This window comes from Protopterus annectens, chromosome 3.part0, assembly GCF_019279795.1.
Source record: "Protopterus annectens isolate FY-2018-M chromosome 3.part0, PAN1.0, whole genome shotgun sequence".
NCBI classification, from domain to species: domain Eukaryota; kingdom Metazoa; phylum Chordata; order Ceratodontiformes; family Protopteridae; genus Protopterus; species Protopterus annectens.
The window spans coordinates 658,635,695-658,707,783 of record NC_056731.1 but is presented as its reverse complement, the minus strand read 5'-3'; positions in this window follow the sequence as shown (position 1 = coordinate 658,707,783).

Here is a 72,089-nt window from a genome sequence, read left to right as displayed (position 1 = left end):
TATTGTAAATGAGGTACTGACACCACTGTACAATGATATAACAAAATCCGCAGTGGTTCATGCTTATGATAAATGTGACTCTGACATGAGTGCATTATGACGTAACAATGCCTATGTGTTTCATGCTGATGCTATCTGTGGCTCTGATACTATTGTATTATGAGGTACCAAAGCCTGTAGTGTTCCATGCTGATGGTAACTGTCACCCTGACACTACTGTATTTTGATGTAACAAAGCAGTTGTATTCCATGCTGAGGTTAAATGAGGCTTTGACATTGCTGGTTCATGATATAACAATGCCTGCATGTTCCATGCTGATGATAACTTTATTTATTTATTTTAGTTTATTTACTGGGTAATACACTGATCACTATAGACCATTTGGAGGCACAGCCCAGGTGAGGAGATTCACAAAAAAAGAAATCAGCAAATTCACAAAGAGTAATCACAGAATGTAGGTAATCCCATAGACAATTGATACAATTTGTAAATAATATTAGCAGAGTGGAAAATAAGTGAATTAATTTTAGTAGTAAATATGAGAGGGAAGCAGCAGCAGAGAATAGAGGGTCAAAGCAGAAGTGATGCAGGTGCGGAGGGAGTTAGATTATGTGTTCAATGGAAAAACACCAGATTTTTGATGAAAGTGTCTTTTGAGTTCAGCTCTGAAGGTGGGGAAGAGGACATATCTTTAATGTGAAGGGGAAGGGAATGCCAGAGTTTGGGTACAAGAATGGAGAAGGAATGGTTGGTACAATGCAGTTTAGTTTGGGGTGTATAGAGTATGGAAGTTAATTGAGAGAGGTTGCGGAGGTTATTTGGGAAAAGACCTGGTTGAAGTAGTTTGAAAACAAGCAACCCCAGGAGTAGCTTGGACTGGTAGCTATTTGGCCATGGATAGGGAGCTGCAGTGATGTTACAGAGGGGAAGAACTGGAAATGAATTGTTTTCAATGGACTCTACAGTGGATGAATGTTTTTTAGAGGCAATGGTTATGATGGGCAGCCCATATTCAAGTTGAGCAAGGAGGACTCCTTTCCCTATTGCAGCTCTAGTTGGTCTGGAGAGAAAGGGATATATTTTCCAGGACCAGAATAAGAGAGAAATTATCTTTTTCCTAGTGTTTTCAATGTGTCTTTGGCAGTTAAGTGACTGGTCTAGCCATAAACCTAAGTATTTAAGGGATGTAGCTGTTTCTATTGGGTAACCTTTGCGATCTGCGATGTTGAAATTTTTAGGAGTCTTTTTCAGCTTTTGTGAGGTTCCAAATACTTTTTGTTTTAGAGGGGTTTAGGAGTAGCTTACGTTTTTTTAGCCAATAATTAATGGAGTGGAGGTCAGACTGAAGCTGAGTTAGTTGAGTGTGAGGGATTGGATTGAAAAATAACAATGTCATCTGCATAAGAGTAATAGAAAGTTTAGGGAGATCAGAGGGCAGCTTGTTAACAAAGATTATTTATTTATTTTGCATTTCTTTAATGGGAAAGTCCGACTGGGCATGGATCCCATTTTTAGCAGAGGCTCGGGGAGAAAAGCTCCACAAAGGTTACTATAGCAAATACAGTAAATATAATACACATGTTAATAAAGTACAGTACAGAGTCAAAGGATAATAAAGTACAGTTTCAAGGCCAAGAAAGGAGCTAAAAGTAAATATACTATAAGGAGCACAGTGTGTTACAATAAACAATACAGTTGAAAGGACATTTTCTTCAGTCATTTGGTTACATTCATCAGTGGCTAGTGCAGTAAACACACATTGATTAAGAGTATAGAAAGCAGTTGTTGCAAGCTTTCATAGAAGGTTAAGGTATGATATGATCTAATTAAATGAGGCTATCCAGGGTCAGAACAATTAAATAACCAAGAGCTATGTAAATGGGACCGAAGGAGTTTTTTGAAATTATTTTTGTTTTCAGTGGACCTAATGACTACGGGGATGGTATTCCATGCTTTTACAACAGAAATGGAAAACAAAGAGTCCCCAGAGCTATTGTTGCTTTTCCTATGTCAGCCAGTGCTTTATTGGTGGATTTTAATAGGCATTTGTTAGAGTAGATATTAAGTAGACCTTGAAGAAAAGGAGCTCTATCGGGATAATGTAGAATTTGGTGGGCTGTTGTAAGCTGGTTATATGTGAGCAGGTTGGGTAATTCTAGCCAGGATAGTTGCTTGATTGCTATGCAGTGATGTGTCCTAAAGGGTGAGTCAGTAGCAAACCTAGCTGTTTTATTGTAGCAGGTGTTTAGTTTATTAAAGTCTGCTTTGTTTAGGTTGATGAGTATGGGGGAGTCATAGAGGAGTGTGAGATAATAGGTGGGTTCTTGCAATGGTGACTTTTCTGTCATTTGTGAGGTACGTTTTGCATCTATATAGGGTTCCGAGTTCCTTATGGACTTTTTTTATTGTGTGTGCAAATGTGCATATCGCATTTCATGTTGTGATTTATGATAACCCCTAGAAGTTTGGTGTGTTGGACAGGTGTGATAGGGGTATTATTGGCTGAAAATATTGTGAATGGTGGTATGGGGTCTAAGGCTCTAGTCGGATAGAATATTATTATCTTTGTTTTATTGGGGTTAAGTATTAGCTGAGAGTGTTAGCTAACTAGGTTTAAACAGCGGTAAAGACTCTTGTGTAAATTCCTGGAATTGAGGGAGTGATGAGGCAAAGCAGATTAAAGGGGAGTCATCAGCATACTGGACTAGAGTGGCATGCTGGGTAGCTTTGTGGAGTTGGCTGGTGAATATGTTGAAAAGAAGAGGTCTAAGAATGGATCCTTGGGGGACCTCTAGGGTAACATGTAGGTGGAGAGATAAGGAGTTTTGCCATTTTACTGCTTGTTGGCGGTTGGTTAGATAGTCTTGAAACCATGCTAGTGTGGAGTGGCTGAGATTATCATTGGACAGAGCAGAAAGGAGTTTGGGATGGGAGACAGTATCAAAGGCCTTGGAGAGATCTAGGAATTGAAAAAATTTCGGCTGTGAGAAATGCCAAGGTGCACTCCCAATAAGCAGACTACAGACCCAATAGTAGTTCCTAATCACTCCGTATACTTTAATGAAAGATAAAAAACAGTTTTCAAAAGTTGTTTTTAGTGCTTTCGTTTATCACAGTAATAAACTTCATCAGACATTAGTCATTAATTATTTACAGCTTTAAATACCAGCAGCCTACTCCTGATTGGCTAACCCTACCAAACTTTTCCTTACATCATCTTAAATACAAATATATTCTTAAAACACTTAATATTATTCACATTAAAACATAACGATGTAATTCAGCCCATCTTATTGTCACATAAGTGAAATTATTTTAAAAACACATATAAATAAGAACATGACCATGTGATAATGTATGTAATTTTTTTTTTAATACTTTTCACAACTTCTTTGTTTCTAAAGCCTTTAACTTTAGTATGGGTGCTATAGAGCTACATTCATTTATTCCTAGCCAACTATCCACCTGTAACTGTACCTGCCATAATAACTCCTTCTCTTAATATAACATCCATGCTGTTTTTTCATTCATCTTCACATTATCAATAGCCATGTATTTAAATCGATGAGTGGGGTTATCTTACACGTTTCACCAAGGCGTTACTCAAGCTAGATTTTTTAATAGCATATTCATGTTCATAAATCCTCTGAGTAAACCGGCTTTCTGTTTTGCCAATGTAGAAACTTGGGCAAAATTCACATGTTGCAAGATAACCTACTGCTTTTGTGTTACAATTGTATTTCCCCATTAAATTATATGATATATTCCTTACTGTGAATCTGTTGCCAATATTTACTTTTTGACACCATTTGCATGCTCCACATTGAGTCATGCCTTTATTTCCATAAAAACTATGTCTTCCAACAGATTAAAGTAAAATCTTAAAATTCAATCCTCTGCGATATATTATACATGGCTTTTCCCCCACTTGTTTCCTTATATCTAAATCATCGGCTAAAATAGGCCAATTATTATTCAAAATCCAATTCATTTTCCTATGATCTTCAGTGTACGTAGTAACAAAAGCTTAATAAAATCTATGTTATTATGCCTTTCATTAACTTGATGTGTGTGCATTATATTGCCATATCTATTTATTTCAATCCTTCCTAACTTTATACTCTCATTATTAATTGCTCTGTTAGAAAGGTCACTATCCACAGCTTTACATGCCAAAATAGGTAGAAAATGACTACTTTTTCTTTTCCTTCTAACCTCCTCTATTAGCTCTTCCACTATTACATCGGGATATGCCCTTTTCTGAAACATAATTCGTAAGTTCTCACACTCTTCCAAAAACTTTTCTGTGTCATGATCATCCGGGCTGCCCTTACACTTACTTACTTGACCACCGATCACTTTTGATGTTCTGGGTGGGAGCTAGTATAGTGGAGGAAGCTGCTGCAATATGTATCCTTCCTATGAATGCATGAAATATATTGCCCCTTTTCTCTATCCTTTAATAAATGGACATCTAAATAAATCATGTACTCAGTGATATAGTTAGATGTAAAATGTAAAAAGGTAGTGGTGTCATTGATGTAACCAACAAATTCATCCAAAGAACTTTGGGATCCTTTCCATATGATACTGACATCATCCTGGAATTGTAATATAACCAACAGATTCATCCAGAGAACTTTGGGATCCTTTCCATATGATACTGACGTCATCCTGGAATCATAATGTAACCAACAAATTCATCCAAAGAACTTTGGGATCCTTTCTGTATGATACTGACATCATCCTGGAATCATAATGCAACCAACAGATTCATCCAAAGAACTTTGGGATCCTTTCCGTATGATACTGACATCATCATCCTGGAATCATAATGTAACCAACAGATTCATCCAAAGAACTTTGGGATCTTTTCCATATGATACTGACATCATCCTGGAATCGTAATGTAACCAACAGATTCATCCAAAGAACTTTGGGATCCTTTCCATATGATACTGATATCATCCTGGAATTGTAATGTAACCAACAGATTCATCCAAAGAACTTTGGGATCCTTTCTGTATGATACTGACATCATCCTGGAATCATAATGTAACCAACAAATTCATCCAAAGAACTTTGGGATCCTTTCCATATGATACTAACATCACCATGGAATCGAAAATATGATCTTATCTTATTATAATAATCAGTGTCAAAAACATATTTTCTCTCCCAGTGTGCCATGACCATGTTGGCATACACCCCCCCTCCACATGGGAATACAGTGGATACTAGGTTGCCATTCTTTCAATGTTGGTTTACTGAGTTGGTAAAGCTAATAAGGGCTGTGGTAGTACTGTGATTGGGACGGAATCCATGCTGGGTGTTGGTTAGCAGTTTATTAGTGAGGAGATATTGCATTATTTGGGAATGTATACATTTTTTGAGGAATTTAGACAAAAGGGATAGAATGGCATGTGGATGGTAATTAGATAGCTCCACAGAGTTACTTCCTTTGTGGAGTGGTATTATATGTGAAATTTCCCACAGAGAAGGAACATATTGTTCTGATAAAGAGTGGTTAATGAACATGGAGACTGGGCAAGAGATGGCTTTGGTTGTGATCTTTAGATGTTCTGCAGGTAATTTGTCAGCAGCCGGGGTTATGGGTTTAAGCCTATTTAGGTATTTATATATTATACTAGTTGGGACAGGCTGTAAGGAGAAGAGGTTTTGGTCTGCTGGTATGGAAGATAGGTTTGGATATGAAATGGGAGAACTACTATTGGTGAGGGCTAGGATGGATTTGGTGAAGTGTTCATTGAACTGGGTGGCAATATTATTGGTAGTGGTGTTAATGTTTGGGGGTGGAGTACTGGTCTTTCCTGGTTGTAGGATTTTATTAATAGCAGTCCAGAATTTTTGTGGGCTATTTTTGTGTTTGCTTTGAATGCCTGTATAGTGGTTCCTTTTGTCTGTCCTAATTTGTTTTTTGGTTTGTTCCTTAGCTCCTGGTATGCCTGTTAGTTTGAGTTTTATTTTCATGCCATGAGTCCCATGCTTTATCTCTTTGCTTTAGTAGTAGATGGGTATCTCTGGTCAGCCAGGGGGCATAGCTGGATCTAGTTCTTATAGTTCTGATAGGGGCAAGATGATTTAGAATGTTTAGAAAAGTGTTATTGAAGTAGTCTATGTCACTTTCGGGGGGGGGGACAAGAGTGGTTTCAAGTTGCATTGATTAAGTTCAAATATGAAGTCATGGGTTTTGAAATTCTTTGTATACCAGATTTGTTGGAGGGTGGAGAATTTTAATGGATTCACTTTGTGTCTAATTATAAATGTGGGAAGGTGGCCATTGATGGTGTCTTGGAAGGAGACTGAGAGGTAGAATTGAGATGGTCTATTAGTAAGGATCCAGTCCATGATGGACTCCTTTTTTGATGCTTTATCTACCTATGTTGTGGTTTTGATTAGTTGAGTGATACCATGTAGGTTAATGTGGTTAGTGGGGTGGAGCCTAGTATGATTGTTTCTTGGGGAAATTTTTGGGATGTCTAGAATGGATTCTACTGTGTTGTTATTGCTGGGAGGTCATATATGTACCAATTATATGTAAGTGTATTTTAGTTGATTTTCAGCTTAGTGAACATAGTTTCTACATTGTTAAACTTGGGTTGTTCGGTGGCTAACAATTCAATGGTGAGGTTGATTTTGAAGAGGAGAGCAATACCTCCGCCTCTTTTGGATATTCTGTCTTGTCTAAGAGCATTGTAACCAGGTGGAACAAAGTCATTATTATTATTTAGTGGTTTCAGCCACGTCTCTATGAGAACTATGTTGGGGGAGCAGACGGCCAGGGTAGATTGTAGCTCTAAGATTTTGTTCAATATACTCCTTATGTTTATGTTCAGTGTAAGGAGATTTGTTGATTTGCTGGGTGAGGTTAGAATGTTATTTGTCTAGTAACGGGTTGTTATTGTTTGTAGGGCCAGGGTTTGGGTGCACATTTACACTAAGTATGATTCAGGATGCTATTTGGATTATAGTTTTTAGGCATTTGATTATAGATGTGTTATATTTTGAGGAAATGTGGTTGTTTATCTGGTGTGGGGTTACTTTGAATGTGGCAACGTCAAGATTTGAGATGTTGTAGATAGAAGGAGATATTACTGAGAAGGCTGGCTTATCTTGTGAATGGGTAGGGCAGGTAGGGTATTTAGTCTGAAATTTTGACTTGCTAGTGCAGTGGTAGGATGTTAAGTGTCAGGCAGTGGCAAGGCTTATTCTTAATGTAAAGGTTAGGGGCCACATTTTGCTCAGACAAAGTGTTGCTGTATTGTTGTGAAGTTTTAGTAGGTATCTTTACAGGAGTGAGTAGGGATTTAGGTGTGTCTATACTTTAGTTTGTGGTTAGAGTGGGGGGATAAGGCAGAGGTATTAGCCTGACAAGATAGTACAATTTGTGTATTGTGTGAGTGAGGTGATGTGGAGTGAAGACAGTGAGAAGAGCAGTGGCTATATAGAAATGAGGTTGGTGTGAGAGAGAGGCTTAGGGGAGTAGCTAGTTATGCATAAAGGTCAGGAGCCTGGGGTGGATGGGAATGGGGGTAAGGTAGGGGAGCAGAGTGAGACCAAGCATAGCAAAGGGCGAATGGAGCAGGAAAAGCCAAATTCCAGGTATGTGCAAGTAAAAACAATCAGTTGCTCTGAACTGTTGGCTTCTTAATAGTAAATTCATCTGTCCATTAAGCTATAACACTTGTTATTTTAGATATTAGTGAGACTGCCTTGGTGTGTGCAGCTATGGTGAAATAGAATGATGGAAAAAGTGAAACAAAAATGTATTTAAGTTGGGAAGGGAGTCTATAGGGAAGATATAAAATTCAAAAGATGTTTGGTGACCAAATTATTATAGGGACTAGAGGAAAAACTATAATCCAGTACCATATGCAAGCTGCTGTAATAATATTGAAGGAGGAAGACATATAGTAAAACAAATCCCTGGTGCTGACTCAGGTATTTGTATTTAGCAAGTTAAAGATTATCATAAAATGCAGCTTTCAAAATAACCTTTATGTGGTGAAACATACATATAATAGTGTTTGGTTCTTCAGGGCAGTATAAACTCCCAGTATCTTTTAGGCTTCACAGAGTTGGATCTTTGTGCAGTAAAAGGAGCTGTAGCAGTGTTGCAAAAACTGGGAATGCACAGCAATTTAGAGATATAATAGTGTTTGGTTCTGCAGGACAACATAAACTCCCAGTATCTTTTAGGTTTCATAGAGCTGGATTTTTGTGCAGTAAAAGGGGTTGTAACAGTGTCACAAACACTGGGAATGCACAGATCTAGAAGGGAGTGGTTGTTGGTTTGGAGATTTGGATGACTAGCATGATTGACTGTATAACGTTGATATTGGTTAGGAATTCAGCAATGACATTAGGGTCTGGGCTCTGACACTACTGTATTATGATGTAACAAGGCCTGTAATATTACATTGTGATTGTAACTGGGGTTCAGACACTACTGTATTATGATGTAGTGAAGCCTTTAATGTTTCATGCTGATGCCTGTTTGTTTTTTTTTTCCTGATGGTAGCTGAGGCTCTGAAAGTACTGCATTATGATGTAACAAATCTGTAGTGTACCATGCTGATGGTAACAGTGTTGCTGACGCTACTGTTCATGATGTCACAAAGCCAGTGGGATTTATGTTGATGGTAACTGAGGGTCTGACACTAATGTATTATGATGTAACAACCTCTATAATGTTTTGTGCTGACAGTAACTGAGTTTCCAACACAAATGCACTGCATTATGGTGTGACAAAACCTTTATGTTCCATACTCATTGTAACTGAGGCTTTGACACTACTGTATTCTGATGTAATGAATCCTGTAATGTTCCATGCTGATGGTTATTGAGGTTTTGAAACTTATGCATTATGGTGAAACTGAGCCTGTATTGCTCAAGGCTGATTGTAACTGAGCTTTCACACTACTGTACTGAGATGTGACTTAGCCTGTAGTGTTCCATGGTGATGGTAACTGGATTCAGACACTACTATAATATGATGTAATGAAGCCTTTGGTTTTCCATGCTGATTATAACTGTGCCATTGACACTACTGTATTTTGATGTGGTGATACCTGAGATCTCTATAATGATGGTAACTGAGGCTCTGACACTACAGTATTATGATATAACAAAGTCTGTGTGCTTCATACTGATAGTAACTGAGGTTCTGGCACTACTGTATCACAATGTAACAATGCCTCTGCAGTTCATGCCTATGGATAGTGAGCTTGAAAAGTACTGGCCCATTGAATGCTTTCTTGAATGACATCAGGACGTCAGGATACAGGATTTGTAACTTAGCACCATTTCTTCAGTTCTTTCTTGACATAGAAACCCAATAAAGCCTTTGTGTAGTCCGTATGTAACAAAGGCTGTTGTGTTTCATGCTAATGGCAACTTATGCTCTGACCCTACTCTAATATGATGCAGCAAAGCCTCTAGTGTTACATGTTTATGGTAACTGATGTCATGATGTTTCAAAGCCTGTATGTCCAATGCTGATGGTATTTGAGGCTCAGACAGTAATGTATTATGTTGTTGCCAAAACGTGTGTATCTCATGCTGGTGGTAAGTAAAGCATTGACACTACTGTGATATGTTTTTAACAAAGTGCCTGTGTGTCCCATGTTGATGGCAACTGAAACTCTGACACTACTATATTGTGATGTAATAAAGCTTGTGTGCTGCATTATGATGTTAACTGAAACTCTGACACTACTGAGTTATGACACAAAAAATACTGTAGGTTCTATACTGCTGCTAAGTGAGGATACTCATCATGCTTTCACTGTTGCAGTAATAATATTTTGGGATTTCCTACTTTTGAAACCCTCAAATGGCCAGAATGCCAGAGATTTTCTCAATTTCTCTGGCCCAGTGGATGCCTTCTCGAATGATATCAGGATGTTTAGATATAGGATTCATCAGCTAGCAACATTTCTTCAGTTCTTTCTTGAAGATGGAGTAAGATACCACCATAATTTGGTTCGTCTGTTGGTCTGAAGCCAGTGATAGAGCTGCTAAAGCTAAGTATCCCATTAGGGAAGTCATTTTGCTGTTCAGTCTGTGGTATTTCTTGTTAGATATCCATTGCTAAGACTAACATTTGCTTTGAGTGCGAGAAACAGATCCCTCATTGTGACTTACACTCTCTCTTTTTATTTTGTCTTGTTCCAGAGCACAATGTGCCCAAATGCTTTTTTTAATTTCATGGACCATTGGATGTAGGCCTTTGTCACTATAGAAAGGAAAGACAGCATCTGTGTCCTTCATGCGCCATGATTTTTGCAAGTGTTGTTTAATTGGAATGTCCTTGAAAAAAGAAGAAGCATTTAAAGGCAGTCAAGGTGGTGGATGGGATCATATCAGTGCCAGATAGTCCTCCCATGCATTTGAAGTCCCCTCTGATGACTGGGGGTGTGTCCAAGGCCTCTGCAGAGACCATTACAGTGTGAACCATGCTGCCAGTCCACTTGATGTACACACAAGCTGAAGTACATAGGGCATCAGATGAGTCCAGAGTCACTGTGTATATTCTGGTTTTCAGTATCAATACCAGACGTACCATTGGAAAGCATGGTTTTACCTCTGTCTCAAGAGAGGAGTCTTCAGCAGACTGAGTACAGGCTGGGGATGCCCACCTGCAGCCTGTACCAAGAACAATCAATGCCATACCTACGATCAAACCCAATGCCAAGCACAAAAAGGCAGATGGTAGCTTGCCACAGCCTAGGCATTTTGGCTCTCATTCACTTCAGACGTTCCCTGTAAGACCTGCTCAGGTTAGTTGAGGATCTTATGGATTTTATGAGACCAGATAGCTAGGTCCTGGCAGTACCTCTGCTACAGTAACTCCTTCTGTGACATCTGGCTATATCCCACCAGACTGCCACCAATTAATGTGGCATCCCTCATTATCTTGGGTCAGTAACTTAGGAGCTTCAATCCTCACTACTGACTCCAGTGTGAGACTGTCACTTAAACAGGAGTAATATTTCACAATTTTCCCCAAAGAGCACAACAGGAACAAGCTCCTGGGACTGGAATATATACCTCTGTCCACCCCCAATGTATTTTATTATTATACACTTCAGAGCAATGTGTCCCAGTTTAAGACCTCTGATACACTCACATTCAAAGTAAACTTAAATCCCACACATCCAAACACTTCTGGGAAAGTCTGACACAGATTTTTAGCTGTGTCCCTTCCCCAAAATAATATGGTAATGCTGTCACCAATCAGGGTGTCTTCATGCCCTTCTAAAGAGGCATCCGATGATGAAAATTAAATATCAAAATAAATTATAGCTATGACCATAAGCAACCAGGCCTTCGAGGTGACCTGAGGAGTATCAAACAGGTATAAGCATTCTCTAATCTCTAATAAAATGCACTGATTTCCAGCCATAATGTAAAGTAATGAAAAACATTTAATCATAAGTAAAATGATTACAAGATTGTAAACCAATAACTTTGAATAAACATCAGATTTCTATCACCAGAAATGTAAAATTAAACTGTAGTATAGGAGTCCTTTATTCTAGAAAAACTCTATCTTAATAACTAAGCTTTCCTAATCTAACTAAAGAATACTGTCCCTGATCTATTCTAACACATAACAGCAAGGCAAAAGGCAGGCTTACAGTTTTTGGTGAGTTCTGTTTCATTGGTGTCCACTGACTGCACAGCACTGCAACTGATTGTACTTCACAAAATTGCTCAGCACTTGACAAACTGAAGTCTCAACTGTCTTATTTTAAAAATAATAGCTGTTTGAAAAAGTTATTTTTCTGTCAATCAGCTATTTAAATAATCACTTAGCAACCAGGAACAATCTAATGACATCACTCACTGTTCAGCTGATTCTCCACAGTACTTTAAAATTTCCCTCTCAAATATGCACAATTAGAAATGCATCAAAACACTCACAGATTCTCTAAACATTCTGTATAATCAGGGAAATACTCAAAATTAAAAAAAAAAAGATTTACATTTTTACAATTAGACATGCTGGCTACAATACAAAATAATCCGAGAATATGCACAAATCTCCTGCCAGACATGCTAACACAGATCACAGTGTTTTCATTTTCTTCACATTTCTCCCCACTTATGACTCAAGCATGATTTTCAAGTGACCCTTGAAAACTGATGCTTGAGAAAAATAGGTCTGTCTGGGATTATCAAGCCACTCCTCTCCTGGGCAATCCATTTGCATTGCCATTATTAACCCAACTGCAGCATTTTTCTCCTTCTGAGGAAACTTGGCTGAACACAGCCCCCACCCCATAATTTGAAGCATCTACCTGTGCAATAAATTATTTATTCTTATCTAGGCTGGCTAACCAGGGAGTCCTCCCAAAATCTCTTTAAGTTTCTGAAATGCCTGTTCATAATCTGTGGGCCTCACCACCATGACTGGTTTACTCTTCCTAGTTAGATTCATAAGGGGTGGAGCTATGGTACTGTAATTGGGCACAGATTTCCTATAGTACCCCACTGTCCCTAGAAATGCTCTCACTTGTTTCTTAGTAACAGGAACTGGCCATGATTGGACAGCTTCCACCTTGACAGGTTCTGGCCTAGTTTTACCACTTCCCACTCTGTGTCTTAAGTAAGTGACCTCTGTCATACCCACTTGACACTTACTGGGTTTAATGGTTAATCCTGCCCTACTTAATCTATCCAAGACCTCCCTCACATGTTGGTCTGCAAACGCTTGTAGCATAGTCTTCAATGTAAGGTTTAACCTTTCCACAAGACCATTAGTCTGGGGATAGTAGAGAGTATTCTTTAAATGTTTCACCCCACAATACTTCCACAGACAAGTCAGCAGGCCTGACATGAAGTTGGCACCTTGGTCAATCAGTATTTCCTATGGAAAACCTACTCTGCTGAAAATTTCTAGCAAAGCACTTGCCATATTTTCTACATCAATATCACCGCAAAAGGAATATTAGGGACTTTAGGTAAAAGTGGAAGATAGTAGACTCTAGGGTCCACCAACTGCCATACTATTTTGCCTTCCAGCTCTCCTTTAGGAGTCTACTCTCTACACAACAAACCTTCCTTCTCTGTCTCAATATCAACTCCCCAAGGAATATCAAGGACTATAGCTGGAAGTGGCAGACGGTAGGCACTAGACTCTACCAACTGCCGTACTACCTCACCTTCCAGCCCTCCCTTAGGAGTCTACTCTTTATACAACAAACCCTTGTTCCCAAATACAGACTGCCCTCTTCCTTGTGCCTCAGGTGCTTCCTTAGCCATCTCCCTTAAGCTTTGTACTGGAGGGTCCATAAGTTGAGCCTATCTCAACTCTACATCTGCAACCCTCCCAAACTCCCCTTCAGCAGGAAGCCTAGTACCTTCTGATAGCTGTACCTCACTGTCAATCTGGGTATCATCGCTCCCCTCTGTCCTTGCAGTTACTGTGTCCAAGGGAACATCAGTACATCCCATCAGCTGTGGCTCACTTTCAGACTTACTGCTACACAGTGAGTTTTCTTTCACGGGTGCCCACTGACTGCACAGCACTGTAACTGACTGTACTTCATAATACTGGCTCAGCACTTGGAAAAAACGCAGTCTCTACTGTCCTATTTTAAAATTAACAGTCAGCTGTTTGAAAAAATTATTTTTCTGTCAGTCAGCTATTTAAATAATCACTTAGCAACCAGGAACATTCTAATAAGAACGTTTATACATCAGCTACCCTGGCCATGAGGGTTTTGAATTACCAATTTCATATGGTAATATTTCAGGAATCCCTCCTGGACCAAACAAAATAGAAGCTGAAGGGGATGGAAGATAAAGCTCTCCAAAAGGAGCTGCTGGATCTCTGCAACTTTTCTTCACAAGTTGCACAATCCTCTTTACATTGTGGCTATGGTGCCTAGGAAGCATCGCAGGCACAGTGAAGCCTTGGAGGCATCTAGTAAGGTAGCTGCTTCAGGTTCTTTTATCAGGGGACCTGCTTAGTTAAAAAAGCATTCTTCACTTGATCATGTCATAACTAAAATTCATGATGCACTCTAAGACAAATATGTTCTGTTTGAACTGAAAGCACAGCGTGTGTTTAAGTGCTGGAGGATAAGGCCAAGTCCTTGCAAATTGTTGAGGTTCATTTGGAATGTTCACACTAAATCCTGGTCCTTTTCAGCTACACAAGCAAAACAAAAGAGTGGGAGGACCAGGAGAAATAGACAACCAGCAAAGAAAGTGGCAAACTGATCAGAGATCCAGGCCTACATGACCATGCCCAGGGGCTCCTACAAGGGGCAGCATCTCCCCTGTCAAACACCTCCACCCAAGACTGAACCTACTGAACTATGCCTACTACATAGAGCTGAGAGTCAGACTTGTCCTATTCTTAGAATAGTGGCAGAATATAAGCCAGGACAAACAAGTATTACATTTTCTAAGAATAAGGTACTGGCTACAGTTTGCCTGACTTCCACAGCATTTAAGAATTACCACTGTTCCCAAAGGGCACCTCAGGTAGGTGCAGGTCCAAATAAGACTCTTGCAGGCACAAAGGTTCATAGAACCAGTCCCTGGAAAAGCTTAAACAAACTGAGAATAAAAAAAAAAAAAAAAAAAACTTGCTCAAAGCAGAAAAATTACCAGAACCAACGTGAATGGAGGTAGCCTCAAATGTTAAAAATATGTATATTAATAATCCAAAGAAATACAAATTAATTAAAGTATTAAGTGCTTTTATCTGCAAACACAATCATTCATTCTGAAGAAGTCTGGTTATGTCTGCAGATGAAAGAGCTTAATCCTTTTATTCATTTGAATTTCTTTGGATTATTAAAATACATATTTTTAACATTTGAGACTACCTCCATTCACTTTGGGTCTGGTGATTTTTCAGCTTTGAGCTGTAAAAAACTTACCCTGTCTCCTTGAACCTGCTGCCTTTGCAAATATCAAATTTCTCTCATGTAAAATTACTTTCTTGATCCACATCACCTAAACTAGAAGATTTTCTGAGTAATGTGCATAGAACCTTTTTGTTAGGTTCCATCAAGACAGTTTCTTTGAGAATGAATCCTTCCTTCATGGCTAAAGTAGTTTCAGAACTATCTTTGAACCAAGATATTAGGCTCTCTGTGAACTATCCCTGTCCTCAGAATGGAGGGGGCTCTACATTCATTGGACATTCGCAGGTATCTCAAGATTTATTTACATAAGATCAAAACCATCAGAAAATCTGACCAACTGTTTGTTGCCTTTGCTTTTAACAAGCTAGGACAGTCTGTCAGCAAACACTGTCAAAATGGATCTCTAATTGCATCTCCTTTTGTTTCAAGCACCATAGCAAGATTGTACCTGAAAACATTATAACTAATTCTACCAAGGTCACAGCTGCCTTTATCAGGGGAGTATACACACAGGCTATACTAGAAGCAGCTAACTGGATCTCTGTCCACACTTTTTACAAACACTATAATCTGTCTTCTGCATCTAGAACTAGACCAGTTTTCACTTGTGCAGTCCTGCAGGGGCTCCTGTCTTCTCCTTGATACTGCCTACCCAGACACACCTTCCTTTAGCTCTGGGAATCCTCCTAGATAGTATTACCACAATAGTGAAAACACAGAGAATATAATACAGTTGGGTCTACTTACCAAAATGTAGATGTTCAATGGCTTCATTGTTGCAGTCCCCCCCCTTCCCCTCTTTTGACTAAGGGTTGAGGTGGGCTTCCTTTTCTACTTCCCTTTTATGTCTCTTCCCAAGTTCAGATGCCTTTATCAGGTTGCTATCCCACCATGCCTGCTGGGGACAGCATACATTGCTGGTTCTATTGGCCGGTGGTGAAGAGAGTGGGACCCACTTCCTGTAGGTGCAGCAAAGACCCAAAGAAATTATGCTGACAGTGACTCTTGGATCCTGACTTCCTGATATTGGTGGAAAAAGCTTCCGCCAGCCAGGGGATAGGGAAAATCTCTAGTATTTGGGCTGGCTGAAAGTTTGCAAAGCAGGAAATCTCAATATATTATTACTGCAACAGTGAAGCCAGAGGAACATCTACATTTATGACTGTACTCACTGACATAATTGTACTACGATGAATCAAAGCATATGGGATCTGTACTTATGATAATTAAGGCTGTGAAACTACTGTATTATGATATAACAAAACCTATAATATTCCAAATCTGTGGTAAACTGAGGCTCTGACACTATTAAGCTTTAACAAAGCTTGTGTATCTTATGGAGGTAGTGACTGAGGTTCTGACACTACTGTATTATTAAATACATGATGATGGTAACCGAGGCTCTGAAACAATTGTATTATCTTGCAAAAAACTATGCTGATGGTAAATGAGGCTCTAACACTAGTGTATTATGATGTAACAAACTCTGCAGTGTTCTATGCTGATGGTAAGTAAAGCTCTGACACTACTGTCTTATGATGTAACAAACCCTGCAGTGTTCTATGCTTATGGTAAGCAAGCCTCTGAAACTATTGTATAATCTTTCAAAAACTATGTAGTGTTCCATGCTGATGGTAACTAAGGTTTTGATGCTACTGTATTATGATGCAATAAACACTGCAGTGTTACATGCTTATGGTAATTTAAACTCTGACACCACTGTATTATGAAGTAACAAAGTCTGTGCATACCATGCTCATGGTAACTTAATGTAAGACAGTACTGCATTACTGGAAAGGTTCACCCAGACTCTACTACAGTTTGCTGTGAGGGAAAGGTTAGTTTGCTTTTTATTTGTTGTATTTTGTATTACTTTATTGCCTTTTTCTATTTTGTGTATTGTGATTTGTTTTCTTTACACTGTGTTTTACTTGTATTCTGCTTTTAACTGCATATTAAAACTTGAAAAGAGACCACAGCTCTGTCTCTTGTGAGTCAGACAGAAAATGTTCCCACCCTGCCACCCAGTTACAGTTGTGTTCTTAAACACCACTGTCTTTCTAGTTGCCTGCCTCTTATGTTAATTTGACCATATATCTCATTTCCTCTCTGCTTTTACTGGCTGGTGTGTGTAAGCACAAAATTATAATTTTGTGCAATCACTCCCCTTCAACTATTTTAATTTATTGGCCATCCTACTGTATTCCATAGTATCACAATACAAAAGTGACCACCCTCTTTCATTCTATCTTGCTGTTTTAAAAATAGTGACTTTTCACCAAAACTTAACTTTTTAGACAGGTAAAACTTAAGTTACCTACTTTCACATCTAACTCCTCTAGTGCACACTGCAGTGTTTAGGATAAACCATTGTTTCATCTTACCTTTAAGCATCTATTGCAAGACCACCAGTTATTGGAGGGCCCACATTCTGCCTCTCTGCAATCATCTTGGGATTAGTGCTTCTGTTTTCTCCTGGTGAAAGAATGAGTGCAGTTACATTATTTCCTGGAGACTGCTGATAACCAGAAAGCTTAATAACTGCTTTATATGTGACAGCTTGAAATCTGTGCTTATATTCTGATCCTGGTGAGAGTAGGAGCAGAGTGCATTGATTCCTGACTTTTTCTGGTTGGAGAGTGGGTATCTGTGCTTAATGTATCTGATTGGTCTGGTTGCTATTTGAGGCATTTACCAGAAAAAGGCTACAGGTCTGGTTGCTATTTGAGGCATTTACCAGAAAAAGGCTACAAGCCTGAAGACCCTTGCATCATCTGGGACAAGACTGTGGATCACCAAACAGGCGGTGACTTGCTTCTCTTGCTAGGATTGGTGCTAACATTTTGCTTCTGGTGAGAGAATAGGCAAAGGAGTATTGTATCCCAGCAGAGAGAAGGTGTGCTGAGACAAGTATTAGTAGTAGCCAGGCAGTAGCCATTCATGCCACTCCCCTCTTTTCATCATTCTTGACAAGGTAATTCTTTATTTTTCAGTAAGTACTGCTTGATTTCTTTATAACTTCAGAATATCTGCCTAAATACTTCATCCTTAAATTTTCAGGGTCTACGTATTAGTTTCTCCTCAAGTACTTGGCAGTGCTCTGTACAGACTTAGACACTTTGAGTGACATTTTTCCTGTAAAAGGACTATATAAAGAAACAGCTCCAGTACTTAGTAATAATGACCATCCCTCCTGGCATGTCTAAAGGTCAGTTCCCTGTGCTATCTCCTATTAACCTGGTAAACTTTGCATTGTGAGGCAGTGTAGCAACTGCCTCATGTACACAGACAACCTTCTCCTATTCCCTCCCAACACTCAGACTTGTGAGAGATGCACTTATATATCCAAATTGGAAGTCATGCACTCTCAAGCCAAGACTGGAATAGCTGGTCATGAGGAGAAGGTCAACACCTGCACCACACCCACCTCAATAGTGCCTTTTTAGGGGATGTTCAAAAGACCAAATTACCACTGTAACAGCTATAAATAAATGCAATCTGAGGGTCATGCTGCTCAATGCTAGAAGTCTAAATCTCAAGATGCACTTGCTCAAAGCACTCCTCAAAATGGAGAACATCAACATTTGTGCTGTAACGGAGGCCTGGTTTAAAGCAGCAGAAATTACCCCTGCACTACCACCCTATAAGTTATTCCACACATTTCGGCCCCAGAATATGGACTGAAGCTCCAAAGGTGGTGATGTCTCCATATTCATAAAAGATATGCACCAGCATAATGCATCTGAGATACTTCAGGAACAACTAACATTGGGTAAGATGGCGATTCAGGTCGTAGTCTGCTATATGTCCCCAACCATGTCCCAAGACTCTCACTCCATGTTCCTAAGCACCCTGGAAACTATTAGGGTCCAACCCAACACTCTCATACTAGGTGACTTCAACTACCCTCCATCAACTGAGAAAACTACTCATCCTCCAATACACTGGCCCAATGCTTCCTGGAATTCATCAATTCCAGTGCCATGGACCAGCTCATTCTTACCCTCACTAGAGGAAGCAACATCCTTTACCTGGTTATTACTAACATGGGCAACCGTTGCTCTACACCAGTAGTCAGTTCTTCCTTGGTTAGATCCGACCACAAACTACAATCACCATGGAAATCCACATCTCACCCACACTCCCTGCAAAGGTAACCACCATGAAAAACTTCTCCAAAGCTGACTTTAGGCTCCTATAAATAGAGGTGGCTAACTTCACGGCACCCATGTCAATGGAAAGTATATGCATGACTGCTGAATGATACACTAATGCACCATACGAACACATAAATAAATGCATGGAACTAGCCATGCCCAACAGAACCAAGACGCTCTCCTCCAAAAAAGGAAGCCAATCTGGTGGTCCCCTGCCATTAATAAACTCTACAACAGAAGGAAGAAACTGTTGCAGAAAAAGGTGAATTCCCAAGACTGGAAAAACTCCCGTATTAGCCTCAACAAAAAGTTGAGAGCCCTCATCAAAACCTCTAAAGCCAGCTATGAAGGCAGAATTGCAGCAGACACTAAAAACAACCACAAAGCCTTCTATAGTTATATCAAGAATCTCCATGGCAATACCCAGGTTTGCTCTGAATTACTGCACAATGGTACCTCCTGTACTGGGCTGACAGATATTGCCAACATACTGGCCGACAGATTCAGTACCAACTTTACCCCCCCAAAGGACCAATCACAATACCGGAGGAATGCCAGGCACTCAGCATTACTGCAGCACAGGTTAAAGCTGCATTATCCAAGGCCAAGAATACAGCTTCCATGGGACCTGACAATATCTCTGGATGTGTTCTACATGAACTACAAAATGAACTGGCACCACATCTGTGTGCCCTGTTCAATCACAGTCTCACCTCAGGCTTTGTCCCTACCGAATGGCACACTGCTACAGCCATCCCTCTCTGTAAAGGGGGAGCGACTACAGACCCTGGGAATTATTGCCCCATTAGCCTGACTAATCTGATATGTAAGGTCATGGAGTGCATCATCTCGGACCTAATTAAGAAGGATATAGGGAATTTTCACACTCTAGATCCCACTCAGTTTGGTTTTCTGAAAGGTAGATTATGCCTGCTCAACCTGGTTGACTTCTTTGAGTTAGTCACCAGAGCTATGGATGGGGGAAAGGCAGTTCATACAGCCTACCTCAATCTGGCCAAGGCCTTTGATACCATTCCTCTCTCAGGAATTATTGATAAACTCACCAAACTAGGCATCAACCCCTATATCACTAGTTGGGTTGCAAACTGGCTCACAGATAGAACCCACAGTGTGAAAGTAGTGGACTCCAAGTCAGACTGCCAACCAGTCATGAGTGGAGTCCCACAGGGATCAGTCCTGGGTCCTGTCCTGTTTGGCATCTACTTATCACAAGTCCAGGCCAACATGGAGGGACTCTGGCTGACCAAGTTCGCAGATGACTGCAAGCTGGGAGCCATTATTAACTCCCCAAGTGATGCAGACATCCTACAGAAAGGCCTCATTGAGACCAGTGACTGTTGTTGAAACCATGGCGCTTAATGCCAAAAAATGCGTCGTCATCCCCTTTTGGAAAAACTCAGTTCCCACTAATAACCACATCAATGGGAGCCCACTGAACACTGAAGGAGTTAAAAGAGATCTGGGGGCACAGGTTGACAGCAATCTCTCCTTCAACTACCACATTGCCACTGTGGTCAGAAAGTCCTTCTATGTGGCGCATCTTATTACCAAGGGTTTTGCATCCAGGAAGAAAGAGGTCATCATCTCTCTCTACTCTTCTCTCTTTAGGCCAATCATCGAGTATAATGCCCCATTTGGCATGTACCTAACTAGACACATGCAACAGCTGGAAAGGCCATGAAAGTACCTCACTAAGAGGATCCTTGGCCTTAAACACATGTCCTACATGGACAGACTCAAAAAACTCCAGCTATTCTCTGTCTCATATCATCTACTAAGAAGCAATCTCTGCTTGACTTACAAAGCCCTGTTTGACCCAGCTCTGTTGGAAATGCTACATTTAAAGAAATCCCAATCCCTCCACACCACACACTCCAGAGAACTCAACCTCATTACCACAATCAACAGAACATGCTCGAGTGAAATGTTCATAACCCAGAGACTGCCCATGCTATGGAATAGACTTCCCATACATGTCAGACAGATCACCTCACTGGCCCTCTTCAAGAGAAATCTTGATGAGTGGATGGGAAATAGAAAGTTCACTCTAGGATCACTCCAGTGGCTCTACTTGATAGAGGCACTGGGAACTAACATCAGGTGGCACAATGCCAGGACACTTCTATGGGCTAGACTTGTAAAGGCTCCAAGGCCATTAGCCTAGTACACACCTATGAACCTATGATGTAATGTAGCCTGTACTTTTCCAGGGAGATGGTAAATGAGACTCTGCCACTACTCCTTTATGATCTAACAAAGTACTGATGGTAATTGAGGCTATGATACTTCTGTATTATGATGTAACAAAGCCTACAGTGTTTCATGCTGATGATAAGTAATGTACTGACACTAATGTATTTTGCTCTAACAAGGTCTGTAGTGTTGCATGCTGATGGTAACTAAGTCACTGACACTGTTGTATTATGACATGACAAATCATGTAGAATTCCATGTTGATGGTAACTGAGAGGGACACTGCAGTATGATGATGTAACAAAGCCTGTATGTTCCATGCTGTGGGCAACTGAGGATCTCGCAGTGCTGTATTATGATGTAGCACAGCTTGTCTGTTCCATGCCGATGACAACCGCGGCTCTGACACTACTGAATTATGATGTAACAATGCCTGTAGTGTTCCATGCTTGTGGTAACTGCATCTCTGGTGAAGAAGGCAATGAGAGTAGTAAGCAAACCAACGATGTTTAATCCAGAAGCAAACACTCACAAGGTACTGAAAAGTACACAAACTGCAAACCAACAATAACAATTTTTATTGTTGGTTTGCAGTTTGTGTACTTTTCAGTACCTTGTGAGTGTTTGCTTCTGGATTAAACACCGTTGGTTTGCTTACTACTCTCATTGCCTTCTTCACTAGTTCGTTGTCTTTACCTCCAGCAGTTTGTTTGTGTTTGATAACTGCATCTCTGACATTGCTGTATTACAATGTAAGGAAACATTCAATGTTTCACACTGATGGTAACTGAAACACTGACATTTTTATAGTTTGATGTAAGGAAGGAAGCATGTAGAATTCCATGCAAATGGTAACTTTGGCTCTGACACAACTATATTATAATGTAAGGAAGTAAGTGTTCTATACTGATGGTAACTGAAGCTCTGATAGTGTGGTATTGTTAAATAGGAAAGCTTGTGGTTTTCTATGCTGATGGCAACTGAGGATCTGACACTACTGTGTTATGATGCAACAAGGCCTGTGTGTTACTTGCTGATGTCTTCTATGGCACATACACTATTATACTATGATGTAACAAAGCCTGTGTGTTCAATGCTGATGGTATCTGAGGCTCTGGTATAACTGTATTATAGTGTAACTACGTCTGTGGAGTTGCAGGGTGAAGGGAAGTGTTGATGTCCTGATGTCCTTCTAATCTATTACGATGTAATAAAAATGTAGTGTTACATGCTTATGGTAAGTGAGGCTCTGACTCTATTACGTTATGATGTAAAAAAAAACTTGTAGTATGATGTAACAATCCCTCTGTGTTCCATACTGATGGTAAGTGAGGCTTCAAAAATGCTTCATTATGTTGCAGCTAAGCCTGAAGTGATCCATGCTAGTGGTACCTGTGACACTGAAACTACTGTATTTCAATGAAGCAATGCTGGGATGTTCCATGCTGCAGATAACTGAGGCTCTGTCACTACTGTATTTCAATGAAGCAATGCTGGGATGTTCTATGCTGCAGATAACTGGGGCTCTATCACTACTGTATTTCAATGAAGCAATGCTAGGATGTTCCATGCTGCACTGGGGCTCTGCCACTACTGTATTTTGATGTAGCAATACCTCTAAAACTACTTCATTGTGCTGTAACTGTCTGTAGGGATCCATGTAGTTGGTAACTGAGGCATTGACACTAGTGTTTTGTGATATAAGAAATTTTGTGTGTTCCATGCTGATGGTAACTGAAGAGCTGACACTACTGTAATATGATGTAACAAAGCTTGTAGTGTTCCATGTTAATGGTTACTGAGGCTCTGTTACTTGTGTATTTTGATGTAAAAAAACACTTTGAGCCAAAGTTGATGGTAAATGAGGCTCTGGCACTACAGTATTACATTGCACATGTCTCTAGTATTCCGTGTTGATGGTATCAGATGCTCTAACATTACCGTAGCATGATGTAACAAAGGGTGATCTGACAGTACTGGTTTCTGATGCTACAAATCCTATGTGTTCAATAAAGATCATGATGCAGGCTCTTACACTATTGTATTATGATATAACAAAGCCTGTAATGTTACATGCTTATGGTAACTGAGGATCTGACAGTAATGTTTTATGATATAATAAAACCTGTGTGTTTCCTGCTGATAGTTACTAAGACTTTAATACTATTGTATGTAGTGTTCATTATTATGGTTGCTGTGGCTCTGAAACTACTGTATTTTGATGTAATAAAACTTGTGTCACATACTGATGGTAATTGGAGCTTTGACAGTACTTGTTTCTCATGCTGCATATCCTGCATGTTCCACGAATATTGTAACTGAGGCTCTAACACTACTGTATGAGTATACAACAAACCCTTTGTGCTCCAAGATTATGGTAGCTGAGACTTTGGCACTACTGAATTATGATGTAACAAGGCATGTGTTCCATGCTGATGGAACTGAGGCTTTGACATGGCCATATTCTAATACAACAAATTCTGTGCATTCCATAAGGATGGTAACTCAGGCTCTAACAATACTGTATTATAGGTTCACAAGGAAGTACTACGCTAGCTGCCCTTGTGGTCCATTTGAAGTCTAGACAATTTTTCCTCAAAGGTGAGAATCAAACTTTGTACTTTGTGTTTGTGAAGTAAACACCTTAACCATTACGCCAGCTCCCCAACACTGAAACTCACAATCAAATCCTGCATCTTGTGTCGAACCAGTAAACACCTTAACGATTATGCCAAACTCCATAATCCTCAAAGTGAGAATCAAACCCTGTACATTATTTCTGTGCGATAAATTCCTTAACCACTATGCCAAATACCAACCCTTAAATTCATACAACTTCAGCTACATTTAGGAACTGCACATTACATCATAGGTAAGTACTAGGCTAGCTGCCCTTGTGAGCCATTTTAAGCCTAATCAATTTCCCTTTCAAAGCTGAGAATGAAATCCTGTACCTTGTGTATGTGAAGCAAACACCTTAACCATTGTGCTAACCCCTAACTTTTTTGTAATGATGTAACAAAACCTGTGGGTTCCATGCTTACGGTATTACTGTATTATGATGTAACAATGCTTCAGTGTTCCATGCTGATGGTAAGAAAGGCTCAGAAAGTCTGATACTACTTTATTATAATGTAACAAATTTATGCATTTATTTATGTATAGGTTAGGGTAGTTTGTCTGGGCAGTGCCCTTTTGTCAGTGGAGGCCCAGGGAAAATGCATTAAGTATTTCACAGTGGAAATGAATCATATTACAAAAAGTATAATTTTAATTAGATATATCTGGAGATTAGTTAACATATCTGTTGTAATGAATTATAAGGAATATCAGATGCTTACAGTGCTGGGAAGAAATGAAGACAAATTAGTTACATAAGATAAACTAGAAAGTTGTTAAAATAAAAAAGTTACCATGGTAAACAGTACTAGCAATAGATATTGATGGTGGTGGTGGGGTTGATGAAGTTTAGGGGTGAAGAGCAAATAAGTGGGGAAGGATGATGAGAAGGTTTAGGCTTATTGATGAGAGGCAAAGAAAAGGGGAGGTAAGACAACAGAGAGAAAAATAAATTAGGAATAATAATTTAATGAACAGATATGTATTTATAGGTTCATAGGTGGCTTCTGTGTTATTGCCCCAAAGGTCTTTATAAGCCTAGCTGTGTGTGCCCAGTATAATACTACAGAAACCCAATATAAAGGATCTTACATAAACTCGAGATCTTAGTTAGTAATGACTGCCGATATCTAGGTGGGTCATAGGTGACATTCCTGGCAAGAGTTTACGGTTTCCCCTCCAGTCATCCAGGTTATGTTTAAACAGGGTCATAGAGGGGCTTTGTTTGATGTGACCTGGTAGCCTATTCCAGAGGAGTGACAACCAAAATGTATGGAATATGCTGTATTCGAACCCAGGAACATGTGGATGGTAGTCCTACACTTATGCCTGTCAGCATAAGAAGGTGGCAGGAGTAGAGCAAGAACAGGACAAGGCACCCATCAGCTGCTACTTTGACTGCTGTTTAAAGGAATTTGGGCAGATGTTTAGTCATAAATAGAGTGACATGCTGCTCCACATTTTTGGTACATGGCAGGAAAAGAGAAAATCCCCTATTAAGCTATTGGATCTGGTTACATTTATTAGATGTTTATCACCTGTGTGTAAGGTTGTATTTACAGTATATTGTAGGAGTATAGTGGACAAGCTTGGCATTTCTCCGGACTGTGGATAAGAGTATGATAGATTAGTAGTTGGGAGTGAGCTAGGCAGTAAGGAAGATCAGTCCAGCAGAGCTGTTTTAGGGAAAATAGCGATGTGAGTTGTGGGTTATGTTGGCTGCTGACCTATTATAGCACTGTTGATGTAGTACTTAATGAGTATGGGTGCTCTATACAGAAGAGTTGGGTGTAAGTAACAGTAGCAATGCACGTTCTTGCATTATCAGTTAAGTATGGTTTTGTCTCGGAAAGGATGCCAGTGTTTCATCTATTAAAAAATAGGTTTTTAATAGTTTTTTTATGGGAGATCGAATTTCATGTTTTCATTTATAGTTACTCCTAGAAGTCTGGTGTGCAATTCTTTTCAATACTGTGTTATTGGAGGAAGTTAAGGAACAAAAAAAAAAAAAGATTTCTTCTTGTTGTATTGTTTAGGTGTTAAAAACAGTAGTTTGTTTTTTTTTTTTTGAGATTCATCAGAAGTTGAGAGTTGCTGAGACATTCTTCAACAGATGAGTTGATTGATATAACTCTACATAAATTATAACTGAGTTTATTGATATAATTTTTCTAATAACTTTGCTGCACAGATTATTATAGAGTCGTCAGCATACTGTCAAGTAAGAATGATTTATTCTTCAATTCATTTTAATGGATGCTTATTTAATATCACATGACAATATTGAACCTATTTATACCTTTAATGGCTCTTATTTCAATGATTCTGATGAAGTCCTGATGGTTCAAGGATGAATGCACTTAACCATTTTTGTTTATTGTGTGCTTACAACATTTGATGATTTGTAATAAATAATTTACATATTTTTTGCCTCCATGAGCTACTAGTTTGTTGTCTGGCACTATGTGAGCCATTTTTGGGTGTTACAAGTATTATTTACGCTGCATGATCACACACTTTATTCCTTGGGTTTATTAGTTCTTATTTTGAGTGTGACAGTGTCGGACAGTACCATTACGGAGGGTCCTTCGAGTTCATTCAACAGAAACATTAATATCTCCTGCAATAATTCTACAAATGAGGATGGTGGTGAATCTTGTTTTCCTTTGTCCCAAGGTGATTAAAAGCAGTTAGTAATACTGCTATCTCAACAATACAATCATTTGAATGCTACCTTGGAAAAACTGGAACCTAATGTGCGTGGTTTAGACACACCATCCTCGTTTTCTTCTGTTTCTGGAGCAGAGCATGTTAACACTCACCCTTTACAAGTTGTTAACAATTTTAGTGAAGTTTTGAGTGCTAACAGAATTCAGACACAGGACTCTTTTAGAAATGGAATGGCAACTATTTTGAGTGCTAACAGAGTTCAGACACAGGACTCTTTTAGAAATGGAATGACAACTACGGAGCTACCGGGACCAGTGATTTTGAGGGATTTCCACCAATGGTTTCATCAAGAATTAAAATTTTCTACATTGGAAACCACCAACACCAATGGAAACCTCAATTCAATGTTGAATGGTTTTGAAAATAAAATTGATAAGGTGCGTAACCTACAAGTTAATAATATATATTTAACTGAATGTCTAAATCAAAAGAGGGTACCTAAAGAATTTAGACTATATAAATATCCTACTGGCTTGATTTTTGGTACTCCTGAACATGGGGAATTACATTTGCTTTTCAATAGACACAGATTTGAGTTGATGCAATTCATCATTAAATATACCAATGCACAAATTAAGAAACTTTTTGATGAATTGACTTCATTGAATAATTGTATTGCCAATGATTTATTATTTGAGTTTAATAAGAAAAAATATGGCAGTATTTTTTTATTGGACCAACAGGTTACTAGTAATATAAGAAGAAAACAAAGAAACTTCTTAGGGATCAAAATGATTATGCTAACCACAGAGCATACCCAGTACTTAAATCTTTGAATTCTTTTAACCATACTTCTTTTCAGACTAGTCATGAGTTTTGATGCATTTATTTCACCTTTTCTTTCTTCTAAAAATGCTTACAATGTTACTGAGACTGCTACTGATGAATATAATAATAACCCCCCCTTCAGAGATCGAAGAGGATACGGAATCATCATGGAAACAATCAGGAGACACATTTTTTATCTCACCCGCTATCTTCATCAGGGTGGGGAGGCAGGGGTCAGAGAAAAGGCTGGAAGAATGGAAATCTGAACAGGGAGAACTATCATACATAAACACTATATCCATTTGTTCCCCTCTTTCTGAGGATGAGATACGATCTGATTATAGTGGTATCACGCATTCCTTTAAGGGTTTTAATATATACTTTTATTTATACTCAGTGTGCTATTACCAAGTCACACTTTACTGTATTTAGGAAAGAATTTAAATTTCTACCTCATCCCAAGTTAAATGTGTCTGACTCTATTATTGAGCTCAAATTATTCACTAGGAAGCTTAATTTCCAGGTGAATTTGCATAAATCCACTGACAACAATAATAGTATTATACCCTATAACATCTCTTTTAAGAAGAAAAGTACTTTTAACCCACCCTAAACTCCATTTTAGGTACATTTGAAAAATGTTGTGAAAAGGATTTATATAACCTACAAAACATGTCATTACCCCAGATATTGCAGTTTATCCAAGGATTAAAGGGAATTGTTAAACACCCTTAGAAAAGACACTTTATTAAGAATTATGAAACCGGATAAAGGTGGGGGGATTGTTATAGTTGCTAAAATGGACTGTAACTGTCAGATTTTTAATATCTTACAGGATACTACTAAATATGAGATTATTTCTAGGAATGAAAGTTTTGTGGCTTACAAAAAGATTGATTTATTTCTTGAAGATACAGTCTTGCAGGGTATTATTTCAGGAGACGTTTATAATTTTTTATGCAACAATAGTCCTTTGATACCTGCAGTATCTGGAGTACCTAAAATTAATAAGGACATTTTACAACCTCCTTATTGGCTTATAGGAGCTGGCCAGGGTACTAAAACTATCCTTTGGTAGTCTATGTGGACCTTATCTTAAAGGACTCTCTACAGTCATTGGGTCATATTTTAAAAGATTCTTGGGACTTTTTAACAAAAGTTAAATGAGACTTTTATGATGAAGAATGGAATTTTTAAACTATAGATGTAGTTGATCTTTTTACATGAATACCCCACCATACTGGTTTAGAATTTTTTCTTTCAGCAATCATTGAATCAACTAATTTGGATAATCATACTATTAATTTTTTTATGTTCTTAATGGAATTTATTCTTTGCAGTAATTTCTTATATTTCAAGGGTAAATATTTTTGTCATTTATGAGGGGTGGCTATGGTGCCTGTTGAGCTCCCATTTATGCTAATTTAGTAATGTATACATGGGAGAAGAAGTTTATTTTGGCTTCAAACTACTTGAACCATTGGTTCATATATTTACGATATTTGGATGATATTTTTATGTTATGAAAAAGTTCAGTCCACTAAGTGGATGATTTTATTCAATACATCCAACTACTTCTTTTCTTAAATTTATGCATCATCATTCGACTGAGTCAGTGGACAATTTAGAGTTTGGATGTTACAATTTCAAAAGACAAAAATTAACAAGCAGTTTCAATCAACACTATATGGAAAGTCTACTTTTTTCCATTTCAGCAGTTGTCACCCTAACTATTGTAAGAGGAACATTTTTAAAAGACAGCTGATGAGAGTGGCTAGGATGTGCTCGGATTATGATATCTTTTGCCAAGCGGTAGACAAAATATTACATATGTTCCTTAAAGGGGGTTACCCCAAGAATCCTGAGTCACTAATAAATGGATAAAATGTATGACATGTTTTTATCTGTCCACTTCATCACCACCACCCAATGCAGCAAAAAATTATTAATTCTTGTAGTAAGTACATTTACAATCAGGATGTCTGTCATTATTTAATTTTCTTAACACTCTCATGAAGGTATCTGCCATTATGGTTAACTTTAATTGTTATCCTTTTAATAAGGCAACCCCTTTAACTCCATTAACTCCAAGGCTAATCCTTGAAAAGTCAAGTATCAAAGCACACATTTGGTTCACTTTATGTACAGAGGAAGTAAATTAATATAAAATCAAAATATGCTCTAATTTAAAATAAATACATACTTATTTTACAAATATTTCATGGAAAATGTAGAGGGGTAGCTAAAAGTTAAATATGCCATATGTATGGTCTTGATACATGCTCTCTGTTCTAGGTTTGTATACCAGTTGTGGTTTGTCATGTATTCAGAAATCTTTGTAATCTTGAAATGAGTTTTTGTAAACTTTTTTTTTTGTGTGATCTGATGCCATTGTGCATAGGCCGTCCTTTCTAGGAAATGTTGTAGTAAGGGCTCAGTTTATCCACCACTGGCCAGATACATTTTCTTTGGATGTGGTGTGGGTTTCAATGCTGTTTCAATGAATGTTCATAGGTTCATAGGTAGGTATTAGGCTATCTGTTGGAGGGCATTTATAAGCCTAGCCAGAGTGTGTCAGCTTTTGCCATCCATTTGAATAATTAACTGAGCCTCTGTCAAGAAGAGCCAATTAAGTGATCCCAGGGGTGTATTTTCTGTTACCCATCCACTCGTCAAGGTTTCGCTTGAAGAGTGTTAGTGAGGGGCTCTGCCTAATGCAGTTAGGAATTTTGTTCCAAAGCATGGGGAGTCTCTGTGACAGGAATCTATCCCTCCAACATGTTCTATTTATTGTTGTGGCGAGGTTTAGCTCACTAGAGCTAGTGGTTCACAGTAACTTGGATTTCTTTAGGTGGAGTATGTCCACCAATTCTGAGTTGGATATGGATTTGTAAGTCAGGCAGAGATCACCTCTGAGTAAGCGATATGCCACTGAGTACAGCCGGAGTTTTTCCAGTCGGGCTGCATAGGACATATGTCTGAGGCCAGTAATCCTCTTGGTGAGGTACTTTTGTGGACTTTCCAGCTGTTGAAAGTGTCTTGTGAGTTACATCCCAAATGGGGCATTGTACTCTATGATGGGTCTGATGAGTGATGAGTAGAGGGGCACTATAACCTCTTTATTTCTAGATGAAAACCCTTTAGTAATTAGATGGGCTACATAGAAGGTTTTCCTAACTACTTTGGCAATATGATTGTCAAAGGAGAGATTACTAATGTGAGTTTCAAGGGCAGAGACGTTTTAATGCCAAGCCTATTTTCATTGTGAGACAGTATTGCTTTGTTTACCAGATGTCTGTTAATGTCTCTGCATTGTTGTGCTGTAAAATGTAAAAATAAATTCTAAATAATCATTGTAGAAGTAAAGCAGTATGCATACATTAGGGTTTATGGTAAATGGGGCGAAACAGCCTGGTAATGGGACATTGGAATGGCTGCAGGGGGACTCTGGTGCCATATTTTGGTTGTCTGTTCTTCAGTTTGCATTTGAAAGTTGGTATCCCACAATTCCATTGGAGTGGGTGGGGTTACATAATTGTGTATGCAAATTAGATGTTAATCAGCGTACAGATTTGTTCCTATTTTTCATGGGCCTTGTCCAAATTTTTTCCAGGTTGAGAGATATGTATCATATGTACATAGTAGAGACCAATTTTGTCTTATATGTGTTTAATCTTATTAGTATGTGCATTATATTACGGTGGTGCAGCGGTTGGTGTTGCCCCCTCACAGCAAGAGGTTCTCCGGTTCGATTCTCAGCTGGGGTGCCTTCTGTGTGGAGTCTACATGTCCTCCCTGTGGTTGCGTGGGTTTCCTCCGGGTGCTCTGGTTTCCTCCCACATCCAAAAGATATGCTGTAGGTGGATTGGACACTCTAAATTGGCCCTAGGCATGAGTGCATGCGTGTGTGTGCCTTCTGTGGAAGGTTGGGCACCGGGCTGGCAACTTGACACTGTAAGACTCCACTGCCAAACATGAGCGGACAGGTGATCCGCTGTGGCGACCCCTAACCGGGAAAAGCCAAAGAAAGAAGAAGAAGTATGTGCATTATATTGCATAATATATCTAAATTGTTTCTGGAAGTACTACCCATAATATTATTTACAGTCCAATTAGTTGAGATTTCTTCTATATCTGAGATATGGTCGAGCTAGGCTATCTCTTTCACTCAACACTTGCTTTTTATTTATTTCTAACAGTTTAATACTATAGCCCCCTAACTTTAAACTCTGTAACCATCTTATCTAGTTGTTTTATGCAGTCAGATATATCTGTATTTAGCCAACTGACTCTAAGGAACTGACTATGCACAATGCCTTTGTGTATGTGAGGGGTGCATACTAGTGTTATGTTAATATCTAGCAGTTTGAACTTCTTTTCTATAGATTCTAATACCTGTTGTATTATTTTTAATATATACATTAATATCCAAAAAGTTTATGCCTGATTTTGAATAACTAAGTTTACATTTCAAGAAGGTAGTAGTACAATTAATATATGTAAAAACAGATTCTAAAGTTTCAATGCTGCCCTGACACACTAAAAAAAAAGTCATCCACAAACCACGTAAAAAAAACTTTGTTTGTAACAAAAGCACTAGTGTCAGAGAATATGTTCTCATCTTCCCAGATGGAAAGTGCAAGTTTTGCATAAGTGTTGGCAATGGCTTTACCCATCACCACTCCTTCACCTGATGGTGCAGGATTTTATCGTACAAAAATACATTAGTACATAGTAGAAGTTGTAATAGAACACATAGAGCTTCTACTTGAGTGCTACTCTTGTCTGTGTACATACATAGATGGCACCTAACAGCTTCATCTCCATAGTCATTAGGTATGACAGTAAACAAGGAGTTTACATCTAGTGTTACAAATACTATTTCTTTATCTGTTACAGATTCAGATTCATTTGCATTTATATAATTGCATAATAAAGTCTCTTGTGTTTTTAATATACATTTTAACAAATTCAGACAAGGTTTCAAGTTTTTCCAGAAAAATAGATATAAACTGTGTCACTCATCCACAGCCCAAAACAATTGGTCTAATTGGGGGCTTAGCTAGATTTTTATGGATCTTAGGAAGACCACAAATAACAGGTATAACAGGATGTATCACTTCCATATACTGTACATATACTCATCCAAAGTAACAGAATGTTTAAGTTGCATATCATATAAATGTGACTTGCAAGTAAAAATCAGCTGTTGAACAAAGCTTGTATCTGCCACTTTAAAAGTACTATCATCACTTAATAACAGTGGAGGCCTGGGGAGAAAAGCTCCATAGGTTCATAGGTGTTTACTAGGATAACAACCACAAAGGCCTTTTTAAGCCTAGCCATGCATCCCAAATCTCTAAGAAGTTTTGATACCCTTGATGAGTGCAAGTAGGGGTTTGGGAAATTAAACATTTACAAGCAGGGGCCTGGTCGATGAACCATTTACAGGTTGCCTGCGTCCATTAGAGACATAGGTGCCAAACCAGGGATGCATTTCCTGTTCCCTATCCAATTGTCCGAGATGCTCTTGAAATGGATTAGGGAGGACCTCTTCATATGGATGGGGAGCCTGTTCCATAGACATGGTAGTCTCTGAGATACATACCTGTCTCTCCAGCAGGTCCTATTTATATCACAGGCAAGGTTTAAGTCTTTAGAATGGGTAATTCTGGTGCTGTTTGTTTTATGCAGGAGGTCCATCAGAGTTGGGTCTGACAATGCCCTGTATGTCAGTCATAGATCTCCCCTCAAATGCCTGTAGGACATAAAATACAGGGATAGTGCCTAGAGGCAGTCTGCATAGGACATTTTATTTATGCCCTCTATTCTTTTAGTGAGGAACCTCTGTGGACATTCCAGTTGTTGGATATGCCTGGTTAGATACATACCAAAGGGTCACTGTACTCAATGATCGGTCTGATGAATGTTGAATACAGTGGAACAATGACTTCCTTGGACTTAGACGTCATACCTTTGTTTATAAATTGCACAATATATAATGATCTCCTCAATACTGTAGACACATGATGGTCAAAGGCTAGATTACTATCTATGTGTGTCCTTAAATATCTGACTACTGGGTCAACTCTAAGGGGGTGTGGGGTTAATATGATAGTTACCAGGGGTGGATGACATCCCAAAGGATACTATTATGTATTTCTTGGCATTTAGTTTTAGTCCATGGCTCTGACAATAGTTGTTTGTCTGTGTTGGCCCTTCCTGGAGAACATTTGTGTCAGTGTTGGATTCAATGATAGCTCCTAATTTTCAATCATCTGCAAATTTAGTCAGCCAGAGACCACTGACATTGGCCTTGACTTCAGTTCCAGTTAAACACAGAGGAGCTGCATTTCTATTTCCATTTATACACAGACAATAGTTCCATTTACTGAGGTAGAAGTTACTAAAAAGAACACCCAAGTGCATCTTTGTGGATTGTACAGGCAGGAGTTATGTCTAAAAATTGTTTTGTCATTTCGGTGAGAGGTTGAGTGCATTCTGTTTAAGTATTTGGAGAGTATTGTATGGTGAACACAAAGCCTCAACCTTGAGATGAACATGTGTAGGACTAGGACTTGTTATGATATTGTTTAAGCAGTGGTTTAAAACTGCTGAGTTTGTCATAGAGTTTTATTTGTGTGGGAATACTATTCCAGAGTTTAGCAACATATTAGGAATAGAGCGAGTCTCCTGCAATATTATTTGACTCATTTGTAAGTAATAAGAATTTGTTACTGGAACAGAAGTCCCTTGCTGGACAGCAGGTCAGTAATAATTTTTGCAGTGCATGGCATTTTTCTGGATAATGAATGAGTTTGTGTTTTGTAGTTAGTTATGAATATGTTATGTAGTTCAAGCCAGTTTAATTGACAATGGTGGGTCTTATGAGGGCGATTGGTGGCAAATTTAGCTATTTTATTGTAGCAGGAGGCAAGTTTCTTTCTTTGAGTATCATTTGTTAGGTTAGGAGCGATGTATAAGAGAATTGTCTATAAGAAGGTGGTGGCTAGAGTTTTTCTTGCAGTATCTGTAATGAATCCATTGATCCTATAAAGGGAGCCTAGTTTCTGGTGAGAGGATTTAATGGTGTGCAGTATATGCTGGTCATATTTGAGATTTTCATCTATTATAACACCTAGAGGTTTACTGTGAGTTATAGTTTCAATTACAGTATTATTTGCTGAATTTATGGTAAAAATTGCTTTCTATTTTGGCTACTTTTTGAGGTAAAAAACATTAACTTAGTTTCCTTGGGGTTGAATAGGGTGTTTGATTCTTTGAGCCAGGTTTCTACAGAGGAGAAAGATTTTGGGGTAATGTCTTGGAGCTTATTTGTTGTTGACACCATATTAATGTTGAGTTGTTTGCATACTGAACTAAACTAGCATGGTGAGTGGAGTTGTGGACGCCATTAATACATATATTAAATAGAAGAGGATCCAGGATAGATCCCTGAGAGACACCTGCAGTAACTGGTTGAAAGGATGAGTTGGTTTGTTGCCATTTAACATCTTGTTGCCTTCCAGATAGATAACTAAGAAACGACAACAAGGAGTATTGTAAAAGCCCTATTGCTGGTGGGAGACAGTATTAAATGCCTTTGACAATCTAAGAATATGGTGGACACAAGCAGACCAGTGTCTCTGTGTTGGTTTATTACATTGATAAATTGTAGCAGAGCAGTAATGGTGCTGTGCTGCGGCCTAAAGTCATGTTGTGTTTCTGACAGCAGGTTATCTGAGGTTAGGTATTGCATCAGCTTCATATGGATGCATTTCTGTAATATTTTGGAGAGGGGGAAAGAATTGCTATTGGTCTGTAGTTATTAAACTCTGTAGATAAACTTTGTAGATGTGCCACCTTTATACAGTGGTATGATCTAGAACTTTTTTCTACAGTAATGGGATATATTTTTCTACCATGGCTCTATTAATTAGTATGGACACAGTGAAGGCTATGACTTCTGTGGCCATTTTAGTTAATCTGATGGAAGTCTGTCTACAGCTACAGAAGTAGTTTTTAGTTTAAGGAGCAACTTCCTTATGAGTGAGGTAGGTACTGGACTAAAATTGAAGAGCTGCAGGTGGTTTTGATTGGACAGGGGTAGGGGCGGTACATGTATTAGTGTCTAAGAGAGATAATATTGTTTGTATAAAGTAGGAATTAAACTGTATGGGGCTAGAGTTTGTAGTATTGCCTGTGTTTGGAGAGAAATGCGTGGTGGTCCTACCATAGTGGAGTAAGTTATTTAGTGATGACCAAAAAGTTTTGGGTTGTTTTTATGCTTGCCTTGTAGGTTGGTATAGTAAATTTACTTATCCTGTTTGACATGGGGTTTTGCAAGGTTTCTAAGCTGTATAAATTGTTGAAAGGCATTTTGGGTTCTATTTTTATACCAAATATTTCCAGGCTTTCTCCCTTTTTTTCATGATTTTTTTTTGTTTCTTTTGTCAGCCATGGTGCAAAGCTGTACTTTACTGTTTTATTACGCACTAGGGCTAGATTATTTAAGGTCTGTAAGAAGACATTATTAAAGTGTTCTACAGTAGTATCTAGTGGTATTGTTCTAATTACATTCCAGTTATATTGTTTTAGTGTTTCATTGAAAATATCTTTGCTGAAATTGGTTGTATTTTGTATTAGATGTGATGAGATCTAATAGCATATATTGGTATGTGGTCAGTTATGCTCTCTGAGAGGCAGCCTACTTTTGTCAGTTTGTCTGGTTTGTTTGTAAGAATCCAGTCTAATGTTGAGTGCTTCCCTGATGTTTTATTGATTCTAGTAGGTGTGGTTATTAATTGTGTGAAATTGAACAAGTTTATGGATTCTATGGGGGTAGTACAATTTCTGAGTTGCCAGTCTATATTTAAGTCTCCAAGTATTATAGTTTCATGGTTAATTTGTTGGGATATCCAATACAGGATGCTGTCAGCAGTACCAATGTTATTCGATGGTGGTATATAAATTGCTGTTAAACATGTAGTTTTCCTATTATAGATTTTTAAGAGAGTTATTAGAAGTTCAGCATTGTTAAATGAGGGTATTTCCTGTGGAAGTAAGGTATGGGTTAGGGAAGTTTTATAGATGATTGCTACACCAACTGCACATTTCTTTTGTCTGTCATACCTGAGTACATTGTATCCGGGGGGGGGGGGGGTGATCTCATTATCCTTTATTTGTATTTTAATCAGGTTTCAGTTGCTATGACTACATCAGAAGTGTATGTAGCAAGGTAGGCATGTATGTCATAGATTTTATTGTACATACTTCTCAGGTTCATATTTAGTAAGGTGAGGTTTGGGTTCTTTTTTTTTTTTTTTGTATTAGGTGACTGGTTTATTTTGTGGTTGGATGTGATGGTTATATGAACAGTGGGACCTGGATCTCTCCCAATTTTTTTAACTGATATTTCACAGAGGGAAGAGTGTGGCTAGATATATTTTGGTCTTGAAGTACAAAAACTGGGGGCAGCTTGGACAAATACTCCACTAACATAAGAAAAAATCATATAAGTTCACAGGAATATTAGATGGAGTAACCATTTGGTGAAGATATAAAACGCCAGACCAATCAAAGCCTAAAATCCAACGAAGGTCTGATGGAGTGATTATGTTTATCATGAAAGCGCTTACCTATGTACAATAAAGTTTTGTTTGGATTTTATGCTTTGATTGGTCTGGCATTTGACATCTTCACCAACTGGTTACTCCATTTAATATTCCTGAGGACTTATATTTTGGTCTTGGTTTAGTATTTGATCGTACATTTGGATACTTAGTTTTGAGATATTTATAGATAAATAAATCAGATATGGTTTGCTTGTAGAGATAGGGTGCTATGGAGAAAGGTGGGCTGGATAGATGTTGATATTCTTTGTAAGGATTGGTTGAAGTCATAAGTATTTGATAGGGTGGATTTGATAACTGGTGATGAAGACTAGTAGGATGAGGAAGAATAGTAAAATAATCTGAGTTAGGAGCATCTTATTTAACTTGGGTTTTGAATTTATTGTAAATTAGGATTAGAAAACATTGAGATGGTACTGAGTTGGTTGTAGAGATGTGATTTAAAATATAAGAGAAAAAATAGTTTGAGTAAGAACAGTATGATTAAATGTCAGTGTCTGTTAGGAAGTAGAGAGTAAATGCTGACCAACAGGATGTCAGTAGAGGATGGTTTACAGACTATAAGGCTATTGTTTACAAATTAGGACACTGAAGCACTTGTCTTCACACTAGTCACTATGCAGGCTAGCATACATAGAGAAGACTGGATGCCTCTAACACTTACTTAAAGCACAAAGGCAGAGGTGGTACACAATTTCTCCTAAATAAATGGTGGGTGGATTGAGTGGACTCAGACTACCTATTGGATACGCCTACTGTGTGTATGGTTTAGGGAAGTTTCCAGTAAACTTAAAGCACGTGGGCAGAGGTGGTACACAGTTTGTCATAAATAAATAGTGGGTGGATTGAGTGGACTCAGACTGCCTATTGGATGAGCCTACTGTATGTATGCTTTAGGGATGTTTCCAGTGAACTTAAAGACAAGGGCAGAGGTGGTACTCAGTTTGTCCTAATTAAAAGGTAGGTGGATTGAGTGGACTCAGATTGCTTATTGGATGAGCCTGCTGTTTGTATGGTTTAGGGATGTTTCCAGCGAATCCTGTAACTCCCTTTTACTCTACAAGAGACAGAGAAACAGAGAGAGAGAGAGAGAGAGAGAGAGAGATGGAAGGAAGGGAACAGACCAAAAATATCAGGCAAAATTCAGGACATTCTGTGAAAATCTGGATAGTTGAGAGGAATGGCAAGGTGAGTGTTAGGTGCTTCATTGCCTAAAAAATGACGCCCCAAGATTCAGTAAACTCCATGTAAAGCAGCAGAGTTAATTACATATTCATTATGCTCACAGTGTTTAAATGTAAGCAAGTGTGGTTTCATGGCTGGCAAACTGTGTAAAGCAACACTGACAGCAAACCTGTTTACCTATGGGCAAACTGGGTTAGCAGGATTGCATGGAATGCCACAATGATTACCAGGGTTTATCATATCGGAATGTATGTGGTTCAAACACATTATAGGACAGTGTATACAGTGCAGAGTATTTTAGAATTCCATTTCAGGCATTCTGTACAAACGTTGTGTAAATGATCTGTAAAGGTACATGGACTGTCATTTAAAATAAACAGTCACGGAAGAGTGTGCATTGAATAGGGACACATGCATGAATTGTAGGAATGAACAAAGGGAAAGAGGACAGGTGAAATGTTATAATGTACAGCAGATGGGGGCATGTAAATGCAAGCAGTTGTAGCAGGAACACTAATCACATAACATGGTACAGTACAGACTGCACAGTGAAAATGTATAGTATGTGACTTTACAGACAAGGTGACATAACAATGAAGGAGATGCCTTTGTGATATAAGCATCCTGACATGAACAATAGAGAGGGTATCTATCAGGGATGTTATATACAATTGGGGTTGGTTTCATATTGTGAAGCAGTGCAAACTGATTTGCCTGAATGTGACTGTAATGTCAGCAGAGGTCTCCAACAAGTGGGACACAGTTACAGGCTTATGAGGAACTGTAAAAGAGGCATGCACGGTCATGGACAATATCAGAATGATACCACCAGTAATTCCTTTTCTCTGACACAACATATGTGATTCTGCATGAACAGACTTATACAACTATTATGACATTTCAGCAATCTATGAGTGTAATCAAGCACACCTTCCTGACACTGTAACATCTGCTGGAGGTGTTAGTAGGGACACTACTATACCTATATGTGACATTATGATCACTACAGGATAGTTAAACTGGTGTGGTGCATGGCATATATGTATATGTATATATATATATATATATATATATATATATATATATATATATATATATATAGGAGTGCTACAGAATTCTGAAGACCAGAATCTTGAAAGTTCAAAATACTGAAAACTCAAAAGACTGAAAACACACTGGATACCAATACTTACTATATTCCAGCACAAGTACATACAGAAACATATTACCCTTCAACTATATGCAGGGGAGCAAGTTTCCCTGCACACCCCATCCCCTGCTACTTAAATATATCAACTCAGAGATTGCACTTCACTACACTAAGTGCAATCTCAGAGTTGATGTATTTGAGTATGGGGGCATGGGGGTGCAGGGGGGCTTGCCCCCCTGCTTATACTTGGAGAAGAGTAATATGGTTTGCGTTTTATTTGTTTCTGTATGTACTTGTGCTAGAATATTGTAAGTGTTGCTATCCTGTGTGTTTTCAGTATTTAGAGTTTTCAGTATTTTGAACTTTTGAGACTTTATATATATATATATATATATATATATATATATATATATATACACACACACACACACACACACACACACACACATACATACATACATACATATGTCACAATCCACATAGTCACAAATGTAAACCATGCCATCAATGTTGTCAAACAGCTGTTTATGAACTGTATGCATCACCAGAACAGGTATCACACATGCATCTGGTATAACACTTTAATGGTGGTTCCGCACCATCAGACAGTAATGTTTATGCAACAAAAAAATGCCCAGATATGGCTAGTAAAATGTGTGACAGCTCACTGTGGCAAAGGTGGTACATGTTAGTTAGACATCACTAGAACATATGTAGGGAGGTACATGAAGACGGGTGCATTGTACTCAGTTATTGGTGTGATGAAGGCTGTGAACTATGGAGGTATTATGGCCTTTGATGTGGATGTCCTGCACATACTTAGTAGGTGTGTTACATACAAGGGAGCAGTCACCACTGTGGCCACATTCTGATGAATATTCCACATACTATGTAACCCAGGACACAGGTCACATACTAATGGGTCTGCTTATTAGGTGTGATGTCTATATTATCCTTGGGTTGTGCATTTTTTTTATAATGTAACAAATCCCCCCATGTCTTTCTTTCATCTCATGTGTTGTCATGGCTGTGGCAGCAATCTTTGGTGTGTGTCGATACTGTCTGTATTATACTAATATCACAGTAAGAATCAATGATTGTCCACAATCTGTAGTTCTGCAGACAGCTGTTTGGACACAGTATGTGTATGTCATTTTTGACATCAGTGACTTAAATAATAGACAGGAAAGAGACTAGCAGACAGCCCTGATGTATAGACCTGATCACTGGACCTGAGATATAGGTCACTTCAGACATTGCCACATATTTAGATGCCACGTATGTGATCCACTGGTCTACCAACTTGGTAATATAGCTGGTGATGGACACATCTGACACTGCTGAGTGAATACCTCAGTGAGGATTTGTCTCAAATGGCTTGGCCTGGTCAAGTTCCACAGGATGACAGTGTTGTCATCATGCATAACCTGGATGACCTCTTTGAGTGCATCTAACAGATGTAACAGATATGGATGTAGCATTCACAACTCACACATGTCTGTTGAACACAACCGGGATATTACTAGTGTCCATTTAGAAAAGGTCCATGAGGACATGTTGGGGTACCTCACAGATGAGGAGCTTCAGGATGTGTCTATACATGCATGCATCAGGTGCTGTCCCTCCACTTAGATGGATGCATCTTGATGTACACCCTTCTATGGGAACATAGTCTGTGTGGAGAGTGTGTTGAAGTGTGTATCCAACTGTGTCAGGTAGGTGTATGTTCTGAGTCATGCTATAAGTGATCTATGATGTTGTCACAGCCCATTGATTTTGTGTGATAGTCCTGGATGAAGGTAAGACAGTGCATACTGCCTATCGTGATCTGGCCTAGGGTTTCGACATTGAGAAACTCTCCAGCTGGGGATTAATCCTTACATCACTAAATGGTTAACCAATTGGCTCACAGGCAGAACAGTACTGTAAAAGTTGGTGAACAAACCTCTACCAGTAGAGCTGTCACCACTGGCATGCCCCAAGGATCTGTGTTTGGCCCTTTACTGTTTGGAATCTATTTCTCGGAAGTCCAAGCTAAAGTTTATGTCCCTTGGATTACAAAGTTTGCTGATTCTTGCATATTGGGTGCAATCAATGAGTCCACCAGTGATGATAACATACTGCAAGAGGGGCTAACACAGACAAATAATTGCTGCCAAAGCCACATGGTCTACAAATAAATGCAGAATGTGTCATTATTTTGGTCTTCTGCAAAGTACAATTCCCTGCTAATTACAGCATTGACAACACTTCCCCTATGCTGAAACCCAGTGGTGCAAAATATGAGAATGCACATAGATAGCAATCTGACCACCAAGTGTCCACAGTGGTATGGAAAGCCTACACTGTGCACCTCATAAGTCAGGTCATCATATTCAGATCTGAGGATGACATAACAGCACTGTACTCAAACCTCATCAGAAAACTAGTAGAGTATAATGCTCCCTTTTGCATATGCCTCATCAGACACCTGCAGCCGCTGGAGAGACCACAGGGTTTCTCATCAAGAAAATACAGGGTCTACAAACCATGCCATAACATATGAGGATAGATTGAAAGCCCTGCCCTGTCAGTGTAATCTATATCATATAGGATGAGATGACTTTTGCATGGCCTGCAGGCCAGTCTCTGACCTTGCCCTGAAGGGAATACTATGCTTTTGCAAATCAGCTATAGCTGATGATATCATCATTGTCTGGTGAGGAGAAAATGGTGATAGCAGTCTCCCACATGCTGGTGTAAAATGCTCTCTCTAATGTCAAGCAAGTGCACAAATACACACACACCCCAGTTGACTGTAATGAGAACAGAACCCCTACCTAAGTACACTGACTAGAGAACTCTGTATTTAAGGCAAGCAACAGCTCAAGTCTGGCATGGAGAATGTCAGACAACAGTTTATAGGTGATGACATCAGCAGTGTCTGTTGAGGGGAAAATGGTAATAGCAGTGTCCCACATGCTGTTGTAAAATGCTGTCTCTATTGTCAAGCAAGTGCACAAACACACAACTCCCAGTTGACTGCAGTGAAATCAGACCATCTACCAATCTAAATTCACAGGCTAGAGAACTCAGTACTTTACACAAGCACCATGGCACAAGTCTGACTTTTACACACAGAATTAACTATTGGGAAAGTACCATACCACATCATTGATAGCTATAGAGCCCCCACCATGAACCAATATAAGCACACCGCCTACCCCGATTTATTAGAATCCCTCTCCGTAGAGCCCAACCAGTGGCGTAGCTAGAATTTGTGCCATCTGGGGCTGTCTGAGTTTGCTGCCCCTCCTCCCTCACAAAATCATGGTCAAATGGCCCCTCAAAAGGCATTTCAGTGTCCGATTACTTGGCTATTTCTCCCCATTTACCATAAACACTGTAATGTACATACTGCTTTATGCTTTCCTTCTACAATGATTATTTAGATTTCATTTAAAAGTTTTATTTTAAATTTTATAGCACAAACACTGATAGACATCTGCTAAACAAAGCAATACAGTCTCAAAATAAAAACAGACTTAGCATTAAAACTTCTCTGCCCTTGAAACTCACATTCATTGAAACGGCATTGAAACCCACATTCAAAGAAAATGCCATCTGGCCAGTGGAGGATAAGTTTACCTTTAGGCTGTTTTCAAATCATGGGCCCCTTGCACACATATTTTGGACCATGTAAACATAACATGTGTTCTTTGATTCACCTTCCTGATTGTATTAATTTATATTCCTTGTATAATACGGCACACCTGTTAGAGCATGTTTTAACTTTATTGACTTGAACATTTTTCCATTAAGCAATGAAACAAAATATATGAACCAATAATGACAAAACTGCCCAGTTCAGAACACTTCCATCATAAAAGTCTTTTAAAACTTCCATCATTACAATCCACCAATATCAGTAAATATGCACAATCTCTGCAGAAGTAAAGGTCATCTAAATAACTCCACATTAAAGAGATCTGTAACTAATGAAGAGGTTGCTGCTGGCAAACAACATTATATTTCATTGTTTCATTTACAAATAAAGTGCCTGTTGCCCTTGAAGAATAAACTGTTACATTAAAAAATGATAATCCAGTAATGTTGTAATAGGGAATAGATGGTAAACTGATAACAGGTTCATAGTTACTAGGTATCTCCTCCAAAGGAGGACATTCACAGTAGTGCAGCATCCACTCCCTTTAAAGTACAACACAGTACAGTATCAGAAATCCATCTATATACCATGGGAGTAGAACCCACAGCCTACTGCATCAAAAGCAAGTATACTACCTGTTGTGCTACTAACATTGCAAACAGACTTAGCATACTAAGCACTAAATTCTCTTTCCCTGAAACTCTCAGCTCCTTGTAAAATCCACTTGCCACTCAACTAAATTTCTCAACTTTGCAGTACAATAAATCTGGAAACAAATTTATTTGGGGGAGGATGCCCAAAACCAGGGACACGTTTTAAATATTGCTTGTATAATCTTAGAAAGTTGCTAAAATAAAGTGTTTGTGTTATCACATGTTTCCTGAAAGATAGGAAGACTGAAAATTAAATGGCTATTATAATTTTGTGAATTCACTTCTCACTGATTTGCCAGAAAGCCACAAATTGTAAGAGGAACAGACCAAAAGTATGAGATAAACATTCCAGATATTCTATGAAAAATTTGAGAGCTTGAATCACAAGTGGTGGTATGGGTAGACAATTCAGGCTCTTGTTCCCTCTACCTAAGGTACAGGATTTGAGACAGAGTAACACTAACCACCAGGTATACCTTACTGGGGCATTACACACACACACCACTATCAATCTCCTTACTTGAACAGCAGCAGCAGAATTAAATTGGATAATGCCCAAAACAAATGTAGAAAACTCTCCTTACAGGCAATGCTGCATTTTAAAATTGCATGCAGAGGGGAAGAAGAACAACACACACAGATGTGATGCTACGGGACCATTCTTAAAGAAGAACACCTTTAAACATTTTTTTTAATTTTAATTAAAAGTATTAAAGTTGACAGTCCCAAAAGTGCCACCTGGGTTGGACTACCCCTCACGCCCCTCCCAGCTATGCCACTGAGCTCTACATCTTAGTCATGGGAGATTTCAACTACCCTTTCACAGACTGGAGGCCATACACAAGCAAAAACACACTTGCCCAGAGGTTCCTGGACTTTGTTAACACAAATGCTCTTGAACAGATAATCTGCACCTCCACTAGGGGTTGTAATGTTCTGCACATAGTACTCACCAACATTGGGGATCACTGTACTTCCCCTACACATGATGCCCACCCTGGGTAGGTCAGACCACAAATCAGTCACATTTGAAGTAACTACTGGAACTGACACCCTAACAGGAAGAAAAATTACAAAAAACTTTACCAAAGCTAGCTACAACCTGCTAAGTGATGGTATAAAAAGCTTCATACCACCCGCAATCACAGACATCAATAATCAATATTCAGAAGTGTATGCAAATACCCTGTACAAACACTTAAGTGACTGCATAAACTCTGCCTTACCTGACCGGATCAAAACCAGGTCTTCTCATAAAAGCAACCCACCATAGTAATTTTCAAGTATAAACAGATTACATAACAAGAGAAAGAAACTATTGTACAAAAGCAAGAGGGATATCACTCTACAGAGGAAGAGTTCCCTCCTAAGCCTAAACAAAAAATTATAAATCTTGTGAAGTCTTCTACAGCAAATTATGAAACTAAAATCACATATCTAGCCAAGGATAATCATAAGGCATTCTTTAACTACATCTGAAGTCTAAAAGGGAATGCTCAGCTATGTGCTGAACTTGTCGTAGATGGAATCAGTCATACTACACCAGAAGGTATCACCAACCTGCTGATTGAGAGATTCAGTGCAAACTTCACCCCCTCATCCCCACCTACCATATCCCAAAGAATACCTGATACCAGCCCCTCTGCCTAGTATCTCTAGAGAACAGGTCATCTCTGCACTCACCAAGGCCAAAAATATGGCCTTAGTGGGACGAGATAATATCCTAGGTTGTTTACTATACAATCTAAAACAAGACCAAGTGGACCCTCTTGGTGTTTTCTTTAATAATAGCTTGAGAACTGGCTATGTTCCTGCAGAATGGAGAACAGCAACAGTAAATCTCCTGCACAAAATGGGGTCATCAACTGACCCTGGAAATTACAGACCCATAAGTCTAACTAGCCTAATCTGCAAGGCCATGGAAAGGATTATCATGGAATTTCTCAACAAGGACAAAGGCGACCTCAAAATGTTGCACCAAACCAAGTATGGCTTTGTTAAGGGTAGATCACACTTATTAAACCTGGCAGACTTCTTTGAGAAAGTCACCAAAGCCATGGACAAAGGTAAGACAGTGCATATTTCCTAACTTGACCTTGCCAAGGCTTTCAACACAATTCCCCACTCTGACATTGAGGAAACTGTTCCGGATAGGGATTAACCCTTACATTACTAGATGGGTAGCCAATTGGCTCACCAACAGAACACACCATGTCAAAATTGGTGACTCCACATCTAGCAGTAGACCCGCTACCAGTAGAGTACCCACAGGGGTCTGTGCTGGGCTCCTTACAGTTTGGCATCTATTTCTCTCAACATCTTAGCACCAAAAAATCTGGACAAAGCCAAAAATAGGGACAGATTTTACATGCTGCTCTTATAAATGATAGAACATTGTTAGAATAAAAGGCCTTATTGTCATACATTTTTCTGAAGGATATGAAGTCTGAAACACAAATGCCTGTCATTATTTAGTGAATTAAATTCTCACTAATTCATCACAAAAATCCAGAAAAATCACAAAGTTTATGAAGAACAGACCAAATATATGAGGCAAAAATCTGGGCATTCTGTGAAAATCTGCACAGATGAGAGGTATGGTCAGAAGTCCAGGCCACAGTAGATGGATTTGTCTCACCAAGTTTGCTGATGATTGCATACTTGGAGCAATCATTGCATCTCCCAAGAATGTCAGCATATTACAAGAAGGGCTAACACAAACAAATGATCAGTGCTAAAGCCATGGTTTAAAACTAAATGCAAAAAATGCATTATTATTCCCTTTGGCATAACAGAATTTCCTACAAATTACAATATTGATAGCACCCTCTGAGGTCCAATCCAATGGTGTGAGACTTGGGAACATAGGTTGATAGCATTCTGAACTTTGACCACCAAGTTTCCAAAGTGGTAAGGAAAGCCCTCAATATAGTGCATCTCATAAGCAAGAATATAGTATCCAGGTCAAGGAATATTATAATTCCACTGTACGCGACCATCATTAAAGCACTAATAGAGTATAATGCACCCATTTGCATGTACCTCACCAGACACCTGCAGCAGCTGGAGAGACCTTAGAAAATACAGGTACTCCAAACCATGAGATATATGGACAGGCTGAAAGCCCTGTCACTCTACTCTAAATCTTGTAGGCTGCTGAGAGGTGACTTGTGCCTGGCCTATAGGGCAATCTCCAACTCTGCCCTAATGGAAATGCTGCACATTTGTAAGTCAAATTGCACAAGAGTTGCTCACTTTATGGATCTAAACCTAGCTTTTCACATTAACAGAACATGATGGAGAGACAGCTATGTCTTCCAGAGACTGTCATCATCATCATCATCTTCTTTCGGCTGTTCCCATTAGGGGTTGCCACAGCAGATCACCTGTTTCCATTTCTTCCTGTCCTCTGCATCTTGCTCTGTCACACCAACCACCTGCATGTCCTCTCTCACCACATCCATAAACCTTATCTTAGGCCTTCCTCTTTTCCTGTTACCTGGTAGCTTCATCCTTAGCATCTTTTTCCCAATATACTCAGCATCCCTCCTCAGCACATGTCCAAACCAACGTAATCGTGCCTCTCTGGCTTTGTTTCCAAACCTTCCAACCTGGGCTGACCCTCTAATATACTTATTCTAATCCTGTCCACCCTCGTCACACCCAGTGCAAATCTTAACATCTTTAATTCTGCCACATCCAGCTCAAACACCTGCCTTTTTGTCAATGCCACTGTCTCCAACCCATATAACATAGCTGGTCTCACTACCCTCTTGTAGACCTTCCCTTTCACTCTTACAGGTACTCGTCTGTCACAAATCACTCCTGACACTCTTCTCCACCCACTCCATCCTGCCTGTACTCTCTTCTTCACCTCTCTTCCACATTCACCATTACTCTGAACTATTGACCCCAAGTATTTAAACTCATCCACCTTCGCCACCTCTACTCCTTGCATTCTCACCATTCCTCAATCCTCCCTCTCATTCACACACATATATTCTGTCTTAGTCCTACTGACCTTCATTCCTCTTCTCTCTAGAGCATATCTCCATCTCTCCAGGGTCTCCTCCACCTGTTCCCTACTCTCACTACAGATCACAATGTCATCTGCAAACATCATAGTCCACGGGGACTCCTGTCTGATCTCGTCTGTCAACTTCTCCATCACCATTGCAAATAAGAAAGGGCTCAGAGCTGATCCTGATGTAACCCCACCTCCACCTTAAACGCATCCATCACTCCCACCGCAGACCTCACCGCTGTCACTTCTGTGAAATAGACTTCCTATTCACATAAACCAGAGCTCCTCACGGACTCTATTCAAATGCAACCCAGATAATTAGATGGGAGACTGCAGATTCACCCAAAGGGTTGCATCCATATCCCTCATGGACACAGGTAGCCATTGTTGGTCAGAGACCCAGTCTGTTCATAACTTTGTTCTGTGAGCTACCCAAAAAGAACAAATGAGGATACTTGGGATTAACATGGCTAGGCTTGTAAATGCTCTAGTGCCACTAGCCTAGTAGCCTCCTATGAACCTATGATGGTGCATGGAAACTTACAGTGGATGACATCAGCACTAGATGTTGGCAGGCCTGCATGAAATAGATGTGTAGGCATTTGCAAGTGTTAGAATAATGGTAATCCATGGGATTGCAGTGGTAACTGTCAGATACACACTTATACTCCTGTGATTACATAAACACACAAACACACGCACATACACGCACACACAAACAAAATCTCCCAGTTGACTGCAATGAAATCAGAGCTCCTACCTATCCAAGTAAACAGACTAGAGAATTTGGTACTTTATGCAAGTGCCACGGCACAAGTCTGACTTTTATAAGGCTGCAGGACAACTTATAGTGGATGATATTAGCACTGGATGTTGAAGAGAAGATGTTGGGAGACCTGCGGAAAATGGATGTGTAGGCATGTTCATCTGTCAAGATATTTCAAGTTCTGCATGTTACCAGGTTGATGAGTGTGCAATGAGAAGTATTTGGCAGTTGTGTTCCAATATACAGAAATACATTCACAGATAGCTTTACAATCTGTATACAAACAGGTGCCCACATTAATACAAGTACAGGAAAATCTGAATGCGTATTGTCATTCTGAAGATATGCATGGTACATACCACAATATTTGTTATTAATTTACATGGTGCAGTTGATATATTTGTGGACAAGTATTGAGAGACCAGGATAGCAATGTGTGGATGGAGATAACAGATGACTGCATTGTAAATATCTGACATTTTCTTAGATAAGGCCTTCAGTTTTATTTCTGTTTCTACATGTAGTTTCATGTCATGAACACTAAATGGACAGTAAACAAAAGTAATACATGATATTGTCCACTTTGTATAGTGCACATCTGAGCAGCAGGATTGGACGATGCTTGGCAATGAGTTTGTGCATGTGAGATACACATTTCTATGACCTCTCCTGTTTGTGCGTAGTTAAGCAGTGCACAAATGTAAAGCACATTGCTAAAATTATGAGATTTAATACTGAGTGTATGAAACAGACCTGCTTCTTAGCCAACTCTGTGTCACAACAGTAAAACTATGTTGCACCTCCTTTAATAGAACCCGTGACCATCTGGATTACAGGCCTATACTTACACCTGCTGCCACAGAAATGCTATATAACAGTTGCATAATTCCCTATACATTCTTAGGTTCTGCGTATTCCCGTGCATCACTGCTTAGTATGTTTGCACAGTGCCCAACATAATTAATACAATGTATCCGTTTTGTAATTGTTGACTGTCTGTTTCCTGTCTGCAGGTGTTCAATGCCTGCAGGTGTTGGGGAAGCTTGCTAACCACAGCACAATGTCTCAGTGGAGTTCACAGGACCATAGTAGGTAACTAGGCTAATAGCTCTGGGGCTCTTGCAAGCCTAACCAAAAGTTTATTCACAAAAAATAAACTTCAGTCATCACCTGTTGCAAATGAGGTGTGAACTCATTAAAATTGCTGAATCCCAAATACCTGGCTCCACGTACAGATGTAAATATATTGCAGTCACTCCCTTAGTGTTTGTTGCTAATGGATTGCAATTGTGAATGATTACTGGTAGGGGAGTCAAGTTGCATTTCTGTGCTGGTACAAATCACCCACCTTTTACTTACTTACACTACCAAGTAACAGCATACAAGGGTATGCCATTCATTTGTATTATTACACATGTCTGTTTTAACACTCCAGGTTCAACACTTACCTTGTAAATCCAGCAGTTGCTACAGTTTTAGTTCAGGGCTGAGTCTGTCTGATGCTAGGAGAGTCCACAGCTATTACATGGGTAGGTAAGGATTGTGAGCATTGCCTGGCATCAATGTTACTATATGTGCATAGGATGAAGGTTTTAGCCCCTTAGCTGGTGAGTGAGTGTGCTTTGCATTGCCTCTTAGCCAATACAAGAGCATAATTGAGCATGCCTACATCTGCCTGCACCCACTACAGCTGCTGGTTCTCCCCTGACTCCTCACCTGTGTGTGACTGTGGTAACTGCCATTGGTGGCAGATGTAAGCTCCTTCCCCTTGTTGATCCTGCAGAATCTGTTTTCTCAGGATGATGTTGTGAAGCATGGTACAGACGGTGAAGATTTCAACACATGTATGTGGACTGTACTGCAGGGCTCCACCACATGTACCTAGGCAATGGAACTGTGACTTTGTCAGCCCAGAACACATGATCTATAATATTTCTGGTTTGAGAGTGTGCCTCATTAGGGAGTTCTTCATTGAGTGTGTGTGCATTTCTGATGGGTGGTATCAGCCACAGTTCCAGTGCATAGTCTGCATCTCACAATAAATAATCCTATGGGATATCACCCCTAGTGAACATCTGATATATTTGGGAGGTGTGCCAGATATGTGAGTCATGATAACTGCCTGGGTTTCCAGCACACACATTCAAGATGATTCCGTTAGTATTACACACAACTTGGCAGTTAATGCAGTGGAAGCCCTTGCTATTTATGTAGACTCTTTCCTGTGCCCTGGGTGGTGCCTTGATTTATATATGTGTACAATCTATGGCACCCAGTACTTCAGGGTAGTGTGCTACAATGTAGAACTCTTGCATATTTGTTGCCTGTCCTCAAGAGTACAGGGAAAATATATGTGGTCACTGGCATGTTGGAGCATAGCATTCAGGAGCAGATTGAGGATCCTGGATGCTGATGCCTGTGACACTCCAAACATGTCCCTTGTTGGTCTCTGGAAGGTTCCTGTAGCTAAAATTCTAAGTGCTACACTTACCTATGTCTTCACTAGTACTGGTTCCCCTCGGTTTGCCCTGGGTCTGATTTGAGGATGACAGAGGTTGCAGAATTCCTGTAGTGTGTCTCTACCTATCCTGTAGCACTCTGCAATTTCCACCTCATGCAGATTGTGTTAAGTTACCTGGGGCCTGAAAACTCTTCTCCTTCTTAGCCATGGTCTATTAACAGCAGCAGCAGCAGCATAGACTTCAGCCTGTTGCACATACACATGAATTAAAGAAACAGCAGCCCTTAACATTCTTTCTGTGTAGACTCCTTCCCATGGCTGTATTCCAGTAGGTTTTGAAATTCTCAGGGAAAACCAACACTGGGTCTACACACTTGCTTTATAGCTTGTTGAATAGCTCTTCCATCTTGGATTGGTTAATTAGCATACAGTTCAGCTGGTTATGCTGTAATTGGCATGCCACAATGTTTACAATAGCTGTGCTGCTCTACACATCATGTAGAGTTGCTTACAGAACACAAAACAGTGCACTACCATGTGCGTGTCAAGGCAAAATGCACACACGGTGTTAGCAGACCATGTAGGGTTTATTGAATCTGCCTAAGTGTCTTACAACAGTGTCTTTCTGACAGCACCCTGTTATGTGGTTTACAGCTTTGAAAGCCCTGTTGAGCTCTGGTCTTAAAGTGAATTTCTTGGTATCCATGTCTTGAACACATAATTAGCAGGTTATAATCAGTGGCTAGCTCATAATCCTATGTATTGATTATGCTTACTTGAGATTGTATGATTTGCTGAGGCAATAGCTGGAATGGTACACAAAACCAGATGGATAATCCAATGAGTTTTGTTTTGAAAACCTCGCTGAGCACTCAGCAGCTGCAAGCGACAACTATGGAAGTGGGCACAGCTAGCACTGTTAGCCATTCAAGAGGTGTGAAGTTGCAGTTAATATTAATGGAATAACAACTATTGCAATAAATGAAAGGATTTATTGTCCACTCCACCAATAAGATTTTTAACAACTGCAGGAAAAAACAAGTAAGAAAATGCTCTTGTACTTTGCTGTAGATTTTTTTAGATAAATCCTTGGACCACATAAGGCATAATGACTCTGTCATAGCCTACTTTGTGGCTTCCTAAGAGACAGTGGCAGTATTGGGCCAAACAAGCCCAACTGGTGTAAGGCTGGCCCTTTGTGGTATTATTAACAAAGCTTGTATGTTCTATGCTGATGGTAATCGAGACTCTGCCCTTACTGTACTGTAAGGTACCAAATTCTGCAGTATTCTCTGCTGATGATAACCGTGGTCCTGACACTATTGTATTTTGATGTAGTAAAGCCAATGTGTTCCATGCTGATTTTAAACTGAGGTTCTTACTCTAACGTATTATGATTTAACAAAGCCTATAGTATTCCATGCTGATAGTAACTGAGGCATTGAACATACTGTATTATGATGTAGCGAAGTCTATGTGCTCTCTTTTGACAGTAATGGAGGCTCTGGCACTTCTGTAGTATGATGTAACAAAGTCTGTGCATTTCATGATGCTTGTAACTGGAGCTTTGACACTACTATATTATAAAATAACAAAATCTGCAGTATTCCACTGTGATGGCAACTGAGCTCTAATACTACTCTATTATCATGTAACTAAGCCTGTATGTTCCATACTGATGTTAGCTGAGGCTCTGACACTGCTGTAGCAAGATGTAAGACAGCCTGTGTGTGTCCATGTTTATAGGAACTGAGGTTTGACATTACTGGTTTAAGATGTAACAAGGCTTCTAATGGTACCTGGGGCCCTGACACTACTGTATTATGACGTAACAAAGCCTGTAGGCTTCTCTGCTGATGCTAACTGAGGCACTGACACAACTGTATTGTGATGTAACAAAGCCTGTGTGTTCCATGCTGATGGTAATAGAGGCTTTGACTCTAGTGTAATATGATGTAATAAGGGCTGTGTGGTAACTGAGGCCCTGACACTAGTGTATCATGAATTAACAAAGCCTGAAGTGTTCCATACTACTGATAACCGACGATCTGACTTTACTGTGTTCTGCAACAAAGCCTGTAGTCTTTCATCCTGATGGTGACTGAGGCTCAGATACTAATGTATTATGATATAATAAAGCCTGGGTATTCCAAGCTCATGGAAACCAAGGCTCTGAAACTAATGTATATCGAAATAACACATCTTGTGTGCCTCATGGTGATGTTAACTGAGCATGGACTCTGTTGCATTACTATGTAGAAAGGCCTGTGTCATGCCTGCCGATAGTAACTGGGGTGCTGAGGCTGCTGTATTATGAAATAATAAAACCTGTGTTGTTCCATTCTGATGGTAATTGAAGCCCTGACACTGTTGTATTATGGTGTAATAAAGCCTCTGATTTCCATGCTGATGGTAACTGATGCTTTGACTGTACTGGATTATGAATTAACAAAGCCTGTGCTGTTCTATGTCGATGTTAACTGAGGCTCTGACTCTGCACTGCTGCTTACATAACTTTTAGCTTTCTACTGGTGCATGAGGACTAACATTTATATACACCTGCCACACTTTTGCTAAGCTTTCTGTCTAAATGCACGTGCATAGTCATTCTTTGAAATATCTGGTCAGAAAAGACATGAAAGCAATTATTCACTGACTAGTCAGTAGGTGAACAAGCAAACTAAAGGCAATGCATTTAATTCTCTTTAGGATTTAGGTGTTACTAGCCATAGCAAGGTATACAGGCCATATTACTAAGGGTCATCTTGACATTAGCTGTCACAAAAGAGCAGATACAAAACAGGGATAGTCTTGTTTTTATCAGGACATGAAAATCAATAGTTATAATTGTGTACATGGCAACTAATGCCCCTTCTTCTGTTCATTAGCCTGGCTTCTGCTCCAACATAATTATCTAAACAAGCAGAATTAATTCATTGTTTGTTATTCTTCTCTTCTTATTCACCCAAGCAAAATATTAACTTTCACGAGTTTCCTTAAGCAGACTTATAATCTTTACTCCTGTTAATTTTTTCATTATCTTCAGTGAGACAAAACAGAATCTTCAAGGCTACAATGTCTCGAACCGTAATACCAATGTTATATTTTGCAAAACATTTCTCTTTGATTTTATATGGTGGATAAAATATATCACATTAATTCCACATACAAGTGTATACAATCTATTCGCATTTTAAGCTCAGTTTTGCCATTTCTCTGGATTTTTTCCAGCACTAGAACAATAGAAGTCCAACACATTGCATGAATTCTAACTGTTTTATTACTTATGTAAGCTTTAGCATGAAACTGTGTTAACGTGGTTTTATCATTCATCTAGTTAGTAATGGCCTTTGTTTAGTATGCTCCTAGCTTCATCAGCACCTGAAACCTAAAAGTCTTAGAATCCTGGAAAGAAATCTAGCCATAGTACCAACAGTATGGATATCATCTGTGTTGTTTATTTCATTTTATTTGAGTAACACTAAACGGTTATTTATTTAATTGTATATATATATATATATATATATATATATGTTTAATAAATCTGAAAATATTATTCAATTTATGTTTATATGTATTTTCATCTGTATTACTCTATAGTGTTTCTAGTTATAGCAGCTTATATTCAGCAGTGATTTATATTGTCGCCTATCTTTAGAAAATATCTGCAGCTGCACATGATTTAATGGGTTATGGCTGTTAATTTATGTGCATTTAAATTATCATTGCCATTTTAAGGACAATGGGCCAGCAGCAGAAAACATATCTGAAGACTCATTCCCTGTATAACTTGAACTAGATGTGAAACATTTCTTTTATCCTGCCTAATACTTTTCTATGCAAGCAGGATATTGTATTTTTTACCGATTTAAAATAATGATCATAATCTTTTATTTTATTACGATTTTCTGAAAGGCATAATTTCCCTTTCTTCACATGGTTATGGTACTAGTGTCAATTCTACTTTCTCAGGTCTTATTCAAATAATGAAAATGTATTCATACATTTTTAGATACCTTTCTAGCATGTCTAAACAGAATACTTTTCTGTTAGTGCAGCTCAGTAAGCTAGCCAGATATGTATCTAGTATTTATGGTTTCATAGAACTGTGACAGTGTTTAACAGAATAGCTGATATTACTCTGTGTAGCAAAGAAAACTGCATGGTATCCAAGCCTGTGCTATGCAATGGATTTATTCTGATCTCTTCAACAAAAGGCAGCAATTCTACACTATGGAACTTTCTGCTACATCAGATTACAGTTCCACTAATGTTAGATTGAATATGGCTTATAACTTATCTTTAGCCATGTTAGCAATCAGTAACAGTATCTATGAAAACAAATCTAATGCAGGTGAAGAATATTTATAGAATATTGAACAACATGCATTGCATTATTTAATTTTATTTATTTATTTATTTAAGCTGCAGCATCCTGTAACGTCATTTTACATCAGTGATTCAATGATGTCTCCTCATTCTGTAATCTATCTCTCCATTTTAATCATCCGCCTGTGTCCCAGTTTTACATGCATTTGGAGTGTTGCATCAACTGTCATCACCCCTCTAGATTCACATACATCAGTTTTCAGTACACTTTAAAGGACAGATGCCAGTCCATCACAGCATGCACACACATGTATTTTTATTTCTCTGTGTGTATTTGTGTGCAGTTGTAAAAAAAGCTAGCAGAAGAAAAGTATTGCTTCTCTTTGCATGAATTAATTTTTATAGCAAAAGTAAGAAGTAAATGCACAAGTAATCCAAAACTCTAATTGCACTTGCATTTAAGTATCATGTTATTGATTTTTGTTAGAAATAACAAACATGATGCCTAGTTAAAGACTACATTTTTCTTTGTGGATGGTGGCATAGGACTGCAGAACACTGAATGCTGGACCTGGAAACTTGGAAGTAAAACAATTTAATTTAATTAATTTATTTATTTAAATTTGTTGAGCTATTATATAACCTTATCTTAGGACCCTTTCAGCCATGACCCATACCAAAGACATAAGCAAATTTACAGAGAATACAACAAAATAAATTTTATCTGGAAGGTAGAGCTGGGACTCACTGTTGGTCTTTGTTGTTTCATAAAAGTTAAACCATCTTCAGAGAAACCACAGATTATAGAATTCAACTATACTGTAAAGACAATGTATCATATACAATCTTGAATGAAAACTCAGTTCACAAACTTCAAGTGTACAGATTACATAGGTTCATAGGTTCATATGTGTGTACTAGGCTAATGGCCCTGGAGCCTTTACCTGTTTGAAAAAGAAAAGTAGATCCCCACTTCAGCAAAAGTGCACTTCAACGAATCTGCACTTTTGCTGAAGTATAGTCACCATATTGGCTAACCCAAACACAAAACACACAAAAAAAATCTTCTGCAGGGGGCAAACCCCCCTGCACCCCCCCACCCCCCTACTTTAATATTCTCACTCCGAGATCGCACTACAGTGGGGAAAAGGGAATATTCCCTTATCCTCACTGCACCACGATCTCAGCACTAGTTTGCTTAATTGCACATCAACACTAAACGCTGATGTACAACTAAGACTACATGCAAACTGCATGTTTTTATTACTTCTTTTTTTTCTTTTATTTTTATCTTCACACGAAAGTGCATTTTCGACAAAATGCACTTTCATGGAAATGCACTCACGAATTTAAATTTCGTTGAAACGTACATTCGATGTAGTAAATGGATTATATATATATATATATATATATATATATATATATATATATATATATATATATATATATATATATCTAGGTGATTTGGTCTCGATGAAAGGAAATTCAATCAAATGGGTTTTTGGTAATGTGAAGTAGACCCAACTATCTATATATATATATATATATATATATATATATATATATATATATATATATATATGAAATATAGATAGCTATAGTTTTATATATATATATATATATATATATATATATATATATATATATATATATATATATATATATATATACACACACACACACGGATCAAGCTGAGAGGAGTTTGTAGCCAGTCATAATGGCTTTGCCAGGGATGGCCTGCAGCTATCCCACCAAAGCTTTTTTTTTATATTAGATAAAACTTTGCCCACCTGTGCAGTGTCAGTTTTAGGCAATGTCATTCCTCAAAAACTTCCAAGAGTAGCATAGCTAGGGCACAGGGTCGGGGGCAACTACTCCAGGTGCAAAATGTTGGGGGGCATGATCAGCCGAACCTGAGCTCAATCTCTAATGTAATACCGGCTTTTAAAATCCAGTATTGCATTTGGGGTCAAACCCGAGCACTGCTGCGCTTTGTGTGTGGTCTAAATTGTAGCAATTTTATGCCACATCACAGTAAGCATTTTGCTGTGGTTTAAAAGCAAAACAAATATTTTTTTTCTAACTAAAATGTGTGTACTTTTGTAGTGCTCTGTGCAGGAGCAGGGTATAAATTGTAGCAACTGTTTGCATGTAGTAAACAGCTTGCTACAGTTTATAAGTAGGATATTTTTTTTAACTAAAACCTGAGCATCATAGTGCTCTATGCAGGCAAAACTGAATTAGGACAACATAAGGATATTTCTCAATACTAGCAGCCTTAACAAAAAAAAAATCCACATTTACCCTGGAAAACATTGATATATACTTTGGTACAGAGACCTGGTTTCGGACCATTGATAGCATTTCATCAATGCAGGGTTTCATGCCCACCAGAATAGATGAAGGTAGTAAAGGAGAAGGTGTCTCCATATTTGTGAAGAAACACTTCATGTCCAGACTACTTAGAGAAGATAGCAATCTAGAACTCCTCCATGTCACACTTACCATTAACAATTCCCCTTATCACATCATGGCTAACTATAGCAACCCCCTCTATGCTCCACCCCAAGTCCATAACTCCTGCCTAAATCTATGGAGTCCTATGCATTAAGCCAAACATTATTCACCCAAGGAACTTCCACTACCCCTCCAGAATCCATTAATACACCTATTTGAACAAAGTAGTCTCAGCACCAATAAAATCCTGGACTTGGTCCTTAAAATATGGCACAGCTCTGCTTCTTATCAATTTTAATTCCTTCTCAGCTCAAATCAGAACACGTATTAGTCACATTCACCTTAAGACAGAAGCCAAAAGCATCATCCAGCACCTTGGTATTCAGATATTATACCAAGGCTACCTACTTAAAGTGGGCGATGACCCGGCTAAAGTCAACATACTCGTTCACCTTGATGACCCCACTACTTATGAGGAATCCTTTACTGTCAAATTCGATGCAAATGTGAATAGATGCATAGATGCATCTGCCCCGTACCCAAGTAAAGACAATGTCAAAAATAAACCCTTATGGTGGAACCCAAATATAAACAGGATCTGTAATAAAAGAAAAAATAATAATTGTAAAAATAAATGTAGCTCTCAAGATGCAAAAAAGCATTTGCTAAACTTAATAGTGAACTCCAGACCCTGAACTAATAAAAAAAGCCAGATATGAGGTACAAATTGTCACAAAGCCTTCTTTAACTGTTAGAAATCTAAGAAACCATGCCCAGCACTGTTAAGAGCTAATAGTAAATGATATCACATAGTCATACATAGCCAATCTACTAGAAATACATTTAGTTCTTAATTCACCTCCTGTCCCCTCCTACATTACCAGCTGTCATAGCTGCATCAACACTGACCTTAAATCTCCCATGAGCAAGTCCCTGAGGTACTATCCAAGGCCTGGGACACTGCTTCTATGGGATTAGATAACATACTGGGCTACTTACTGGCCAGCCTGAAACAGGACCTGTTAGACTTCTGACAGAGGCTATTCAATGTTAGCTTCCAAACAGGCTTTGTGCTAGAAGAATGAAAGACAGCAACAGTTATCCCCCTTGCCCAAAAGTGAGGCATCACTGGACCTGGGAAACTATAACCCATACGTTTGAGTAGCCTCATCTGTAAAGCTATGGAAAGGTTCATTATTGTATTAATAGATAAGGATATATGTGACCTGCAAGCTCTTGACCCAAGCCAGTTTGGATTTTTTAAGAGCAAATTCTGCCTATCTAACATTGTTGACTTCTTTTAGAAGGTTAATAATGCAATATATGAGGGCAAACGCGTGCACACTGCATACCTTGACCATGCAAAGGAGTTCAACATCATCTCACACTCAAGTATCGTAGATAAGCTATCCCAGCTATATGTTATGAAACTTGATGAATAACGAATAGGCTCAGAAATAGGACACAGACAATTAGAGTAGGCTGCTCTACCTCATCCAAAACACCTGTCACTATAGGTGTACTTCAGGGTTCAGTCCTTTGGCCACTCCTCTTTGAGAAGGTGAATACTACTATTAAGGGTTTATGGATAACCAAGTTTGCAGATGACTGTAAACTTGGTACCATCATAAGCTACCCAGAAGACACCAAAATCATCTCAGGGTACATTTCCTAATCCAGTAACTAGTGTCAAAACCACAGACTAAAACTGATAATTGATATACTAGTTAATATGGGAACCCATGCAGATAGAAAACTGTCTTTCAGTCACCATGTATCCACTATTGTAAGCAAGTGCTTTTTTTATTGTAGAGCCTATTACTAAGGATATGGCATACAGGTCCAGGGATGTGATCATTCCAATGTACTCCACACTCATCAGTCTGATCATTGAGTATAACTCCCCCTTCAGTATGTACCTGTCCAAACATTTGATGTAACTTGAATGCCTACAAGGCTTTCTTACTGACAAAATCAGGTGCCTAAATAATAAAAACTAAACAGAGCATCTCAAAGTCTCATCCCTCTTCTTTGTGTCATACAGGCTATTGGGTGACCTGTGCCATGCATACAAAGTCTTAACAGACCCTATCCCTTCACACCTTCTGCATATTTCCAAGGTCAGTGGGTTCATAAACACCTGCGCAACAGATCTATATCTCTTTTGCAGCATAAATAGAACATGTCAGAGGGATACATCTGTATCACAGAATATACCACTGCTGTGGAATCATCTTCCTCTCCACATAAAACAAAGTATTCCTTTTATATTATTAAAATGTAATCTGGAAGAATGGATAGGTAACCACAAATTCAGCCCTGGTTTAGCACACTTGTCCTTCATGGATAGGGGCAACACAGAAATGTTCTACTCGTCTCTGCATTATTCATACTTAAATTATAAGAGCCAAAAGCTTCATGGAGGTAAATAGCTAGGCTTTTAATGATTCTATGAAACTATGAACCTATAAACCTATATTGAAGGTCTATGATAATACATATAGACTGACACTTTATGTCCCCCTGTTCTGTTCTGGAGTATTAGGAGACCCAATTTCTTTTTGGGCTTTCAGAAGTATTTTATATAACAGATCATCTGCATAGATTTGTTGTAGTAAGATTCCTTCCAGGTCTTTCGGCATGTTTGTTAGCAAGCGGTATCTCTTTTAACTTCTACATAATCTTTGTTTGCATTCTCCAGTCCCTTACTTAAGTCAGAGTCTCTGCTGTGATAAATGGATTTTCAGAATTTCTCATTAGTGGAGTTATTCTCAGCTATAATAATGTACTTGCACAATCCTCAACTTTTGTACTCCTAGTAACTTTCACAAAAGGACCTCAGTATTTACCAGGATTCCAGTCAGCCCTGGGAACAAATGTCCCCCATGAATCAGATTAGCAGTGACCCCCCTACATCATTTATTGTAACTCTTTGAACTTAATTCATCATTGTTGTTTACTTTGGCTCAACGGAAACCTCTCAACCTCTTATCTCAAGAAATCTATACAAAACCTGACATGATGGAGAGATAAAGACCCCAAAATAGGGACAGTTGTTAAACATCTCTCTTATAAAATTAAAAAAAGTTTCTAAAATAACAGGGTTTGTGATAACATGCATTTTCTGAAGGATATGAAGTCTGAAACTCAAATGTATGATATTACCCGAATAATAATATAATAAGACTGCATTCTAAGACCACCAGACTAAAAAAAAACAGTTTCTTTGCACTCTCCATTAGACTGTTGAACTCTTTGGAAAAACGAACCATGACGTCTGTTACATAACTAGCCTATCAAGGAGTTTATTTTATGGCTGTGCAATAACTAAGTGCAATACTAAGGTAGCTCACCTACACAATGAAGGACTGTAAAGTGCAATATACAAACTGCAATAAATCAGTCTAATCATAGATATGCTGCTATTGTCTCAATTTTAATTTGACAATATTACCCTCATATAGTTCCTTGTCTTCCTTGTCTCCTGTTTTGGGAAGGGTGTGGGTCACTGCTGTCCTACTTTACTTACAAATTGCTACTTACTAAATTTCTACTGTGATATTTTATTAAATTTTCTCTATCTATATGTGCAACTGTTTCCTGCATTGAGAATGAAGCATTGTAATTTCGTTCAGCTACACTGCTGTGTAGTTCTGAATGACAACTTTTTCTTTGACTTCACTTGACTTACTTAGTAATTTAATTCATCAGATCATTCCAGTGATTTTCCAGAAAACAACACATTTCATGAGGAACACACCAAAATTATGAGGCAAAAATCTGGACATTTACATAAATCTGGACAGTTGAGAGGTACAGCTCAACAACACATTTGTGACTGAAGTGAATGTAATCAAAGAATGTCTTTTTGTGTCTTTCGGCTTTTCCCAGTTAGGGGTCGCCACAGCGGAACTCCTGTCCGCTAATGACTGGCAGTTGATTTTTACGTACTGGCTTGCCAGGCCTGACGCACAACCTTCAACGAAGGTACGCCCATTCACGCATGTCTCCACACAGAAGATGCTCTAGCTGAGAATCAAACCGGACAGTGTCTTACTGTGAGGCGACAACACTACTGCAGCACCACCACCACGGGTTAATTTAATCAAAGAATAATAGATCAAATATTCAAGTGAATATAAAGTTGGCTAACCAGCCTGGTGGTTCAAAGGTTGCTGAAGGTCCCTTGGGATCATTGTTGCTCAATGACAAATACAGAAAAACAAAACTATGGCGGGTAATGAAAATACTGTAGTGGCAGAAAGAGAAGCTTATCAAACCTGCGTTAGAACAAATGTGAAGGACTAGGAAGAAAATACATTGAGAAAGTAAGGGGGGAGGGGTAGAAGAAAGAAATGTGGTAAGAATCTAAATACAATCCATGGACCTATATTTGGCTGGATTGAGATGTCATGTTTGAACCTGTTACATTTATGAGGAACTCAAAATCTTGGAACTGCCACATGTAAAATTTATGGTAGCATATGAGATGTGAAATTTGGAGTTCTAATTCATGGATTTTGTAGTGTGCACTGGGGCAGCTCTCAGTGAAGTATGACTCCAAGAGATTGTAGATTTGGCATTTCTGAGCACTTTTAGAGCAATAAATACATTATGTATACTTTTCAGGATGATAAGCAACACAGATATTGATTTTCCATTAGTTGTTTGTTTAGAGTGAACTCTTTAGAAAGTATGTCATCTACTTGACATGGAAATCAATAAAGATACTCATACATTACTTCCCCCTTTATAGAAATAAAATGTCTGCATTTGATATATGTATGTATATATGGGTCTAGGACACATGCTCGACTAGCATATGTCCAAATCACAAAACATCGAACACACATACACGAAAGCGCTTAACATCGAAAAGCGCTTCTGTGTATGTGTAGTTCAAAAAAAAATCTACATTTCTGAAGGGGGGCTGTTTCCCCCACACACCCCCTACTTTATTATTCTCACTCCGAGATTGCACTACAGTGGGGAAAAGGGAATTTTCCCTTACCCGCACTGTAGTCCGATCTATGAAACAGGCACACATACACGGAAGCGCTTGTCAATGTTAAGCACTTTCGTGTATGTGTGTTCGATGTTTTGTGATTCGGATATATATATATATATATATATATATATATATATATAGAGAGAGAGAGAGAGAGATGCCATAATGTAGCATGTATTATGTTACATCGATCAATTAAATCATTAACTTTATAATAAGAAGGTATGGGATTTTTTTCTGTCTTCTATAAAGACAGCCTATGTTTTTCTGCTTTAATTCCCCTCTCCCTTATAAAGTCACTGAACCAGCTCAGTGATCTGTGATTACCTCTCCCACCATCTCTGCACAAGGAGGGGAAATATTTAGGAGGTAGAATTATGAGTTTTATTTTTGTGAGGTTTGACAGTAATGCCTTGAAGGTGAACATCTGGAGAAGAGTCACTGAAATATGGTGTCAGAGAAAGAGAAACTGTATTTCTGTTCCTGTTGTGTCTTTAAGATTCTAAAGCATAATTCTGACTACTCTTTTTAAAACCTCACTACTTTATTTATGAATAACCTGAGAAAGAGCTGAAAACTGAACAGACTGAACACAATTATAAAGCACACAAAAAGCACTATGACCAGCACTGTAGAAATTATGGGTGGAATTCCCAAGCCAGTGCTTCAGAGATGCGTAAAGGGACTCTACGAATAGTGCCACTATGCCTGTATTGAAATGAACAAAAGGTGTCAAGCAGCTCTGGATTTAGAAATTCTCACCTTTCTGATGAAACAGTCAGTGCAGTCTTATATACATCTTTATAGGTGAAAAGTGATATGAAATGAGTTTAGTTGTGTGTTAAAGTCTTGACAGTTGTGAACATGCTTTGCATGTATATAAATTCATCACATCTGTCATGTATTTTCACCGAGTTGTAATGAACAAGAAACTTTATGTCTCTCTTGAGATCTTTCCACAAGATTTCATGCTGGTTATGGCTCAGTGCTGCTGATCCATAACTTATCAAAACCTTTTAAAAACTTGTTTTCACTTTGAAGATGCTTTTATATAGACAATCTGTTGTGGCTTTTATAAGGTTGGAAAGGGGGAATATAGGACAATCAGAAAAAGGGGAGAGAGCAGACAAGAAAAATGCAAAAAGACACATTTAAGAGGATTGTGCTGAAGAGGTAAGAGTGGAGGGGTATTTTTCTATAGGGCTGGACCTCCATTTTTCAGAATATACGTGTTAGTAAGGGAAGTTTGGCAAAGAAGGGCAATGTGTGTAGCTTTGAGCATTTGGAAGAGTTAAGGAATTGTTTTTGTACACAGAAAGGATAGATAAGACAAGAATACTATGATGGGCTGAAAATGGGAGGGGGGGAGACAAGACATATGGATGGTGGGTAGACACAAAAGGGATAGTGAGGATGGCCTCATAATATGCATAACACTGGTCTGGAGAGCCTCATATATTTCACTGCCATGATGGACCTGGGTAGGGAGACCCCATTGGTGACGGCTTCAAGGCCTCTGGTGTTCACTGCAATGCTGACTGGGACACCAAGCTGTACACCAGCTGGAGAAGGCTTTAATATTGTCCCCATCACCTTTCCACCACATTCTCTGTGCAGTCTAAACCAGGGCCTGAAGCCTAGGGTGTAGACTTTCTATCAAGCACTGCATGGGTGGGCAGTGGGAAGTGATGATTTTTTCTGTGCCTAGGATGGCTGCAGTTGAGGTGCCCTGGCCACTTTTGTACATGCAGAAAACAGATAAGGTAAAGAAAGAAAGAAAGAAAAACAAGATGGAGAGGGAGAGAGAAGATGAGCGAGACAGTTGGAAAGGACAAAATGATTCATAACTAATAAATAGCAAATGCCTTTATTTCAGTAAGACAAATATCAGAGCAATGGCATTTTTATTCAGGAATGTTAAAGTGTCACTAGCTAAATATATTTGCAGTTAATAATGTCACCAGTGAAGAGTAAGAAGTGCTGCTTAAGATTCAGGACTCAGAGGTATTTATCTTTGTTACACTGCATTTCTTTTAGCATGACTGAATAACTGTATTCATTTCTGTAATTAAATTCTATAACCCTTCACAACTGAGTAGTGTAACAGTAAGTACTGACAAGTACTGGTTCAGATTCAGGTCTGTTTTCACTTACTGATCTTTGTAATACTGCACTTCCTTTAACCTAACTGAATAATCATGTGAATTTCTGTAATAAATGCCATAAACCTCACTGAATTTCAGTGACAATTTGACAGGTTGAAATATGTAGTGATATAATTATTTAATTTCATTTTAGTTTTGTTTTATTTTAAACCTATGTTTTATTTCCTTCTTGATGTTAAAACATACTTATGAAGTCATGAAACCAGCAATCGTACCATCCACTGATATTTTTGTGGTTGTAACTCACCTTGGCAGCAGCTATGAAAATATGACAAAATAAGAAAAAAAAGAATGGATTACTGAACTTGAGTGTATTTGCAGTGTGCTTTAAAGGACTGCTATAGTTAATATATTTTTTGAGCAATGTAAACACTTTATTGTAACATTTTTTTCACTATGACATACTGTGCAATTCCCACACGTGTTAACACTTTTTATTTTGGCACTGATTGCTGATACAGTAATTTTACAATTATAACATAGTTAATTAATTATGATATAATAATTATAAGAGTTTATATAATACTAATAAAGCAGCCTCATGTCAGACAGTAATTACACATACTATGTATAACAGTTATTAATAACTTGCATAAAACATGCAAATCCAAAAATAAACAGCTATTCTGTCCTGTCTTCATCTCATGTTTGGGTTAACTTTGCTTATTAAACTACAGTTAACATGCACATTAACTATTTACAACCTAATTTGAGATCAGGAGTTTATTAATGACCTTATTATTTTAAGCAAAATCCAAAACACACTGGAAACACAGCAAAGAAATGAACAGTATAAAACTCCTTTGTTGAATACTTCAAAAAGTACTTTAATATGACAAATATAACAGATAAGCGCTTTCACAAAAGACAAAATCCCATCGCGTCCCTCATTATATACACAAATGTACTTAATCACAAGTCCAAAACTTTTTATAATAAAGCCATATACAAATAAAATCTATAAAATGTTCCCTGATCCTCTCCATTTGTAATCTGTGTTCCAGTTTCTATGTTGGGAAAACCAACAGGAAATTTAATGAGAGGATCAGGGAACATTTGTATGCAATTAGTATATCCTACAAATGTAATGCCTTAGCAAAACATACTATGGAGAGGGGAAATGAACACAGTTTTAGGTTTTTGGTCATTGATACCATCTATGCTGATGAGAGATTAGGTGACATAAGAAATAAAACTGAATCTGTTGAAACACAGTGGATTATTAGGTTAGGTGCCACTAAAGGGAGTGGACTTAATGATTTTGTGCCTCTGGGACCAACACTGAAAAAGCGCAGGTTACGGAGGTAGTTTAACGTATCCTGTCATATTATATTATAGGCCAGATTCAGGAAGCCTCCGTGTAAGAGTTATAACTCTTACACGGAGGCTGCAGTTAAACTGTGTGATGTCAGCATGTCATGCATATGCATGAGGTGCATGAGGCATGCTGAATCACACCAGTAACTCTTACACGGTCCGTGTAAGAGAGTAGGGGGCGTGTCTGTAGGCTAAGCTCTGCAAGTGGACACGCCCGAAAACTAGAATGGCTGAAAGTAAACAGCCACGAGAAAGGCCATGAAAATGTGAATAAACACACTATACAACACATGCCCCGACTGGCCATCAGTGTATAAAGTGAAGAGATGTCATAAAAGTAAATGAAAACCTTTTTTTTGTTAAACCCCGTAAATGTTTGCTACTGTGTGCTGGTGTGCTACTAAGCGCAATCACATTTAGCAGTCAGGGGAAAAGGATATAAGAACTAAATATGCAAAGTAAGCCAAGAAATAATAGCTTAGTGGTAGAGTACCCGCCCTATGAGTAGGCAGGCAGGGTTCGAGCCCCTACAACAACCTTTTAGTTATTTTTGTAAATAAGCACTAAAAAGCCCCCAGACAGTATTGTACAAATGTAAATGTATTCCCTTTTGTAAAATGGAATGAAACAGAGCATATATTTTGAAGTAACATAAGAAGAAAAATAGTCAGAAATGTACTGATAGCTAAGCTGCCGTGAGACAGAGTGCCCGTAGCCGAGTAGTGTTCAAAAAGCTGCAAACTACGTGCCCGTTGCCAAGCAGCGGATAAACAGGCTGAAACTGTGTGCAATTAGCTGAACATGTGTGTCACTAGCCAATTAAGATTTATCCCAGCGCACACCGTTTGCGCCGCTCCCACAAGCTAACTGCCAGTGCGCATTAGTTACCTCCGCAAACGGCGCAGACCAGGTTTAAAGTGCTTAAAAGTGCTTTTGGCATGTTTGATTGACAGGTCTTCAACTCATTTCTGTCAGGAAAAGCAAAAGCAGTTGCCAGATTCGAACACAGGATACCATGCACTAGAGTCAAGGAACTAAACCACCAAGCCATGACAGCAATACCTAGAAAAGCAGAAATAGCATATATATGGGATAAAACCCAGAATGGAGCATGAGAAAGCATTTTCAGTGAAGTAGATACAATTCCAAAACGGCCAATCAGAGAAATGTGCGGAAAAGTGGCATATATAAGCCCCATAGGCGGGAATACACAGCATAACTGATTGTAGAACAGACTTGCAGTCAGCATGAGTGGAGTAGGTGAGGGACGTTGCTTTCGAGCACAGCGTTGGGGCATTGAGGAGTCCAGATACATGGTCTGGCTCCTTGTCCATAATCACGAGGCCCAACTCATGCAGGGCCAGGTCTCATGGGGAGTATATAGGGCTGAGGCGTGGGACCAGTTGGCTCGTGAGCTGACCAGTGCTACTGGCATTCCACGCACTGGTGAGCAGGTCCGTCACCACCATGCGGACCTGAAGAGACGCAAGCAGGACCAATTGAACCGTTGGATCCAGGAGGCCCGGCAAATGCCCAACGCCCCACTACTGAGTAAGTCACATTTTACACATGTATGTAAGGATTTCAACCAGCTGATACCATGGAGATGTGTAGTCCAATATTATTCCCTTTGTATTACAGCTGCAGGTGTCCGCTCTGCGAATGTCGAGATGCACGCCAGAAGGCTGGTGCGGCGCCACCATGCAGGTTAGTAACCCCACCCAGTACTTGTAAATAAATATTATTATGTACCATGTATCAGAACAGTGCAGTGTATTGATTAAAAGTAATATAATGTACAATCAGGAATTGAACGTCTGCAGGTATGGCTGCAACAAGTTCATCAGTATGCAAGTGTAACTGGAAATATAATTGATAGGATTAAACAGTGCTGTAATACAGATGTTCCATCATTAATTAAATATACTGTAACCTGCAGTATAGTCTCAAGAGTACAGCTTCAGAATCTGAGGTAGTCACATGTCAGATATATCCCCTGTTGAAATGCTGAATCATGACAGAAGTGAGGCTGTTGGAAAGTGTTTGAATCACCACAGGTCTAATATGTGAACAAAGCCTAGAAGTACCAACCTGAACTGTGAAGTTGCAGAATGTGTGAGAGTGACAGAAAGGCTCATGTATGAATAAAGAAAGTAGTAATAACCCTGAATATATAAGCCTCAGTGTGTTTTACAGAACTAAATGCATGTGGGAAGTACAAATTAACATCCCAAACTGATTTCAGTGTGTCTGAATCTGAATGTCTAGCTCAAAATCTGTATATGGTGATAACAGTAAACAATTTGCAGATAGAATGAATGATTATCTGACAGACTAAACAGCCATAGTTGTCCCCTGTCCTGTCATCAAAGTGTAGCAGGATGATGTATCTGATCAAATTCAAAATAAGTAGGATAGTGATGTATGTGTAACAGGTGTAGCATGACAGTCAAATAAAGATTATTTTGAAACATCAGCCTCAACTTAATTGTGTATCTATGATAAATGTGAATTAATGTTTAACATATGAATGTGTCATCACTTTCTATCCCCACCCAACCCTGTAATTCCATATAACAACATCCACTAAATAATGGTATGTGAACATTTCATTAATCATGGACATTTGTCCGTTCCAAACATATATGCATGTCTGTTCGTGCATGTGCCCTGTTTATACCTGCAAATACGATGGCCTGTTGCCATTAATCAACCCTGCATGTCGTTTGACTGTGTTTTGCTGTTCAAATAATGCATGTGATATTGATATGCCCCTTGTTCAATGGTGTCCATATCTGGGTGTTTGTTTGATGGGAATACCAATGCATGCTGTTACAACTAATCTGAATGGAATAAAATGCCACTAACCCAAACTAACATAACTACTCACAAACCTAGAACGCTTGGGAAGGCAGGTCCCAGCGGACCCACCTCTCCCACCTCAGCTGGTGACTGCACCTGGCACTAGTGCCCAGGCGGACCCTCCGGTGGCCCTGTGCCACCTTCGGGTGGAAGCGCTGCAGGGGATGGGGCCCCTCTGCAAGTGTGGCCGGAGGGGTTCGTCCACTCACCCTCCGCGGTGTCCGGTCTGTGGTGCGTAGGGAGATCCAAGACACTGTTCTTGGACCCCCACGCCAGCTCGAGGCTCGTGTGGCACAGCTAACGGCCCCGGCCGTTGCCCCGCCACACAGCCCCAGCACAGCCCGTCCTGGGCTGTGAAGGAACAGTGGCAACTGCCTATGGGTGGGGATATCAGTTCCACTGTTGCCATCTGTGGGCTCGTGCATCTCAGATATCCCAACCTCCGTCGCCGTCAATTGTGTAACCGCCGCACGTGTGTCATACACCGTCCCTGTATGCGTCTTGTCTGTCTTGTCTGTTAACCTACCCAACCTACCTCCCCAGCTTTACCGACTTCCTTCACCTGTCATACCACTCTCACCTGTAAAAAAAAAAAAGGGCACTCTGTCCCACAAAAATTACGCCCATACATAGCTGTCCATGTCGCAGACATGTCCGCTGGACATCTAAACTGTTAATTACAATTGGCTGTACAACAAATATTAATGTTGTCCTGACACCTCTCTCAGAGGTGGAAGGTTTCAAATGTCTCACCAAAATACATAGAAATATACAGCTGTTGCTGCAAAAGACATGGGCATCTATGGGCCTTACCTACACCCTTCCTGCAAATCCCACGCTTCTTTCCCTACTGTCTTACCCTCTTTGTGACCCCTTTTCACCACTTTCCTGTCACCCCTTTTCTTTTCTTTCAAAGAAAATAGCGCGGGTGTGCGCTTGTGTTAGCGGAGCTCACCGCCAGTGCGCATGCGTGAGCTCTGCGCAAACGAGCGCAGACCTGGTTTAAAGTGCTTAAAAGTGCCTTTATGGCACTTTGATTGACAGGTCCTGTACTCAGTTCCAAAGTTTGCTAAGAAAAATAAATTCCCACTGTCAGTCTCGAACCCAGGACCTTGGTAACATTAGTCTGTATGACCTACCACTAAGCCATGCCTGCTTTACAAGAACAAACTGCTAAAATAAATATAACATGTAATAGTAGGAATCAGTATAAAGGTAATATAGGAGATGTACTATCCAAAGCATGTTTGGTAGAGTTTTAATGGCCAAATTACTGGATTCCCATACTAGTTCAGTGTGAGCAGAAACAGCACTGCTACCTGTTAGCTTGTACATAATAATGTAAGGTAATGTACATATGTGAAGGTATGTATATCTACACATACATATATATAAATATATATTAATACATATGAAATATAATCGTAGGTCTCAGTAGCCATACACACTCACTACAGGAAAAAGTTAACATAATTGCTGCAACCTGAATCTGCAACACAGCCTGACCCCTGTGTGACCTACTCACCCTTCTAACTGCCTCAACACTTCGATTGACAGGTCCTGTACTCAGTTTGAAAGTTTGCAAAGTAACAATTCCCACTGTCAGTCTTGAAACCAGGACCTAGGTAACATTAGTCTGTTTGACCTACCACTAAGCCATGCCTGCTGTGGAAGAGCACACTGCTAAAATAAATATAACATGTAATAGTAGGAATCAGTATAAAGGCAATATAGGAGATGTACTATCCAAAGCATGTTTGGTAGAGTTTTAATGGCCAAATTACTGGATTCCCATACTAGTTCAGTGTGAGCAGAAACAGCCCTGCTACCTGTTAGCTTGTACATAATAATGTAAGGTAATGTACATATTTGAAGGTATGTATATCAACACATACATATATATAAATATATATTAATACATATGAAATATAATCGTAGGTCTCAGTAGCCATACACACTCACTACAGGAAACAGTGAAGATATATGCAGCAACCAGAATCTGCAACACAGCCTGGCTCCTGTGAGACCTACTAAGCCCTTTAACTGCTTAAAGGTGCCTCTAGCACTGTGATTGATAGGCCCTATACTCAACCCAAAAGCAGAATATGAGCATACTAGTAGGCCCTACCACAAGACCATTGTAACACTAGTCTGTATGACCTACCACTAAGCCATGACTCTCATACAGGAATATAGTGCTAAATAAGTGGAACATGTAATAGTAGGAATGAAGATAAAGGCAATATAGTATGTCTACTACCCAAAGCATGTCAGGCAGACTTTTATAGTCCCAATTACTGGATTCCCATACTAGAGTAGTGTTAATGGAAACAGCCCTGCTAATTGTTAGCTTGTACCCAATAATGTCAGCTAATGTACATATATGAAAGTATGTATATGTACACAGATATATATATATATATTCATATAGCAATACATATGACATATAGTTGTAGGTGTCAGTATGCATACACACTCACTACAGGGAACAGGCAAGATAAATGCAGCAACCTGAATCTACAACACAGCATGAAGCATGGGAGATGTACTAACCTTCACACTCACAGAACACTGTCAACAGCATACCAGCATGGTCCACGCCCTACAATCTGAAAGGGCAACGCCTATCTCACATACCCTTTTATAGCAGTGTCCTGAAATCACAGTGAGACATGCAATCACACCCAGCTGCTTGCAATTAGCAAATGCTGCCTTACAATTGGTGCAGAGGCCATCACATGGATCCATGCAGATACCTACAAAAGTATTCAGTACCCACACTCCACTCATGCAATACAGTCATTGCACTAACCGAATGAGAAAGAGAGAGAGAGACAGACAGAGAGAGAAAAAAATATATACTGACAGCAAGCAGCAAAACAGCAGCAGCAGCAGCAGCAGCAACAGCAGCAAAATACAAGCAGCACGACTGACTCACCAAAAGCTGCCACAAACACAGGTAATGCAAAGTAGCAGGTTAATCCTGTGTATACTGTGACACCTCCAAATGTATCATAGTTCACTATCAATAGGTAT